The sequence below is a fragment of the Tetrao urogallus genome (assembly GCF_951394365.1).
Source record: "Tetrao urogallus genome assembly, chromosome: 1".
Lineage (NCBI taxonomy): Eukaryota > Metazoa > Chordata > Aves > Galliformes > Phasianidae > Tetrao > Tetrao urogallus.
The window spans coordinates 173,612,611-173,684,699 of record NC_136813.1 but is presented as its reverse complement, the minus strand read 5'-3'; positions in this window follow the sequence as shown (position 1 = coordinate 173,684,699).

Here is a 72,089-nt window from a genome sequence, read left to right as displayed (position 1 = left end):
TCCTTGTGCTTTCTGTTACTTTTGTGGCTGAATTTGGACTTCGATGCTTTCAAAATGTGAGGACACAGAATTGCTCTGACAGCCCTCAGGGCAGGCTGCCAGCTCAGGGCCCGTGTGTGCAGCCTTCCCTCTCGCACTGAGGCTCTCCCATCAACAGGTTATTAACACCACCCAGAGCAGACAGCCACTACCTCCCAGCAGAGCAAAGTTTACTGTCAGGTTTACAGGAATTCAACACAATGCCGGCTTGGCTACACACTGAAAATTTCCCAAAGCTTACAAGTTGAGTTTTCCCTACACTTTTCTATTCCTTCAAAGACCTAAAATGACACTGCTGTTCTCTTCTGTTCTCAATTCTCTGATAATCCTATTTTTTTTCTTCTTTGGATAGGGAAAAGAGGAAGCAGAGGGAGGCGTAATGAAAAATGAAGCAGATTGCCATCTATTTTTGAGCTGATTGTAAAGAACATTAAAAAAGCAGCGCAGTTAATGGACTAGCTCTCATTCACCTAAGTTGCTGAAGTACTGAAATAGCTCGATCATTTCAAAATACCAGTATTTCACTGACAAGAACTCTGTGGTATTCAAACTGTGTGCAGACTTACAGGTAGCGCTGCTCTTGCCATAAAGTATTCTGCAGCTGCTGCTCTGTCTTAGCACAACCCCAGCAACAATCTTCCCCCAGCCTCCCCTTCACAAAACACAGCTGTTAACTGCAAACTGCACAACACAAAAAAATCACCCAAATTGCCCAATGATCAATCAAGGTAAAATGTGAGACATTCACGGACACTGCATCAGAGCCTCCCACCTCAGAAAAGAAAATCAGTGTCTGTGGTGTTACACCCACCCTTCATCTTCACGGAGCAGAAGGCATTGCACAGGCAGTTTTAGTTCTCAGAGCACTGATTTTCTATCGATCTGCTCTGGCCTGGATTTGAAATAGGAGACCACATGAAACTGGATCCTGGGAGCCTCAAACAAGCCCAGACTTGCAGGGAAGGTTAAACAAAAGGAAAAAGAAGATTTTTTTAAACACACGGTGGGAGTAAAACTAATTTTGAAATGCCCTCCATTTCTTTCGAATGGAAGTAATATATTACCTCTATAAAGACTTTTATGTAAAGCTCTTGAAATTCTTTATTACTTATACAACGCCATTGGTGCACACCTCGCTTTAGAAATACGCATTTTAATAGTCAACCAAAGGGATCCAAACCACTAAGGTAATTAAGACTGTTTTTAAATTGGCTTCACTAGCAGACTTCTACCTTTCTCTGTGCAACTGACACGTTCGGCCCCAGTCCCGTAGTCCCTTAATCACATAGTCAGTGGAAGGGCTTGCACAAGAATTTGACTATTTACTCCCTAAATTATGAAACACGGCCTGCCTTATTGGAAAATAAACAGGCACGACACTGGGAGCGCAAAGAGGGAGAAGAAAAAATGTGAAGTGAAAAAGGTAGGTAAAAAGAAGAAAAAAATGTTACTGCAGGGCTTTGGCTGGCGTGGTGAGCCAGGCAGGCCTTTGCCAGAGCCCCAGCAAAAGGTCTGATTGAATTTTTAGGTGTCTTCTTGACTTGATTTCTCCTGGGACAGCATGCCGCGTTGCACATTTTATATCTTTTGTTTGCTTTCAAAAGCACAAAAAAAAAGAAATTGTCACAAAACCTGCTTTGAAACTTAATGAAAATCTCACCTTTCCCATTAAGAAAGAAGAGAGAAATGTGAGGAATGTGTAAAACACAGAACCTTCTCATTAATACAACACTAGCCTCTTGCCAGCCAGATCAGCAAGCATGAGAGCAATCCAGGTTTAAATACCAGGGATGTCTCATTTGTCCATCAAAATGAAGGAACAAAGCAACACTGCCTAATTATCAGCATTACAAGAACACTGCCCTCCTTCAAATCAAGCACAAGGGCTCTTCTCCGTCTTCAGAGCTTCTCAGGGAATCAGCCAGCTACTTCTGAGCCCCCCTGCTTCCTCTGTGAGCTCTCTTCCTGATCCGGCGGCTGTCAGAGCTGGGAACCAGACCCCCTGCCTTGATTCCCATCATATGCACCTATTTAAGTCAGCAAGCCAGGCCAGCTGTCCTCCTGCATCCGCAAGAAGCGCATGTACTCTGTTACTGTTCTGATCGTAAAGAAAATAAACATGAAAATAAGGAGTTCATTAGAGTTTTGCCTGCCTGGCTACAACTTGCTACCTACTCTGCAAGCTTAACCTACCTGGCTTTGAGGAAGCCTTCCCAGCTCCTGTCCCCAAGGTGCTGTGCCAGGGCAGATCCAAGGCCCCCCTGGGACATCCAGCCTGCAGAGCTGCAGCTTGCTCCTCTGCAAATAGCTAAAAGGGATTTCTGGATTGCAGGAAGAGGGTAAGCTTGTTATTTCGACTTCACTATGAAAGATACATTCTTATTTTTTTTTTTCTAAAGGGAACCATTCCAAACTGAGATATGAGCTGAGCTCAGATTGATACTGCCATATCTCATGGAGCAAGTCACAGCGGGCTCCGTAAGCATAGACTGCAAACCCTGATTTCATCCCCCCCTGCCACCCCCCCTTTCCACCCCCCCACAGGATCTTAACTTTCCCAACGCTCCTGTGCACAACCAATGACTCCGAAGAACAGAGTGCCAGTGCAGGTCAGCTGCCAGCACACAGGGAATGCAAGCAGCAAGCAGCCAGCTGATGTGAAGGCTTACCAATTGCAGTCATTTCCAGGCTAATAATCTGCTCCTTTTCTACAGAACTTTTTTCTTCCAGGCTTAGAAGAAAGAGCACAAATTACAGGAAGAAGTGTTGCTTGTTGAGTCCAGGCACTTTTTTTGACAAACTGAGGAAAACACGTTTGGTTCCACATGAAGGGAAAGACAGTATTTATAAAGGAAGTTCCCACACTTCCTGTTCAAACAAATAATTCCTTGCTGTTTTTGCAATTACAGCCCTACCGTAAAGAGAAGGGGAAAAAGAAGAGTCAGACATGTTATATTGTTTCCTTTTAAAGTCACTTATCTATGAAAAAGCAGCTTCCAGATTGGAAAGAGTTAAGCACGTGGGATAAAAACTGTCAAATTTTCAGTAACTAATTTACTCTTCCTGTAGGCCTGGAGGAAATCCACAGTGGCCACAAATATTCCTCACTCCTTTCAATACAACTCTTTGTGAAATGAATTTTAATGGCCAACCAAAGGGATCCAAACCACAGATGTAATTAAAGCTGTTGAAACTGGCTCCACAAAGTGCTGAGAACTTCCCTGAAACCCCTTGTGGGGCCTTCTGGAAGCTCTCACCAGGCAGCTCCCTCCTTGCCATGGCCACCGTTGTCACTACAACATAGCAGGAGCTCCCTTCCTTTTTGCTGTGCACTTGTGTAGACACACTTAGGGAGGAACATGAGCCAGCCGTGTGCCCTAGCAACCCAAAGAGCCAGCTGTATGTGACGGGAGTGGAGGGGCAGCACCGATCTCTGCTCTGTAGAGGCTTGGGTAGAGCCAGGAGTTGGGCTCCTTGAGCTGATCCTTGGGCCAGCAGGAAGAGGCTGAATGTTGGCTCCAGCTTTGCTACCAGTGACATGTCCATGCCAGTGCTTGGATGTCTTTGGAGGTCAACATTGCTCCGGTGTTTAGAAGTACTTGCTCTCACACCGTGTCCATCTCAGGTACCACTCCCTGGCTTACAGAGAAAGTCTTGGCATCACCTCTCAGCCACCATAAGCCTGACAGCCCCACTGTGCTTGTTCATAATGGTGATGTTAAAAACTTTCCCATCCACTGTAAAACTATTTGACAACCACACACAGTGATTAAAGTTTTCAACACTAGTTGAAGCATAGGAAGTAGAGAGATTTCTGACAATCCATGGTAAATCAGCTTCTTATTTGAACTGACTAACCTTAATTTCTTCTGCTGTGATTCAAAGCAATAGTCTGCTTGAAAGGTCATTAGCCACCTGGCACTGAAGTTTTTATTACATTCATATCCAACATCTTCTCCCAATTCCTATCCAAAGGGGGAAGGACGGAAAACCAGCCCAGTATGCCCCGCTGAAAATAACTCTTGAGATAAAAGATGTGATTGCTTTGGCACTGGCATCTCTCTGCTTCTTCCTGCATCAGAGTGAGGAGTGAAAGGCTTGGGGAACTCCCCGCCTCTACTTCATATTTTCTGTTCATGTTTAATTTTAGATTAGAGCACAATTGAATTTGGACTTCATTAACCTTTCATCCGAAGAAAATCCCTCACCTTTCATTTATTAATTTCACTTGATACCAGCTACGAAAAAATAACTCCCTGCTTTTGAAGTTAAATAATTCCCAGACTTTGTTTTCAAGAACCAGCTGCCCAGAACAAGGGTAAAGAACTTCCCAAAACAACTACATTTAATTTATGAACTAAAACCACTTTGAATGTTAAGATTAAAATCAATTAGCAAACTGTAAACTGTACTACAGTGAAAGAAATTCATTGGCTAGTGAATAATTAATAGAGCTCATTTGTTCACCTCATGTGCCAAGTAACACAAAAGAAAAGTCATTAATACAAGTGGATCGTAGAGAACAAGTAGATCCTTATAGATTTATAATCACTAAGTGGAAAGTAGTTTACAAGGGGAAAAAATCTGACAAAATTAGGTTTGGAATAAATTTAAATCCAGACTTTTGTCAATTTGGATGAAACCGCAACAGAGGGAGGGAGGAAAGAAGAATAAAGAAATAAATAAATAAATAAAGCAGAGCTGCATTTTATACTTGATAGCCAGAGGTAAGGGGCAAGACGTGCCGTCAGAAACAAGAAGTCAGGTCCTTCTCAGAAACCACTGTCTTTGGACCCATGAGTAACATGCAGAAAAGCAGCTGGCCCTACCAGCCTCCCATTCCTGGAAGCAAAACATCACTGGTTGGCCAAGTGCCTCTATGTGCTTACTATGGAGGCGTGCATTTTTCCAAACACACACATGCTTCTTCCTCTCTGACATTAAGAGCATTTTTCAAGTCTGACATTCCACAGGTCCCTTGGCAAAGTATGCTTATTCTGTAAAACAGTGGGCTTTGATAAACAACACACAGATTTCCTGGGGATTACCAGGAATACTCACCTCTTGTTAAATGGCAATGTAGTGAAATAAGATGATGTCAACATCATCTTAAGAACAGTGTAAATCATTAACTGCTGTATAATTAAAAACTGATCTAATTTACTGTATTTCTTAACTCAGATACTTGGGTTGGAATGAGTGAGAATCACTTGGGTAAAACACAAGCAAGACATGTCATGTCACCAGTCTGATACTGCCCTGCTTTCATTCTACTTAACCATTTCTCTCCGGCCAAACCTTTGCATCATTTCAAAGGAAAAGTGGGATTTGTATTTCTTTTTCATTTTCAATAGGGCTCAGAGATTTAAAAAGTAGCAGTATCAGGAGAATATTCATCACCTTTTAACCTTGAATTACAGTACAAAAGTTAGGAAATGAGGTAGGTGTTTTATCAAAGAGTTTCTCGCATGCTTTTACCAACTCCTTTGCTTGAGGCAACAGGGTAGCTATTTTTACACTGTGAAAATGCTGACTTTGCATCAGATTTCCGTTCCAAATGGGAGGCTGACCTGCTTCCCCTCAACACACAAGACACCTTCTCCTTTCTTTTTCTCTTTCCCTGCCCTGTCCCTCCGTGCTTTTCCCCACAGCCTTCTCTATGTCCTAGCTGGCTAAAGCAGGATGTGCAGCCAGTAATGTTAGACTTGAACTTTCTACTTCCCAACACCAGCAGACTCAGAAAGCTAGACAAAACAAGCTGTCCCATTTCTAGACATGGTCTGTGCACCGGCTGTAGGGCTGAAACCTTTTCCAGTCAGAGATGATAAATGATGTGACTTCATCAAAAATGATGCAAGCAAGGCTCAGCCAACTGTGCTGCACAGAGCCTTTCTTTCCTGGGTCTGCCTTGTACACACGTAACATGTAGCCATGAAACTCATCTTTCCTTCTGAGGGCTACTGTGGGTCTGTATATCACAGTGATAAGTCCAGCAACCCATTCCAGAGTGATACAAATTCGGACATCTCCTCACTCCTGTCTCACTTGTAACTTGACTTTAAAATACTTATTACCTTGAAAACGTAAATATCCTACCTAGGGTTCCCAGAAGACTACCAGTCGCCTTGTTTTGTTTCATGGCAAACAGCCCTGCCTCTCAGCTAATACCAAAATAGTTATGGGCTTTACAGAAGCAGTTTGTTTGCTGCTGCCTACCTGGGCTATCTGCTCCACACCACAGTGCACAAACTGGACACTCCTGGAGAATCAGAGCTCCAGCCCACAGTGTGAGCTAAAGCCATCCAGAGTTGCACTCAGTGGCTGTGCTTGAGCAGGGGTGTCCTGCAGAATCAGAGGACCTCCAGAGGTTCTTTCCAACCTCAACTGTTTTGTGATTCTTAAAAAAGAGGTAAATCCTGAGAGGCAGATGGCTTTACTCCCTGCTTCTTCACAATCATATCACACCTTAAAGGGTGGGAGTAATGTCATTTCACAGGAATTCTCTTCACTCAATACTTTCAATAGTGTGCTGTAAGTTTAGGATTTTCCTTGCTGGAAATAACCTGCCTTCTATATCGCATCCTTGCTTGCTGGGTGTAAACAGTCTTTTTCACTTTTCAATTCTTTGTCTCCCACCAGCATACACTGCCACCAGCCTATTAGCACACATTTTAAATGTCTCTTATACAGAATATCAAATTGACTTTTGGACAAAAATTATACTTGGTTTCATGGTGTCCAATCCTGGGCATAGTGTTATTATTACTGTAGACAGAGTGAGCATGCAGATACGCTTCACGTACTTGTAATGATTTTCTCTGCTTTTACATGTCAACATGGTGACATAAATATTCACAAAACAAGGCAGACTGTTAAAAAGCAGCAATAGCCTTGACTTAAATGGAAAAAAAAAGTTTTTTTGGACTGAAAGATGCACTTTGCTCCACTGCATTCAGGCAGTGGTAGCTGCACAGCTTCCTGTAGGAAGTGTGAACTGGAAGTGATGCCAGGAAGGCAATGCAATGCTCCTCTTGACATGAAACCTATTTATTTTGTAGCTTATGCTGAAAAAGCACTGTGTGTATTATGTTTTGGAACATGTCTATATAGCCTTAGATCATGTCCTGGCCAATTTTGATTGCTGGGTGTGGGCAGAAACCAAAGTAACTAGAAACAAGTATTTTTGCCTCTAATTATGGAGCATTATAGCACAGTGAGGTCTTTGGTGAATCTGGCTTATTATCCCTCTCTCTAAAGGAGCTGCAGCTTTGCTCAGTAGTTCCTTTCTGCAGAAATACCAAATTTTGAATCTGCTCATAACCCACCCTTACTTTGCATCCCACTGCAAAGCTAACTGGCCACATATCTGCTCCTTTCACCTTTGAACTGTGGGAACAATTGGAAGCGTTAATCCCCATTTTACAGGAGGCAGTAGCCATTTAAGCAGGTCGGGTACCTAATGGGCTGTCAGGCTCAGGCAGTCTATCCACTCACCTTCCCAGCTCCAAAAGTGCCTAGGACATGACTGACAGCCTCGGCAGCTGTGTACTTTCTTTCACTGCCAAAGCACTATGAAAGTCTGCGTTCTTGGCGACTGAGCTGCAAATGTAAGTTGGGATGGCATATTCTGATTTCAGTGAAGGAGAGAATAAGAAAAAAAGCAGCTGTGAAAAAGTGCCAGAGAAATACAGTTCAGGTGTTATTTGTTCCTGTATCACTGACACAGTTGGATCTAATAGAATATGCCAGATGTCTGCATCATATCTCTTGATATGATCCCCACCATGACTACATTAGCTTTAGGGTACCTTATAGCAAGAATAACTGTACTTACCATGGCACCAATAGAGACTAGAGAATAGAGAATAGAGCAAGGCATGGGACCATGCACGTTTTCCAGCTCTTTTTCTGTGCCAAACGGCTAGGGTTTCAAATAGTCCAGCCTGGAAAGCAGACACATTCCTGAAGCTCCCAGAAATTTCTGAGAGGTATGAGATGGGAGAGAGGCCTTTCCCTGCTCATTTAGCCATGACCTGCTGTGCAGAGTTTCTTTTGAACAGTCTCGTAAAACTGAAACATTTTTTTCCAAACAGATCACAGGTCACGTAGGCTTCCCAAGGGATATATTGGTTACAGATGTTTTCATGTAATAAAATATTCCACTCAAATGCAGTATTTCTAACTGATAATGCTAAAGCTAAACCGCCCTTGTCTAATGACTATGTCCCCATGCTCCTTACCGTGGTCAACACCAGCTCATTTCTTACCATTTAGCCAACGTAATGTTTAATTTTTTTAAAAACATCGTGTCACAAAGACAGGTTTGCAACCGCAACATGACTTCTGAACTCTTCAAATACATATGAGAAGTTCCTTTTTTGCTTATCTGCAGAGTAACTTATGCCTTAGTCTCAAAATTATCATATTGATTTGCATTTTCAAGTTGTTTAATTTTTAAACATGAGCAATTTTAATAACTTTCCAAGATTCATTTTTTAACTTGGAGTTACTAAGAAACAATGTTTACTTGATTATCTGAATGACCCAGAGCTAACAACAAAACATTCTGTATGATTTCTTCCTCGCAGAGCTGCTATGAAAGGTTGTTGTGAGGATGTTTCTCAAATAATCATGCAGCTCACAATAAAAGTGGAATTAAAAGAAAAAAAAGAGGATGAGAAGGAGATGAACATTTGTATTCAACATACGCCTAAAAAATCAGGTATGGACTTCCTCAAAAATGAAGTCTTTTCCATGAAAGTAAAAAAATCTCCCTCAAACCACAGCACCTTTTGCACTGTACTATGTCTCTGTGAAAATTCATAGAATCATAGAATGGCCTGGGTTGAAAAGGACCACAGTGATCATCTACCTTCAACCCTCCTGCTATGCACAGGGTCACCAACCAGCGGACCAGGCTGTCCAGAGCCACATCCAGCCTGGCCTTGAATGCCTGCAGGGATGGGGCATCTACAACCTCCTTGGGCAACCTGTTCCAGTGTGTCACCACCCTCTGTGTGAAAAACTTCCTCCTAATATCTGACCTAAACCTTCCCGTCTCAGCTTTAAACCATTCCCCCTTGTCCTATCACTGTTCACCCTCGTAAACAGCTGTTCCCCCTCCCGTTTATAAGCTCCCTTCAAGCACAGGAAAGCCACAATGAAGTTTCCCTGGAGCCTTCTGTTCTCCAAGCTGAACAAGCCCAGCTCCCTCAGCCTTTCTTCATAGGAGAGGTGCTCCAGCCCTCTGATCATCTTAGTGTCCTAGAGCAGTATACTCAAAACATCCATTCCTCTTTGCTCTCCACACTGCACAACCTGGATCTCACTGCTCAGACTGTAATTACAACCACTAAGAACAATGGAACAAAGTGACTCCTGATACGACATTACCTCTTCTGTGTTGATGCTTCACAGATAAATTGAACCCATTTTAATTAAGTTATAGAAAGACTGGAAATGTAATAGAAACTGAGCACTCTCTGAGGAGAGAGACGTAAGCTTCTGGAGCACAAGTAGCCTTGCATCAAAAGTAGAATCTGTCAATTTTTTAGAAAATGCAGAAGTTAGAAAACCCTGAAAGTTGGATGTTTCAGCAAGATCAAACAGTCATTCTTCTCAAAACTATGCAGTGTCACAATCCAGATATTTACTACTTTAATGCTAATTTCCAATGTTTAACATCAGTAGAACAATTTATTTCTCCCAGAGCTAACTACAATCACCAACCTCCATATGTAAGTTTTTCAGCTATCAAATTTAAACGTATGCTTGTGCCTGGTAAAGAGATGTCACTTTGCATTCCTGCACCACTCAGAAGCATGCTTTAAAGACTCAGTAGAGAAAAAAATGGGAGATTACCCACAAAACCCCACATCCCAATTGAAAGGACAATTCAGTCTGCAGTCAGTGAAACTAGTAAAACGTTATTCAGATCAACGGAGATACCTCCTGAACACAACAAGGGTGAACGTGGCTTCACTGGCTGGACAGCACTTGGAAGAGCTTGACTTTGTATGGCTCCGAGCTTGCAACAGGAAAGCTTACATAGGAGACATTCTTTCCATATTCCTGCTATCCTGCATATCACTGTACTTCTCATAGTCATATTGGATTAGCTGTATGGTTAACCTGGAGCTAATGCAGCGGTTAAAACTGTCAGTGTGTGTGGGAGGCAATGCTGCCTCTCTGATGGCCATGCTGTAACAGAGCAATTTTTGTGGCTGAGAATGATGACATCCAGGACAGGAATGGAGCACTGCATTGTGACTCGTCACTCTCTGAAAAAAATTGCAGTCCAGTTCTCAAAGCATACAGTCATACACAAAAAATAGATATAAAAATAGATATAAAAATATCATCTGCTGATATTTCTTTTTTTTTTTTTTTTTTACTGTTTTAGCATTTTCAGGGCAATATGACTAAGCAAGAGAAGTGGTTGCTGAACACCAGTGACTTGAAAACAACACAACTACTCTTTCAAACTCAAATACTCCTTTCCTCTTCTTTTAAATGGCCTCTAGCTTGGTAAACACCAGTAACATGCAGATATAGCTCCTTTAAGACCCACCTCCCTGCAGTTAGATCACCCAGGCCTACCAGCAGACCTGAACTTCCAGCACTGCCTCAGAAGCTGTCTTCCTGCAGGACATGGCCATCCACCCTCGGCTGCCACAGAACCTGAGGCTGTCTTCCCTTTCTGCATTAGGCCTCGCTATTTTTGCTGTCTGACATGACTCCCTGGGCAGCAAATCTGTTTTTATTTTAGCGTGTGCATCACGTGAGTAGCAGCAAAAAGCACAAAGGCAACAATCTTGAAGACCATCTGCAGGTGGGGACGAAAGCAAAGCAAAACTTTTGAGATATTCTGCAACTCCTGACACAGACACAAACTTACAGTTCTGCAGGGTGGAAAAATATTATCCTGAATCCACTTAGGGTGTGTTTTGTGATATATCTTTGTCTTGCTCCGGTTGCTTAAGGACATCACCCAGAAAGCACAGCTAAGGAAGATTTGTAAGTGTGCCTGTTGCTCATCTGTCTCCCTTCCCCAGTGCCTTTATCTGCACAGTCAGTACCATATCCAGAGCTGCACACTGGCTTCCCTCAATGTTTTATTTTTTAAATAAATGTCTAATTATCTCATTCTTTATTTTAAACAATCTTATGCAGCAAAATGCTCCAATTAAAGACGGAATGTCTACTAATTTGAGCCCAAAGGTTCTGCTAAGGCAATTTTTGTGAATTCTAAAAATAGAAATGCATTCATAATTTTTTCCTCTCTTTAATTAGGCTTTTTTTTGCCTTGAATTTAAATATCCCTCTGCAGCATCTTCAACTGCATTGCAGTAGCAGGAACAAAATGCAAAGCATAAGAAACATAAGGTGGAAGATGACTTGTCTTCTTACTTCGTCACCTCAAAGATGAGTGTAAAAGTGGAGGCTTGTGTCCCCCAAAACAGAAGTGCTGCAATTAAATAGGAAAGATTTCAGAAAGATGCAGCTCCTAGGACCAGAAGAAACGTCTGGTTGATTTGTGTATAGAGAGATCTTGGTCCTCATCTAATCCATAGCCTTAAGTGACAGGGAAGAAAATAGCATGCTGGCAGTCAAGGTGAGGGTGATGTAACTAATGGTACAGTAGGCAGACTGAGGGCAAATCAGTTCTGAATGAAGTGAAAAATACGCTAGATAGGGCTCTTCGAACAACATTACTTATAAGAGTTACAGAATACAAGGTCATGATTCTTCACATACAGGTTAAACTTGTAAGATGGTGAACTAATCTGGAAAGCAGCAACTTGAAGAATGACTTCAGGGCCATGGGGAGCTGCAACTGAAACTCCAGCAGTGATGCAGTGCCTGAGACAATTAATGAGATCTTTCAATGCATGAGCTATAGAAGACACAAAGTGAAAAACGTAGTACTTTAGAGGAACATTACCAAGAACAGGGGAAGTCAAGGTTAACCAGGGCAACAGAGTAGCAAGAAAAACATCTTTAAGTGGAGTCACTAAGCTGCTGCCTGCTTTGCCTATGCCCAAGCTGAGCTTCCTCCTCTGGCTTCTGGCAGAGGCAGCAATGGGAGGGGACGCAGGAACCAGCTCCTCCCAGCCCTCGCCACACTCACTTTTCCTTCCCTCTTCATCTGCTGGGGCAGCAAGCCCAGATCCTGTGTGTGAATTTATCTTACCCTCACCCCTGCAGAGGCAAAAACTCAGCTTCTCTTGTATGACTGAGAAGCCTGGGGCTGCTATTGTCACTTCATTCAGCAATATTGAAATGATTACAAGCACCCACACCCACATCTGGCATCCATACTTCACAAAAGATATCGAGAGATTGGAAAGGGTTTAGGAAAGAGCTGCAAGGATTCAGTCAGGAAAATATGCTCTAAAGCAATAGTCAGAAGTAATTCAGCCTATTTAGTTTTACAAAGAGAAAGTTCAGCATGCCTTGATAAATACTTAGTTAACAAGAGACATTTAATAAAAGACACAACAAAATACAAAGATGAAATTGGAACTTTGAGACCAAATTCAGGCCAAAAATGAGGCGGAACTGTTAAAAGTGAATGCAATTAAGCCACTAGGACCTTTTATATTTGCATGCAGTAAATCTGCCACCACCTAAAGTATTTAAAAAGTGAGATTGGATGGCTTTTTAAAATGATACTATTTAGTTCAAGCAGAACATACAGGCTGAGTGAAGTAGTGAATTTGTATAAGTGTATAATGTTATAGCTGTACTACCTAGATGATAGGAACCTTATACAACCTGTAAGCATATATTTATTTCTTGAGTGGGCTTCCACAAACCAACTTTTCCTGTATCTCCTTTAAATGAATACAGCAGCTTTGCTGAATCCAACCTGAACTTCTAACTTGAGCCTCATGCTGTAAATGCAAGACGTAGCCAGTTTCTCTCTCTTCAGATACCATGAAGAAGAAATCCAACTCATAAAGATGTGTGAACACAGAAAATTTTAAGAGCAGGATAGTATGGGAGGTACCTTGGTATTTAAATAGTTGTTGGCCACTGAACAGGCAAGTCATTTCATTGGGAGTGCAATACAGAAGAACAAAACAGAGCAGAACAGCCTGGATGTAACCATGTTTACACTAGCTAAATCCTGTACCTTTGTAAAAATCCCACATGCTTTAGCTTAATTAAGGTATTAACACCTCAGACATGTTGTTATGAGATAGCAGCATTTCTGAGCAGTCTGTGAACTTAAGAAATCATGTCTTCATGTGGACAGGAGACAAACATGAAAAAAAATAAGGCATTATCTCACAGAAGAGCAGCACTAAGGGGGAAATTGTTTGCAAATCCGTAGTCCTTTCTTCTCTCTATCATGAGAGGCATTTACTATTTTTATGATCCCAGGAAGGAAAAATATTAATCAGAAACAGCAGCAACAATTTCTTTTTATTCTCAAATCTGTGTGGCATTAAGCATAATTATATAAATAACTGGAATGGCAGAAACAGATGATTGCTGGCTTTGTATGGGTATTGGAAAAGATTATACTGTTTTTATCATGTCTCTCAAATAATGGGTGTCTTCCAAGACTACTGTCAAGGAGGCTGCTTGCTGCTTTAATGCTGATATGAATATAATCTTGAAAAATACCGAGAAAGGGTCTTTCCACATACTTTCCATCAGGAAAGATTACTTAAATAAACCATTTAACCTGCTGTTGACCTAAAACCTAGTTACATAAATGTTTTAAAAATTACTTATCCACCTCCAGTAGATAAAAGTAATCCAGCGAAGACAAGGATAACACAGGAAGTCCCTTAATGATTCCTGTATTCTCTACAGCATTGAGATGCCTTTCTCAGCATATGATTTTTCTGCTGGCAAAGCAGATAAATGGACTGCAAAAAATACAGGAGTGTGATAGCTCTTCCTCTTTGTAAAAAGCTGGAAGGAGACAGATGCATGCAAAAAACCTGAAAATTTGCAAGATGCGTTTATTGGGGAACCTCAGCTATTTTTCCCCCAGTTTTTCTATTACTTGTAATAAGTGATGCTCCACCTTCTCTTTGAAACCAATAGTAGAAATGACAGAGGCCATATAAAACACATATATTGAATATTGAGAACATGCTCACCAACACCTGAGCTAATGTCATCTCAAAATTAAAAACTAATAATTAAAAAAGACTGTCTGAAAGACCACATTTCCAGATTGCTGAACAAATGCTCAAAACCTACCGAGACAAATTAAAGCCAATTCAGCGTGGGCACGCCAGAGATACAGGCATCACTGCAGAGCAGGCAGAAGTCAGTGGGTTTATCAAGCCTAACAAAGGCTGTCTCAGAAAGACAGACAGCAGCTTCATCTACCAAAAGTAGATGCTTGGCTTTGCTGCTGTTGAAGGTAACCACTCCACTCGGTGGTGTGGAACGAGCAGAGCCTCTCGGGTGCCTCTCCTTCTCCCGTCACTCCTCCCCTGCAATCAGATGCCAGATGTAAATTTGGAAGTCTTCAGCATTTCGTCTGACAGAATAAATGTTATGTTTTCTCATGAACTGAGCTAGTCATCTGGTTCTCTGCACGTCCTCACCACCTGCCTCCACCGAGCACATGGGCCAGGACGGCTGCCAGTGCTTCAGCGACCAGAGTTATCACTGACACCAGCAGCTATGTCAGACCTTCACTGCAATAGTACCATCCTAACCTGTGTTTTTTCTGCTATACAGCTTACACCCTCAGCAAGCCTCTTCCACGCCTTAAGGAAGCCACTGACAGCAATGTGGTGTGGGGCAGTGTGCTGAAAAGGGTTGGGATGCTGCTGCTCAAACTGCTCGTGCAGCTGCAAAGGGCTGTGGCTGTACCAGGGGTGTTTTCTGGCTGTAAACGTGCCTATTCACTGCAATGCCCAAAACCATTTTTTCCACATGTGCACATCACTTTCCCTTCTACTTCCTCGGGGAGCATGGCATTTAAATAAATAAAAAAGCCCTCATTAATAAATTTATAATCTCACCAGCCACCTATATTTCCACCTCCTGAAGTGTTAAAAGAAAAAACAAACCTGCTCTTGATACTTCTGTCAATAAAGAGCATGCTTGGGATCAAAGGAATAAAAATGCTAATTATGGTGCACTCTGTAACACCTCTCTCCTGAGCCAAGTGCTCTGATTAAGTTAACCGTCGTGCTAATTATAACAGCGTTTAGCACAGCTGGGGCCAAAGAAAAGCCACCTTATACCAAAGCATGATGACTAGCCTCAAATGAGATGAAGAGCATTTATACCCTAAAGGAAACTTACCTCCAGTCCGCAGAAATGGCCACTGCTCATTTTAATTACTCAAAAAATACCAAACTTCCCATAGTTGTTTGTTTTTTGTTTTTTTTTTTCTATTATTTTCATTTTAAAAATTGTGGACACTTACATTTTTTTTAATTTATTTTTCGTCATGCTGGAGTCAGAAGCTTATTGCCTAGAAATTAAGTTACCAGCTCCTAAGGGAAGGCATAGCGGGATAACATATCTTTCCAATTTAAAGGAGAGCCTGTTCTTCTGCCTTTTCTTGGTCGATATTGCTGGGAAGCACTCCAGCAAAGAGAGAGGAAGACCACTCTATGTTTTCATTTAAAATGGAATAAAGTACCATGCAATTACTAGCAAAACCACCTGTCACATTTCAGCAGTACGTTTGGATAGAGAATGGGGGTGATAAACGATGGCTAAGTCTAAGTGAAAGTTAATCCCTCCCACCAGTTCCATGAAGGAGGGGGAAAAAATATAATAAAATCAATACATTTCTGCAGCTCTGAAAATTGCATCTTCAGTGGATGCTGCAAACCTCGTTGCACGTAGCATAATTGGAAGAAAGATTTTTAAATGGTTATGCAGTTATAACTATATCTTCCATTCGCCAATTCCCCCCTTGAAGAACTCATCAGCCTTATTGGCTGCATCTTCCAATGCACCTTATTGAAGTATAAGATCTGCTTGCCATGAAGGTGCTAACCAAATTACCTGCACTTCAGTATTACTCCTCAAACCATTCAGCCTCCTGGAGCTTTTGAGTAGCAGCAGATGAACAGACTGTTTTCAGCACTAATTCAATAATTAACTCTGAATTAAACAAGTCATCTAAACACAATGGTGCAACTAATGCTTCTGAGTGCATATGTGCTTTCTGAATTCCAGGAGTGCTCAATGCGCTCCTATTTTGCTCCACAGATTTGGCAATCACCAAACACCTTGTGTGGCACCTTCCCGCTCACTTCTAATGGACTGCATTTTGCTCAAATACACACCTATATGTATAAATACAGCACTGTTTTATGTAAATTGATAATCTTTATCTAAATTCCTTACTGCTTTGATAAGCTGGTAAGGGTTTAAATGTCTTTAATCCAATGTCTCACCAGAGGTTTACTACTGCGCATTTGGAAGGGAGAGAACAGAGGATCTTCAGAGGCAAGGCCCAATATATTGGCTGAGCTGTTTGAGAAAGCAGAAGCCTGGGAAGAACACCTATTGAAAGGGTGGAGGCTGCTGATATCCCTCTGCCAATATCATTACCAAGAACACAATTATCAGGACACGATGCAGCATTAAAACCTTTGGACAGGAGTCAGCATGTGGGGCATAGAGCTGTTCATGAGGGATGTCAGTCTGTCACACGTAATAGAAAGTATAGCAATAAAGTTAAAATTAGGGCACTTGAATTCTCTGCTTTTTCAGTGACATTTATCTGCCTCTGCCTTCCTGCCTTTCACAGATTCTTCTATATGTGGCTGCTCTGATTCAGCAATTTGCTCTACAAATTCATGGGTGGAAAGGACAGGCATGGGAGGGAAAGTGATATCAACACCTTCTAATCCCTTTGTCTTGCAGCTGCCAAATGGCAATGGCTAGGCCCTGTGCAAGGATCACGGCATTATGGGGAGTCAGCAGAGACTATGGCTGGCTGGTGAAGAGTAACACACAAGGCTGGTTACTTGGCTAACAGTTAGGGTGTCAGACACTGTTGTGTATGCTTACAGCATCAATGCTACTTTACATTGTGGGTATCTTCCACTGCTGAGGTAAGTTTAAACATCAATTCTTATGTACTGCTTGCATTTCATGCCAAATTAATTTCCACTCTGCATGCACACCTCCAGGACAAGTGGAGAAAAGATTATGCAGTAGATACTCATGTACCAAGATGATAAGTATAATAGGAAAAGAAGAAATAGTGGAATAATTGAGGAAGCAGAAGGGTAAATTGCATACTATAATGTTAAGACAGATCATTTCCTGGGATGACTTTATATGGGTGCTTGTATCTCCTGCACCTAAAGTGTTCAGGAATTAAAGGTCACATCCTGCTGTCAGTTGAAGCTCTCAGTTGGAAATGCAAAGGAAAGTAAACAGATCTGCCTAGTTTCTTTTTCTGGAGTTTTATTACAACAGTGTATTTTGACTGAGACAGAATTGTTGCTGTAAAAGTGAACACATATGCTATCTAATTATCTCTATCATAAAGGAACCAGAGGCACTATTAAAGCAAGGTCACCAAAATATTTAGATTTGGCTAAGTTTTAGAATATTAGTTACATGAACTTTAACTCTTGAAATAACACCAGTTAATGACATGTGCTTTGCTTGGTAGTTAAACACTTAAAGTAAAAAGCTCGTCTCTGACAAATTGAAAGTAATTTCACACTGAAATAAATTAAACAGATTTCCCAGATGTTGCTATAAGAAGAGACGGAGGAGGTGAAATGAAAGTCGCTGCTGATGCATTCAGACACTTGCCATAAAGTTTCCAAGAAGGAAACACTTTAAAAGGTAACTGCAGAAAAGGACGCATCTGAGGTAGGAGGCTTGTTTTCCCACTGACAGTCTTCATCTGAGCCTCCTGTGGCTCTGTGTCATTTCAGAGGGAGCGGCCTACATTTGTGCATGAAACATGCTATGTAAACACTAGAGTGGAATGGCAAGTGAATGGTGATGTCCACAGACCAGCCAAAGGTGTCCTTCCTTTGGGGGTCATCATATATTTTACAGATTGTCTGTACTTTTCTCTTTCAACTGTTTTCTCATCCACCTGTTCCTGGAGGAATTTGGTTCCTTCAGAATGCCGGAGATGTGGAACAAAGAAAACTTTTTCCATTTTTGATTCCAATCTTCAGCTTCACTCGCAGATCAGGATTTTTCACTACAAATATGCATGAGCTATTTATGTTGAAGTCGTGAAGCTGTTCACACATTTCATTCATTTTTTGTCTCTTTTTTTTTTTTTTGACAAGTTCTACTAAATTATCTTCCAATAAAGTGGAAAAATAATTTTATTAAAAGTAGTGATTATGTCAAGTTCATCCTCTTATTAGGATTACAGATTTTCTACAGTTTACTTGGCAATCTGCTTTAAAGTGCAACAGATGTCAGCTTTTCATGCTAGACTAATAAAAGCATCTATACCATTCTCATCTGGTGACTGAAGCAATGTACTAAGGGAAAAGAAAATACCTGAAGAGTAAAAGGGTGTCTAATTTCCAGATTGAAAACACCCCAAAGTCTATCGTGTAATACCATGGAAGAAAGAATATGGGGTTATAAAATCCCAAACCAACAAACATCTTAGATGATCACATAAAAAAGTTTTGGCTAGACAGTTTCTGTTGCAACATTGATTTCTGCTTCCTGGGACATACCAATGTTACTCTCTTAACATATGAAAAATTGATAACCTTTAGATTTGGTATCCATAAACACAACATAATAAAATAGATTCTAAACTCCAGATGTATATTTCTAACCATTCTGGCAGACAGGTTGACAAACTGCTTCATAAATATTATTCCCATGTTTCACACTGACTGTCTTCGGATATACTCAATGGTGTAACACTATTGCTAAACCACAATGGTGGAATGCTAGTAGATCCTTTCACTGCAAGGAAAATCAATTCTAATTAACAAAAACACCCTACTTTTTAAAAATATTATATAAGGCAGCAGGAAAAAAAACGACTCCAAATGAAGCTTTCCCCAACACCTCAAACTCCAAAGTATCAGCAGTTCTTCTGAGAGACTCAGCTACAGGCCAATGCCCATTTATTTCACACTGCTCAAGCATAAGCACAAATTAGTGGGGTTTGCAAGGAAACGTATCCACAGAAGCAGGTAACTTTAGCATTCCACAGAGAGATAAAGAGAAGCAGCTAAAAACCTTAATTTTACCCCACCCTCTGTTTTTTTAATATTTTGGGAACATACTTCATATAGAAGTGGATCTAAAATTGATCTACTTTGAAAATAACTGCTTTGGTTCACTTGGTAAGGAGCAAAAGGTAACTGAAGAGCAGTGGGTACAGCAGCTCTTTCTCTGGGATTCTCTCAACATATTTTGGCAATGAGATAAACTAAGTTGCTCACAGTATTTCATCACTGTAAGGCAGTTCAACACAACACGCACAAGCCATTTTTTTCAATACAAAGCTAATCTGAAAAGTAAGCATTTCTAAACAGGAGGAAAACATGCAAATAGGAAGAAAACAAAAAAGAAGACAACTCAGTGTTTCAGAACACTACAAATCCCCAAACTTACCCCCAAAGTATCCATAGGCTGGTTATGAAGATGAATATATCTTGGTGATAGCTTCAGGTGCCACTACTCAACAGATTTAAGCCATGTAGTTGGACTTCCTAATCCTTGAGACGCTTTCAACCTGAGATATTCTATGATTCTACATATCAAAATATTAATTTCAGGCCATTTAAAATTCTTAAAAAGAGAAGAAAATCCCACACTTACCCATTTAGGGTGAGAATGCTATTACACAGTCTCTTCTTCACTGTCATAACTTAAGAATGAGAAAAGAAGTCCTGAAGGAAGATAGGGCTAAGCAAATGCTGCAAGGAAGCAAAACCACCATGGATGATTTCATTTAATAGTGATTTTTATATTTTTTTTCCTTCAGGTATGGATGCAATTCCTTTCACACTCCTCTCCCAAAGCTGCTCTGAGCCCATCACTGCACTGCATGTCAAGGTGATCTCTTCTAGGTGAAAGAAACCAGGACAATTTCGGTCTCTGCTACCAAGCCCTATGAGTGTGTTTCCTTACTTTTCCTTGGCTGCGCAAAGTTCATAGACACAAAGGATGGGCGTTAGATAGCAGAAAAAAGAAGAAAAGCAAGAAAAAATTGAAAACTTCAGTGAAGACTTCAGTCTGGACAAACAAGGGACTCATTTTTACCACCAAAAAGGTTAAGATCACCAGACTAACGTTCACGCTTTCTTACTGCGGGGACAAAAGAATACACCACAAAGCAAGTAGCACACGTAGCACAATTGGCAGCTGGCTTGAAAATGCTCGTGTTCAGTTGACTATGAAGAATGAATTACCCTTATGTTTGAACAAAAAAACCCCAACCTGATCTCACCAGGCCAGAAGTACAGCCACATTCCAGGCGCGATGTGTGACAGCACACAGAATGTGAGTTTCAATTTATTCTGCGCATTTGAGCACACACAAAAGCCTATATGGTTCTCATTAAAATAAAAGATATCTCCAAACTTATAAAAGAGCATGGAATAATTTAGATTCTTGCTCTCATGTGGAAGAAATAACTTTTCTTACTATTTTCTGTGTTTTCTCTTGGTTCTGTGATCAAAGTCACCTATATTATTTTCATATCTATAAACAACCACCAATGGATTAAAGATCTTCCTTGTTCCTTCTTTTTTTCTTTTCTTCTTTTTTTTTTTTTTAATGGAAATTTCCTTGACAAAGGGCAACAAAGCATTCTCTCTCAAAGAAAGAGTGCTGTAGATACTCACCACTTTTCAGCAAGGACATTTAGATGCAACTCCGCAGAGTCTTACTTAGATTAGCCTTACAATGTTCTTAGAAAGGAGTTCTAAACCTTTCATGAAGATTATGTGTTAGCAGTGGAGCAGCTTTAACAAGCTCATTCATTAGTGACGGGTGTCTTTGGGTGCCAGTCCAGCCTTCCCGCAGCAGGTGCTTGTGCTGCAGCCCTGCCTTACGCACTGTCTGGCACCTCCAGGCCAGCAGCCCTGCCATGCAGCAGGGCCTGTCCTGCAGCCTACACTCCTCACAGGCTACTGCATGCTGGAAGGACCATCCCATGCCCATCGTGGAGACGTCAGGAGCAAAATATCTGACAGAGAACATGCGGGTTAGCTTTCTCCACGTTCATAAACTTACAGTGTGAAACAGTGGTCGCAAATGTAAGGCAAATGCTGCATGAGATGTTTACTGTGGACCTGATACAGAAGGAACTCGGGTTAACTGTGAAGAACAGAGCTCAACGGACCAGTGAGAGAAGCATAATGTAAGACTGATTAAGAAAAGACACTGAGGAATTAGAAGAAGGCTACAGTTAAGGAGATCCAACACGGCCATTTTATTTTGGTGCTCAGATCCCAAACTGTGAAAGCCTTCTCCTGCTGGAACACCATCCCACCTCCCAGGGGCTGCCAACTGTGTGCAAAAGCGACTATCGAGAGCATTTTGCCAAATTGTGCAAATGAGCCAGAGGGGGCCTGAGAGACAGTGGGAATCTCAGAACACAGTGAATTAAACAAAACTGATGTGCACACATCAGAAATCAAGAATCAGGCATTTGCATCGACTGTAGGTGTTTATGAAAGACAACAATATCAGTGATCTTCATTTTATAAGGAAGCATTCTGGGTTGATTCATAATTAAAAAGGAATCTTAATGCATATAGCTACTTAAAAATTATGTAGTTACAATTTAGGCAAGCTATTGTTTTAATTTAATTAAAAGCTAGTTATTTTATTAGCTTAGCACACAACAATATGAATCTCTATAAGGAAGAAAACGCCATGAAATTAAATGAAAATTTTGCTTTCTCATCCTACTCCCCTCCAGCAAGCTTAATTCAAATGCTATTACTAAGTTTTTGCTGACGTATCATCTACAGACAAGACAGAAAGGATTGAAAAAAATGCTTGGCAAGAAGGATAATTAGCTCTAGTTAAGTAAAAACGCTACCAAGAATTGCACTCCTAAATATTAAAGAGAACGTTAACTTAGTAACCAATTTAACAGGAAGTATTTTAGTGATTGCAGCCAGGAACTGAATAACTAAGAACAAAACATACTGTAACAATATCAGTTCTCACTGGAACTGCTTTAATGGGTACTTTCTGTTTGTTTGTTTCTCCAGTGGAGAAATAAATATATTAAATCTTATATAGCATTTATGTGATATGCAAGTTTCTGGAGGGAAAAAAAAAAGTAAATGAAAGCAAAAAAAAAAATCCAAAACCAAACCAAACCAAAACCTAAAAACCTAACTGGAACTTGTCTCTCCATATAAAACATCAATTTTTCATCACAAGAGCCAACAGCAGTGCCTATGGCCATATCACCTACCATGAACTTCAGAAAATTGTTTTGCAAAATAAGACTGACCTTGCAAGTGACAAAGATGCATTAGGTCCCTCTTCAGTTATTACACATGAACTGTACACTGCAGTGGTACTATAGGAAATCTATCAGTCTGCCAGTCTTGCAGTAAGACAAACCAACTAAACGACCACAACAAAAACCCAAATAAACAAAAAGGAAGTTGAGAAGCAAGTATGAGTTAGAAGATAAGCTACCTTGGAAGATGGAGGAGAAATATTAAGATATCATGCTGACCAAAGCAGTACAGTTATTCCATCTGGGAAGTCAAGCATTGGCTCCATCTTCTTGCCAGCCTTCCCCTCCACGTGGCTTACTACAAAAGGCACGTTGCATTCCAAAAGGTAGTCATGTTATCTTTTTTTTTCTTCTTCTTTTTAAATGAAAGACACAGCATTGCTTTCTCTTCCCCTTGCAAATAGCTCTGAGCTGGAATGCAGAATAAATGCCTGACAGACTACTCTGTGCTGGAGGGTTTAGCAGCAAAGCAGCAGTCTCAATATGAAACAGATGTGTCACAACAAGTTTTGGGTGGAGAAATGTGTTCGCTCATGGTATGAGAATGCTCAGGAGGGACTGCCTCTCACCATGCAGACACTGAAAGAATTAAGAAAGGCAGGAACAGGCTCAGCAAAAGTCACCAACAGAAGGATTGATGCTGACTTTAAAGCATCACGACCACTCATTCCTCAGTACTCTAACAAGGCCCCAGTGATGTATGCACAGAATTAGTTTGCATTAAATACATATTTTTGCAGTACCAAGAGCCAGAGAAATCTCAAAGCTTTTCTGTGAGGGTAAGTGGGATAAGGTAAATGAATGATTTTGTCAGGAAAATCTGAAGTATCCTAAAGTTTATTATGATCTTAAAGCTGTAGTGCTCTCCCCAAAATCAGAACACGGAAGTATAATTTAATCCTGGCAGATGCATATCACTGGCTACACATAATTCAGAATTATTCTCTTATGACACAGAAATGTACTTAAAGGCACTTAAAGAATATATGTCTGCCCCAAGCAATCCAAGAATCTAATCTAGACCTAATTAGGAGTAGGCAAGTACTTAGGGAAATTAGTCATTAGTTTGCAAATTCAGACTTCTGTCTCTCAGCTACCAGCTTCCCTTTTATTTAGTACTCTCTCCCCATCTTTTGTGGTGAAAGAGCACGGGAATAAAGCAGTAGAAATCTGGGAGGTCTGCATAGCTCATCTCACAATTAGTTTCATTAGGTGGCATAGAAAGAAGAAAGTGTTCAGGAATAACTATTTCTGAAGTGAAAGAGAAGCAAACTAAAAACTCAAGGAAAGCAGAATAGTAGGAAGTCACTCAAAACCAAAAAAGCTGGAAATCCAGGCTGTAGAAAGATGTTAGAAAAGAGAGAGAAGGGAGAAAGAAAACTTTTCTCCTCCCTCCACTCAGCTGTTTTGAATTTCAAAATAATATCCAAATGCACTCCCCTCCAGACTGTGTAATAATCTTACCAAGCCACCTGTAACAGGCAATCTGTCCTTCCAAAACCTCTTTGCACATATTTCAGGCCCAAAACACAGAGAACAGACAATTAGCAATTGAGAACCCCAATCTGAAGGCAAACATTTTTAAAAAATCCAGTTGTCATATGATGTAAATACACAACCACAATAACACAAATAAAGATGCTAAGTACAAACCACTGCTCTGTAGCGTTGCAGGCTAAACTTGACTTGCTAGTCTCTGATGTGCCTATCGACTCAGCATCACCATATCAGCTGACTTTTTTTTTTTTTTTTTTTAGCAGAAGGCAAAAGCTCTGAAATGCTCGAGGATGCTGGAAATGTTTGTGGAGAGACTTCTGTTTTCCCATGATGAGGTCCTGAGCCCGTTCACAGGGCCTCCACGTGCCGTGGCAGTGAAGGCTGCAGCAAACACTTGAGCAATGCTTTGCTGCTGGCTGGGATCCCTCTGACTTAGTGTGCAGCGGGTCTATAAGAGTAGGACAGCCCATGTGATGACAGTCACAGCTTAAGAAAAGCCAGGTGCAGTTGTGCAGGGTAATTGGTAGGCAAGAGCTAAGTAAACAGAGCTTGCCAGGAGGAGAAACTCAAGCATCTGTGACATTCCTTACCCATTACTTCAACAAGAAGCTGAGAGCAGCCTGGCATGATCAGAGCTGGGTGTGGGCCATGACAGCAGCTCTGTGGGCACAGTGGACAGAGGAAACGTTACAGGTCTTGCAAGAGCAGTGCCAAGCTCTGTTCCAGGCGCTCACGGCACAGCCATTGCTCTCCTTGCGGGGAGTTCAGGGAGCCAGACAAGGAGCAACTGGCATACCCAGCTGGTACCCGACATGGAAGGATACATACGCTTTGAATTTAAGCCTGTCTTCAAGCTCACTTTGTCCCTTTTTCTGTCAAGCAAAAATTTATTTGGAAGGATGATCTGGATGGAAAACTGAGACAGACAGGGAAGTGTTTGGCACTGTCATGCACAGGGACATTTGATGCATTTGTTACAGGGTGAGCTGGCTCCCTGGCATGTGTACAGGGCAGCCCACTGCTCTCACTCAGCAAAGATTCATCTGTATGATGTTTTAATACATTAAAATCTGTGGTTAAAGCTCTGCTCTTTGGACATCCGCTCTCCTTCCCCATGCAGGGTGCACAAGGGGAGCACAGCACAAATACTGCCAAATTCCTCACAAGAATCAAGTGGAGAAAAGACTGTTCTGATTCACCATTGTGCTGCAAAAAGCAGGGAGCGAGGGTGCAGGAAAGCACCAGGAAATTCAACTCTCTGCCCAGCATCCTTCACAAATTTACCCAGATTTTGAATAGCTCAGAAGATGCTTATGGATGACTTGCTGTTCAGATAGATGTATGGCAGGTGCCTCTTATGCAGCCAAAGAAGACTGCCTGTTATTATTCCTGTCCGCAGGCAGATGACGATGAAATCATTAGGGAGACCTACTTCTGAGGTCAGTGCTAGGAAATTTATTCATCAAGGATCAATTCAGCTAGGCTTCTTCAGCTCTTAGCTACTGGCTATTTGGGAGGATAACAAACCTGCTAACTAACTTACAAGTGCACGTTGTCAAAATTTCTTATCAACAAGGCTTGAAGTAAAACTAAAGGCTCAAACAACATGAATAATAAATGAAAATGACTTGTACTGGTACACTCAGCAAAACCCAGGGGTGGGAGGAAGTGGAGCTCTGCTTTGATTCAATCTCCCTTTCTTTCCATACTGCATTTCTCTTTCTCCTGCTCTGTATTCCAAAACAGGTTACAGTTTTGCTATGCCAGAGTATAAAACCTCCCTCGATGGCTTTTGCTTCTGCACAAAAGAGGATGTGTGCAAATAAAGGGTAGCACTAAAGAAATAATGCAACAAACCTAGAGAAATACATTCAGGTATAGCACACAGACACACAGACGTGGACACGGACACACATGCACATACATTCCAAAAAATTCATTCCAAGATATGCATCTTTGTGAGTTGAACTACTCCAGCTGTTCAGAAGACCAACAGAAAGAAGAAAAGTTAAGAAAACAAATGAAATGACATGTTGGGGTGCTCATCTGGCTGTCCTGGAAATCACTGTATTCCAGCTGATTTTAGCTGCTGTGGTAAACTATAGTGACAATATTTTGTATACAGCTGTAACTCTGAATAGAGAGACTGCTAGAGCAGATGTAATCACCACCAGAAGTTTGGGACAGTAACCTTGTGCTTAAAACAACTGCAAATTATGTGCAAGAGGGTTTTGCTAGGGGGACTTGTCTGACTGTATGACTATCATGTTCTGAACAAGGGTAAAACATGCAGGGGAAAAAAAAACTGAGCAAAAGAAAAGCAAAATAGAAAGCTGAAGGACAGGTAGAACAGGATCTGAACAGTTTCACTTCATTATAAAAGAATTCAGCAAATAGCTGGAGGATAAATGCAGGCAGCACTGGTCTTGTAAAATGAAAAAGAAAAAAAAAAAAACAACAAAAAACCCAAACAACAAAACCTGTCTAACTTAAGGAATTAACATGTTGACTTTTCACTTTGCCATATGGTACTCAACAATTTCTCAATCTGACAAATGAGTTTGTGCGGGGTGTTTAGAAAACTGTCAGACTTGCATCTTTCCCTCTTTGGGCAGATAAAATCATTACTGCAATGTCAGAGATATTCTGTCAAACTCTAAAATTCCTATATTCTTTCAAAATTTTGCTAATATAATCTGAGGTAAAGAGGGAAGGAGACAAGTAAAGGGTTTGCTCTGTAATACTACATAAGACCACACAGAACTATTAAATAAATTAAACTATCACAACAGAAGGCCCACTTCCTTCTGCTATCAACATGGATCAAAGAGTTCCCTTCAAAATACTTTTCCTCAAAGAGACTTGTAATTTTCCCTGCTATATGTTCAACTGAATTGGCAGAAAATCTCAAAGAGGAGGCTGTGAAGAAATACTCCTGACAGTAAGCTAGCCAATACCCTGAGCCATATTTACCTGTAAACAGCTTAAGTTCCAGAAGCTTCAGTGGGGCAAGTGAAAGCTCCTCAGCTTTAGCAACAGAGACTCCTTTGCTGCTCCATAATCTTAATGAACATCCTATGAAAGCTATGGTGGCTTCAACAAAGCTCTGAAATTCTGTGCTGAATCATAAAGTGAATGAAATACAGTGATGGCACTGGTCTGCCATTTGGGCATCCTATGCCCAACATATGTGAAGATTCCCAGCCTACCTAAAGGCACTCCAGTGCCATACAAGGTGGCTATTTCAGAGCCTGAAAAGCAACAGCAGCAGAAAAAGCTGCATGAAGTAGGTTTTCTGTAGCCTCGGGTTTCCTGCAGTTCTGCTGCCCCTTGCTATGCTGGAGTGTTTGTAGCTCTCCTACCTCAGGGTGAGCCTGCTCATACAATGTGAACGCTCACTGGCATGGAAAATGCCTGCATGGCCTTGCTCTCTGTCTGCTGCAGAGGCTCCAGCCCAACAGCCTGAGATGCTTTTTCCAAGACAACTCAGTGGTTATGATCCCCACGACGATGCCAGAGCAATATCATGGAGCTGCTTTAAGCCAGTTATCCTGCTCCACCCCACTCAGAACCGCACCGCAACATTTCTAAGCTCCGTCTGGAAGACCTTTTGCTAACCCAAGCCTTTTTTTAAACAGGAAACGATGAGCTTTCCCTGTGCAAGTGCTCATCTGTGGAATTAATCAAAACAACCCAATCTCCAGTCAAGTAAAACTTGGGGTTTCGTTGCCTGAGATGGAAAGGCTGGGAGATTGCGTTTTCACATCGATAGTGACCACAACAAGCTGTTTAGCAACAAAGCCCTGCAACAACCGCCATCTAAAAATGACATTTCCATCTTTCGTTCCACGGAAGCGATAAACAAGACTACTCAAGCTCTTAACTGCTCAAGTGGGAGGGCATTCAGAAAAGCTTTTTGTGGTTATTACTTCCCACAGTATTTTCAGGGGTGAAAAAGAGCCCAGAATGAAAACAAGGAACTTCCAAGGGAAGCAGCATCAAAAATGAGAAATCAGGAAGCTGTCAGAAAAGAACCATCAAATACAAATATCTTCCAAAATAGAAGCATCTACAAAACCACTGCAGTCGAATTATTCAAGTCGAAATTATGCACCTCTATTCAAACACTGGTGCCAGCCATTATTAGGTAAGAAATCTGAAAACTGCATTTTAAAGCACCTTCTGTTTTTCTCATCCTCCTCTCTCCTACTCTCTAACCAAGTGAACAAACCATGAAATTATCTAGCTCCAAATGAACCCATCCATGCAATTGCCTCACATTCCCCTGTTAAGTTTTATTGCCTGGTAAGAGTAAAAATTAAAAGCTTTCCTTAGAAAGTGAGAAAGTTACCGAAAACATATTTTACAATTTCAGACAAAACAGTATTGTTCAAATGTACTTGAGAGAGGTTCTACCATCGATAAAGGCTCACAATGGTGGAAAGAGAATAAATCAGATCTGCAGAGCTACTCTGTGAGCACAAGTGTTCCAAATTGAATTGAAAAGAAAACCACGAGGACCTGCTTCTCCTGAAATAAGGCTCCTTATTCCTCTTTCTACCTGTCGTACACAACACAAACCAAACACCTGCAGATTACATGAGACCATAAGTTTACAAATGAATAACATAAAAACAACGCAAATAGAAACTTGCCAGGTTGAAAAAGAGACCTACAGAGCACAGAACTGTGTGGCATACAATATTTTTCAGCCCTTTGTTCTTCCAGATAAAAAATACAGCGCTAAATAAGGCACAACCAGATAATTAAATGGGAAGACAGAGCGTTACCAATGCCATGATAAAGAACAACTACCCTCAGCAGTTTGGCACCCACCACCAAGGAGGACACGAACAGTCTGTGCCACAGAGCAGGTAGGGCTGCAGAGGGAAAGCCACAGACTGACTCAAGAGAGGGGATGAGGAAATGTGGGGTGATCAGCCAGAGGTGATCTTATGGGGTGCTTGGATTTCCCACTGGACTGCAGCCTTTCCCTGCACTGCACAGGAGATATGGCTATCCCACATATTGCACAGCCTCTCTGATCAGAGGGTAGCTCCTTACTCCATAATCTTTCCTCTCCATAGTACTCTGTACAAACTCTGTTCAACTGTGGCTTTATAGAAACAGGATGCGTTGCTCCACCAGAAAAAAAAAAAGAAAAAAGAAAAAAAGAAGAAAAAAAAAGTCCAAAAAAGCCACAGAGTAAGAATATGTCTAATGTCATTTTATTGTAATATAGGAGAAGCCTTTATCAGGAGACATATTTGCTTCACTCGCCCCTTTTTTAAATAAAATCTGGTTTGCCCCCAAGCAAAATTAGCCCTCTGAGAGATGCTGGCACTGTGCTACAGCCTTTTCTACTTAACCAGTGTCTGGGAAACAAGTTTTCAGTATCTACACAAGCCCTCAACAAAAATACAGATCAGCTTGCATTCTAGAGCCAGTGAATGATTAATGTCATTTGAAATCTAATCATAAAACCATTGACTATTTAAACACTATAATGGAACTGACAAGTAGAACATACACATTCAGCTAGAGAACTCGGGTGCATCACCTTTCTGCTGAGAAAGCCTTAGTTTTCACACAGACAAGCTAATACCTACAAAGAAGGGGAAAAAAGGAAGGAAAGCAAAACCATTTAAGATGAGTGACTGCAAGCTTTTACGCACATAAAGTCATGAAGACTTAATGCTTATTTTTAAAAATGCTGTTCAATTGACTGAAAGAGGATGTGTTCATTTATGACATATTTTGCTTCTCTATATGTAGGCAAACTTGCAGCATAATATGTGCAATTATACTGATAAGGTCAGTGTGGTTTGGTGTGCCAGAAGCTGCCATCCACACCTCCTGGGAAACTCTTGTGCCGGAACTGTTTACGGGAGGGCAAGGAGCTGCGATCTTGCTGCTAAAGGACAGAAAGCTATTGATAAGGATTTACATCTGCCTGCAGGCTTTAAGCTAGAGAGATGACCAAACTGCACTCTGGGCTGCAGTTCTTGCACATTCACACACCCCAGGGTGAATGTGGCTGCAGTACGCAGCGAGAGCACTTCAAGCAGGAAGAATGTGGCTGGTTGTGCACTCATTCTTCCAAAACCAGATGTGAAATCTGGGAGGAATTCTTGACAACTACAAAATTTGGAGAACAGACATTCGTGTTGAAGGCCACTGTTCTCAAACTGACACAGAAGTTTCTATGCCACGCAACAAGTGAAAGCAGCAGCTAAAATTCCAAAGTCACAATACAGTATGATATCTGGCTTCCATATATCTGGGTATTATTATTGCTGTGGAGATGCCTAGCAGTTGGCCTTAAAGCAGGTGAGCAGTGTGCTTCATGCTACTACGGGGAGCTTCCCTGCCCCTAGGGGTTTTCCACCCCAAAAACTAGAGAAAGCTAAAATCAACCCAAAGCTGCCCAGGCTCCCATGCAGCCTCCCACATCTTACATCTCTTAGTCACTTATTTTATCATTTAAGTGATAGCATGTTCAGCACAATTCAGGAGAGCTGTGTTGCTTTTTAATGACAAAAATAAGTTCATCCCATTTTTTGCTGGTAAGGCATTTTACAGTGCTCAGTATTAAGCATTACAGGTACTTAACATGACTTGAAGTGTACTTGTTTTAACATTAATGATTAATAATGCTATGTATTAAGCACTTATTAAGTACTAAGCCCACTGCCAAAAAAAGCTGGGGATTGATAAGTCTTGTCCCAGAGCACTCAGTACTAGTGCAGACTCTTTGCCTCCCTCTGGGCCATTAAGCCTCTAGGGCTCCCTGTAGGGCCTCTAGAACTCCAGGCCTCCCTGCAGGCTTCTTACAACTCTCACACGTAGCCCTGGCACTGCCGCTGTGAGCTGTTACCTCTACAGTCTCACTGAGGCAACCTGTATATACGTAGGAGATGTGTTTGTCCTGCTAAAGACAATAAATGAGTGTCCTTGTCTGGAACACTGCAACATTGCTTCTCTGAAAGGAACGAGGAGCACGTGGCTGGTTCCTAACGTGTTATCCAGCAGGATGTGTGGTTGGAAAGAAAAGCGTATAAAGATAGAAAAGAGACAGAAGGGGGAGAACGCAGATCGAGAACAAGAGACACTTCAACAGTGCAATGACAAGGAGCATATGAGCATCAACTGAAAAAAAAATAACAAAAATGATGTACATATGGGAATGAAAAGAAAGATACTTTATATCAGAAAGGGCAAATTTAACTTGCTTAATTAAAGTAGTCTCCAGGCGTTCCCCTCTTCTCCTCCCAGTCAATCCTGCTATGCTGTATCTGCATTAGATGCAACAAAAAAAATCTACTTAAGAGTATTGTTTGCTTACTTGCATATTCCCAGCTTCTATGAAAACAGAAGGGATCTAGCTAAGAAATTCAAGGGAAGGGAACAGGATGGCAGACATGTGGCTTGGCACTCTCCAAAATTTGCTCAAGCTTTCTGGCAGCTCCCCAGTATGTTTTATAGGAACGGTCCTTCTGAAGAGCTAGCTGGCACCTACAAATCTTGTAGACATCACTGCAACTAAACGAGGCTCGTTTCTCATGCAGGGGATGGATTTCCCCTTCATCCACTGCACACCACACACTCACAGAAGGGCAGCAGACTTTTTGCTTGTTTTCCACCCCTAAGCTTCTATAGAGCGACTGCTCCATAGATTAGATACCTTAGCAAACAATCTTCTGGTTGCACTGTACATTGGCAAGGATAGCTCTAATCTGGATAAAGTAATGTGTACCTCTCCAGCATAGCTTAATTTCTAATTTAATACCCTGACATGATATAGTGTGGATTGCAGGCATTCATTTTTTTAAAGTGAAACATTTACTCTTGAGTAACTTGGATCTCTGGATAGCTACATTTTTTTCATCATCTTCCATAAAATCAGATTCTGATGGAAAAAGCATGCTTTGAAAAAACATTGTTTATCTGTTTATACTGTAACATACAATGTTACAATGTTTTGGTATTATATTCTCATAAAAGACATCTTTCTGAACTTTCACTTAGGACAATGGACTCTAATTCCACAGAGGTGAATCTGGAAGATCAATAGGGTTTTTGCTGCTTACTTTAATGAATGCCCATAAATAATGAAGGCAGCTTATCTGTATATACTCCAGAGGGACTGTCATCCATCAAGCCAATAATATCTGGTCAAGCAACTTCCAAACATTAAATTAGATTCTCTTCACAGAGGATTCATCAGCTTTTGTATCTTCTCCCCTGCAAGAAACACAGTCTCTCCCCTACTGATCAGCAAGGGAGTGACAGGAAAATATTCTCCCAACTGTTCCGTATTCTTGTTAGGAGAACAGCAGAGAGGGAAAAAATGCTTTTGCATAGGCGAAAACCACCTGGAAATCCCCTGGTAGCACTAAGATGCGAGGCAGCTATGAAAAATAGACAAGATTGATACCAAGAGTGTACAGTTAGCAACTTCTAGAGAAAAAGCCCCTCATTCCCCAAAGGCACTAATAAGAGACTGAAATGGAATAAGAAATGCATCGAGATGCTACATAAAATCATAATATTTTTGATAAGCAAAAAGGTGCCTGCCCTCAAGGGGTGCCCGAATATTGATGCTGTACATTTCATTGAATAAGTGTGCTAAATGCAGATACTGCTTAAATACATATTTTGCTACGACAAAAACTGCTTACTAACATTAGACAAAATGTTGTGAGTTTTGTTTTGGTTTGTTTTTTAACATTTTCACTTCCCCACATCTTCACTATTCAAAATGCCCTATTAATAAAAACAAAAACAAAACCCAGCCTCCTTCTGCTACAACTGATTTCTCAATCTTGCAAGTTGTCTGGTGAAGAAACAATTTATGGCTTCCTTTCCCAATTACCCACTTAAGAGTTCCAAGCTTAATTTCAGAGCAATCTTCTTTTCAATCACAAGGCAGCTGCGCAGAGGGCTGCGGATACTACAGGAGACTGGCAAGTATTATGGCATGTTTCTTTAAAAACAAAAAAGAATTTAAAATATTGATTTTTTTTTTATTGGTGTTTATAAAGTCAAATGGCAGCACTTACGCTGTAACAACACAGAATAGATAGAACATTGTTTTCCAATGATGAGTCTAAATCAGAAATGGTGGTGAACACTAAATGCATAAATATTTTATTTAAAAACACTTCCACAGGCTGTGGTTTACAGCTCATTCGAAGGAAGAAAGTTGCACATTGATAGCTGACCCATGATGATTGAACCATAATATGCTAATTCTTATATATATTTAATCATAATCCAGCATGCAGAAAACATTTCATAACCACAAAGAAATGTACTCTTCCACCTTAATTGTACATCTACGATCACAAGGCTGACTTGCAGTTTGCCATTACGCATTTCTTTTTCAAGAATGGTGAGATAATCTGCTCTTATTTTTCACATCAGGCACTGCAGTAGGTTGCTATCAGCCCCTGGAAGACAAACCGTGATGCAAAATTGGGATATCTGAGAGTAAGTTTAGGCCACTGAATCACAGTATGCTATTTTACAGTTTTTTCTGTTTTCCAGCAAGACAGTAATAATTATAAAAAGTGTTAACTTTCACTGTATGCATTCAGTTTGATCTGCACACTTATTTGGATTACTGTTTCAAATACAAAGCCATCTTGAAAAAGAGAATAAGAATTGTACATCCTTCCTCACACTAGGAGTATTTGTGCCTTCCCTTCCCCTCCTACAAAATTAGGGTGGTACTGCAGATTTTGAAACCATGCAGTGACCTACTGGATGCACATAGCAGCACACCTACACAGCTGCCATACTGCCCAGGCTGCTTGCCTGCCTGCTCCAATGGTTGCAAATTCCCATCTTTAGGAGCAAATGGTGGGGTTGAAGTGCTTCTCCTAATTTTGGAAACTCTCCTCCTCTCTACTTGAGGAGCTGTAGTTTTAAGAAGTGGTAAATCATCCCCAAGATTCACAAAACAGGAACAAATCAAAATAATGCTAAGTCAGGGTGGTTTCTCTCCAGCAAGGTGGCTCTATTATTACCCAGTGCTCAGTCTTATAAACATTTACTCAAGTCCTACCTCTCCTCCCTCTCACATGTTGCAACAGTTTCGTTACCAAAATGTGAAATAGATGCCCACCCTTCTGCACAGGAGGATATGTTCAAAGGTGCCCTTCCCATTTTGAACATTTTTGAGTGCTCCTTTTCGTGATGAACCTTTGACGGTGACTTTTACTGAATAAATGCTAGCAATTTTGTGGAATTTATGAAACTATACATATACTTGCACAAATGTAAGCATTGTTCATAATGTTTTACTCATGAGGTTTTTTCCTATCCAAAAAAATTTTATGCATGCTGTTCAGTACCCAGTGCGGAGGGGGCAGGGAGGAAGAAAGAACCTCATTTCTTGGAGTAAGATTTAACCCCAGAATGCAATTACAATACATAGGAAAGCTGCTAATTTATCCAAACACTTGTCCTTCTTCTGAGGCTGCTTTCCAAAGAATAACTTCATAATAGGTTAGTCTGGAAAAAATTGCTAAGTTTCAAAAGCTGGCTGCAGGTTTCTGATGCTAGCCTGCTCAGCTAACAAGGCAGCATTCCCTTTCAATTAGTTCTTCCCAAGCAGTTAGCAGACATATACATCTTCATATTACCTGGGACGCCTTTCAAATTATTCCTGGGTATTTATGCTATTGAACTTCCCGTGAGCCAACCATCTGACATTGTTTTAACCACTTTTTACCCTTTCATCTGGTTTAACAATCACCAGACTAAAAAAAAAAAAAAGACGTGCCCAACCTACCGCTTTAATCCACACAGTTCCGAAGCATTCGAGGGCTGTGATGGATTATCACAACACTAGGCTGGTATCTTTATATCAAAAATAATGTGAGGCCATATTAATATCCATTGCAGAGCCGACTGTTGAGCAGGAGGGCACGGTGAGCTGGCTGGCAGGCAATGACTGCTCCAGCAGCCCCTAACAGATGCGGCAAAGGAAAAGGGATGGAGGCACAAGGAAAGCAAATACAGCAAACTCAACGATTCTGAATTCCAGGGAAAGGGAGGGTTGGGCCAACTAAGGAGGAAAAGGAAAACAAGGAGTTGTTTTCCCTTCCAAGGGAGGAGTGGAGGTGGTGAGATGCTAGGAAGGGCCGAGCAGCCTGGGGATGCCCAGTGTGCCTGGTGCTGGCTGTGTTGTTCCTCCACCTACAGCTGGCCCCAACAACATTAATTTAGTGCTGTAGTAGGGTTGCATCTGCTTTGTAAAGGCTGTTCTGCTGCAGTCTTGAGATTCCTTTCGGCTTTCTTGCAGTGGACAGACTGTTTACTCTACTCCAACACTGTACCATACCTAGCAAGTTTAAAACAAACCCAGCTGTCCCTGAAGGGCTAGGTGATTTATGTGGATTAGCAACTTTGGAAACATATTTTAGAAGCAGGCAGGATCCCACAGATGCCTCCTGCCTCTCAACTGTGCTCCAATTTTAGCTATGAAGCAAGCGCTCAGAATCGCAGTCACCCATAGGAAGCTTAACCCACATACTGCCTGCTGAGACACAAAAGATGGGAGAAAAAAAATCAGCATCCCAAGAGCAAAACCAGCAGGCTATGCCAGTTGGATTTATCATCATTGAAGAAAGCACTTTAATCATCACTTCCTCTCTGCATCCTGAATGCAGTGTACTACCAACATTACACTTAGCCAAGATCCCTTAGTAAAGTCCCTGGTTTGTGCCTCCACTTTTCAGGCTTGTGCTGCTCCAAGGGAAGCTGCAGGTTGGAAGAGGTATGAAACCAGAGTGCAGCACTCGGAGCAGGAACTTATTACACAATTTCATCAACTCTCATCTTCTAGGAATGGCTGCATAATATATTGCAATTTAGGTTTTACTACTGGCAAACTAATGTGCCTCGACCTGAAAACAGTTTCCCTCTTGTTTGTACAGCATGTTGACTTCATTATATCAATTAAAATGATCCAGTTCTGTCAAGAACCTCAAAGTGCTCCTAAGCACACTAAACCTGTGGTTTTGGTACAATTTCTAGAACGCCATGGGCTAAGGTATTGATTGCTAACAGATGCAACATAGAAAATACATCTCCTGCTAGTCATAAACGAGCAATAGAAACACATCATCCTAAAAGAAAGCTTATGATGTTTAATACACTGGGACTATCTGTTAGGATCCCAAGACTCAGTGGGGTTTTAAGGTTCTCCTTGAGTAACCACCTTCTCAGTGGGAATAGAGACCTCTCAAAATGAAGATAACCTCTCACTCGGCTGTAACAAAAGACACATGATGTGAAATTCTGAGCACCCCCAGAAACAAAACCAAAGCCTAGAACAAAGGGTAGACACTTATCTTCAGAGGCTGAGAGATTTTCTTGGGCTTCACATTATTTCAAGGAGATTTTTATCCTTCTTCCCTTTGTTTGCTTCTCTGACTTTCATTTTCCCTTTTCTCCTCCTGCACCATAATTCACCATTTTATATCAGCGCACAGGGTTGGCATCTTCTCTGCTCCAGCCTGCTCTTCTCACTAAAGGAAGCCACCAAACAGCTGCCTCTGGGTAAAGACGAAAAGTAGCCCCAGCTTATTCTCCAACTGTACCCATTATCTCTTTCTGGGCATGGAAATCCATCAATCATCTCATGAAAATGTGATTTTACTTTCATAGTGTACAATTGCTTCAGGGTTTGGAGCATCATCCCTGATAGGAGTTTCTGCAGCAGTGTTTTCAACAAGGCTTGTTGCCACTTTTAAAAAAATGTTTTCCTGACCACAAGCTTTCCCACCTTTTTCTGAACAAGGTGATCTGCAGCTTCACAAGTCATTACTTTTCTGTAATTTCATATAGTTTCCTTTCTTTTACTTTCCCAAATCAAGCAAACAAAACAACAAGCACAGCTGAATTGAATTAGCAAGCATCCAAAAATATCCAGTCCATGTTTCTTATACACACACAAGAACGTTGCTGGTTTGCCAAAAAAGAAGCAATATTTTTAATTCTGCTATCCTCAAAGAAGCTGTCTCTTGGCGGTCTGAATTACAAACTACTGTCTTTGGCAGATAAAGCAGAGGATACGTGACTGTATAAAACTAGCTAAACAGGAAGCAGTCAGCAGCCATCTCTATGCCGCCCCACATCATGAAGTCCTAAAGTTTTCTCTTATTTTTACTTAAGCACATAGCCTGTAAAGTCCACAGGATTTTGCCAGAGTAAAATCTCAGCACTTAGCCTAGTGGGTTTTTTTTGTTTGTTTTATTTAAAACTTCACCTCTTATTAGCCAGCTGGGAGTCCCTGCAAGATATTTTTACTTTCCAAATGACTGAGCTGAATTTTTTCCATGTTATTAGCAGTAGAGAAAACAGCAAGGAAAAAAAAAATGTTATTAATAGCAAAAGGGTGGAGGGAGCAATCCTATTTAGCTAGAAACTTGGAAGTGATATACAGTTTACATACTTTTCTCAGCATCCATTATAGGTTTAACTGGAACATAGACTTTCTCCATTGACCCATTTTCAAGCTGAGAAATGCAAAGGAAACAAAAAATTTGGATGCACTAGAGTTGTGTTAGAATCCAGATGTCAACATCAGAAGAAACATTTTTGTATGGTGCTGGCATCCAGTGCAGACATATTTGAAGTGCTGGTCCTAGCCACAGACATGTAGCTGAGTTTCAGAAACCTTAGCCATTGTGAACTACTATTCTGTGAGATGGAGCAGCATATGTTTAGGCCATATACAGAGCAAAAAAACCAAACCAAAACAAAACATAAAAAGATTTCAGAGGGCATCAGACATCACTAGGAGGTGGTTTGAACTGAAGGAAGTCCATGCATGAAGAAGTGAGAACTCTGACCATGATTACAGGACATCCTCCTCCCAGGAGGAGACTAAAATAGAACCACCTCAACAGGTAACTGCAATGTGACACATCTGCAGATACCTCCTTGCAGATAAAACATACAGTAGACACAAACAAAAATGAATTAAGCAATTGTTGTTTCTCTGCTATTATCATTTCTGTTTTTAAATGTCTGGGCAGTGTTTGGAAACTATGGGTGAAAGGTAACTTGGTAGAGTGGCAAACAGATTTGGTCTCTGAGGTCGGCAGGGCAGGGCATTAAATTAAAGTCAAGTACTATCTTCCTACCATATAAATTTAGTTAGGTTTTGTGAGGGAAGAAAACAACTACATTAGCCTAGACTGAACTAAACAAGCTTTTACTACCTCTCTAATGACCAACCATTGCATCTTTCTTCTTCATAGAATCACAGAATGGTTTGGATTGGAAAGGATGTTGAAGACCATCTAGTTACAACCCCCTGCCATGGGCAGGCTGCCACCCACCAGCTCAGGCTGCCCAGGATCCCATCCAACCTGGCCTCGAATGCCTACAAAGATGCAGCACCCACAGCTTCCCTGGGCAGCTGTGCCAGGGCCTGACCACCCCTCTGAGTGAAAAATTTCCTCAAACATTTAACCTAATTCTCCTCTCTTTTCATTTAAAACTATTCTCCCTTGTGCTATCACTATCGGACTATGTAAAAAGTCAGTCTCCCTTCCATTTATAAGCTCCCTGGAAGGCTACAATGAGGTCTCCCTTGGAGCCTTCACTTCCCCGGACTGAACAAGCCCAGCTCCCTCAGCTCTTCTTCATGTCCTGTTTTGTTTCATTGCCTGCCCAAACACACAGTTAAAAGCCAGACGGAAGCCATAAAAAGTGAGTGAGGTACCTCAGCAGGAAAGGTAAAACAATAGCCAGTGCTTCCCCTCTTACAAATTAGCCAGGCTTGTAGTTTTGAAAGATTCCTCAAGCCAATCCTGCTGGCAGGGCTGTTTGCCAAACCTGGGGAAAGCAGATCAAAGGAGACAGTGCTTCAGGACAGGGGAGCTGCCCTGGGCCTGGAGAGACCTGCTGTGTGCTGGGAGCAGAAGGACAGGAAAAGAACACCAACTGTTGTCTGATAAAAAGGCCACAAACAAACCAGAACTGTCAGAAATATGGGGAGAGGTTCACAAGTACAGATGTGTGTCCAAATCTCCTTCTGCCCTATTTAAGTCTAAAAAATAACTGCGCGCTTACGCCGGTGAATTAGGGGCAAGATTTGGGAGAACCCCCATCAGCCAGCTCAAATGAGACTCACAGGGAAATTGCAGAGGTGCTGACCTCATCAGACCTGCTGGGCAACCCAGCTGGCTGACACCACACCAAGTCCTTTTTTCAGAGATCTTGACTTGGGCCATTTTACCCTTGGAGACAGAGGAACTGAAACTTCACATCTTAACCAAGGAGAGCCTGAGAGAAAGATGGGATGCAATTGATTCAGATTCACATTCCTTTCAAAAGGGAAAAGCAACACATCTAAGCTTTGTTCTGCTACTGTGTCTGCTGTATCAAATCAAGTGGCAAGCAGGTTGAGGGAGAGAGTGCCAATGGCTTTACACCAGAAGAGGGGAGATTTAGGTTAGATGTTTGGAGGAAATTCTTTACTCAGAGCATGGTGAGGCCACAGCTGTCCACAGAAGCTGTGAGTGCTCCATCCCTAGAGGTGTTCCAGGCAGGGCTGGATGGGGCGCTGGGCAGCCCAAGCTGGTGGGTGGCAGCCTGCCCACGGCAGCGGTTGGAACTGGGTGGGCTTTCAGGATCCTTTCAACCTCAGCCATTCTATGATTCTGTGAAATAAATCTGCCTGCAATCATGAGTCACAGCCCTTAAATAAAATATTATAGACCTATAGCTTTGGAAAGGTGCATTTCAGTGCTAAATGAATAAAAGATATTAGCTTCATATACATATATCACTAGTTGATGTGCAATTAATTATAATCAAACACATGCAATGTAGCTCTGGAAAGCTTCCATAATGAAATGAAATTGAAAAGGCAACGATTATTTAGTTAAGAAAGAAAATGAATAAAATTAATTCACAAATAACACAGACCAAGCAAATCAACTTGTCTTGTAAAAATATGCAAGCTAATTAAAAAAAAAAGAAAAAAAGAAAAGAAAACACAGTGCTAAATAGACTCTCTGTCATCAAGGCCAGCAAAGCAGCACAACAGAGACAGAGACAGGACATTTAGTGACCAGAAGAAAATCCTATACTGTAATAGAAGGAATTAAAGCAAAAGTAGCAGCCTTTAAGGACTGAAACTCACACATCACTGTCACTTTGGACACGCTCTTCCTTCAAACCATAGCTGGAGCTGTGCCATATCGCCACTTCCCACGATGTCTGGTGCCCCCAGCCAATGCAGCCAGAGGTGAGGAGCACTCAAAAGCCCCCCGGCCATTTTTTCCACAAGGTTACTTCTTTGTCTGTGAAATAAATGATCTCCTACTGCAATTCTCCTTACGCACTGTGGCTGATCAGAGGTCAGCTCAAATAACTCCAGGTGGCAGCAGGGCTGGCACTGAAGGGATGAGGAGGGCTCAGACACCCTGCTCTGCCAGCTCTGCCTCACAACGCTGATGGCCTCCAGCACCAAAGCTGTTTATAACTTTAGCCTCAGGAGCACAACATTACTTACTGCATAATACAGAATACCATGTTCCCTCATGTAAGAGAAATACAGTGCTCCTTGAGACTAAACATAGGCAGACAACTGCACCAATATGGAGGAAAACTCCTTTGTTTGCATTACAAATATATAAATTGCTGCTGTTGTATATATTCACCAGTCTTGCTTTCTGTGCAAAACTTGGAAGCATCTTTTGGACCATCTTCATTATGTGTCAGACAACTTTGTTGTTGATAACCCTCAGCCTTCAATGCAAATTCACAGAAGGTAGAAGCTATGATCATTTTCACCTTAAACAGAACATTCCATTCTCTGCTTTATTCTGAGTCAATTTGTACGGAGTTCTCCAAACACAGCTGGGAAAATGCTAATGTTAGAGAAAAAATAATTCGTTTACTATATATATTTGGTAAAGCTTTCTCAGCACTTGCATGCAGTATTTCTAGGGAAAAGAATATAGACAGCCTATTTGGTTTTGCAGTACTTCACCAAATCCAACTTCGGTCTGAACAGTCAAACTTTAAGGCAGTCTTTCTGTAGCCAAGTTTTCATTCAAGTGAAAAAAAAATAAAAAAATAGTAAGGGGAAAGAGAAGACCTCACAGATCAACTTTGCAATGTGAACTGGAATGTGCAAAATCGCTTTTGGTCTCCTTCTGTTTGTTTTTAAACAGAAACACAGTGGAGGGGATGTGGGTCCTTGCTATTCATTGCTGAAACTGAAAATGCTGAAGAGCATCTTTCCTAAAATTACATAGCAACAATGTGGAAATAGCTATCTCAGTGAGCCATCTAACCTCTGTTCATCAGCTGAGAAAAACAGGCACTTGTAGAAGGCAATTAATCTTCTCCTAGGTGGAGAGCTAAAACTGTGTGCTAAGAAACAGTCCAGAAGTGCCTATTTTTTTCCAATGACTGTGAAGAAAATCTGAATTTTTCAGTTTCCTCTGCATTTATATTTTCCACCAAGAAGCATTTCATTCACGAAGAGGAAGAAAAAAAAAGAAAAAAAAAGATAAGTAAATTTGTCTGTGATCAAGAAACTGGAAAATTCTTGTAAAAGAATCTAACCCATTAGGCTAGCAAGATCGAGGAGACTCAATGTGAAAGAATATAAATAGGTAGCAATGATGACAAAAGAGTAGCTTGACAGTTTATTGACTGTGAATGGTTTTCCCATCAGGAAAAAAAGAATAAACATCATTTCTGAGTGCCAGATATGAAGCACAGTAATATAAGTAAGTATACAGCTGGCTGACTCCAGAGTAGACCTTGCAGATAACTGTAGGGTAGCATAGTAGTTTTAAACCATACAGTGCCTTTTAAGTAATTTACAGGCTTCTATCTCTGCAATTTATATTCTGCATAGAGAAAATTGAACAAATTTTATCCCGGCCAGTGAATGTTGGCATATCCTAATGTCAAATTTCAGCACGCATGCCTGTCACCTGAAGGAACTAAGCTCACAGAGAACAGAACAGGGAACAGACACATCTGGTAGGATAGGCTCTTTAAACACACACAATATTAATGCCCATCTCCAAGCTGTCCAAGTTCAGTTGAATATGGACAAGTGGGAACTTAGAGTAGAGCAGCAGCAAAGTCTCCCAGGCACGTACTAATGTGAGAATTTACTCTAACTGTCCGTTAAAGCTCATCTGATCTCCTCTAGTATTAGTGGGATTTGAACAGGGTCCCTCCATTTTTCAAGGCATCACCCAACTCCTCAGACTGATGTGATCACCCCTTGTAAATGCTGGCATGGAACTTCTTTATGGACTACAAGAGGGTGGAGGTGCTGTTCTCAGATTCTCTTCTGCTCTAATTCTCTGCCCTGTACCTTACAGCAACGTTTCTACTTCATATAACTGCATGTAAGGCGATGCTGGTGAGATAGAGGGAGCAAAAGCATCTCACACACCACTAAGAATAACACGAATGCTGTCTTTCACGGGGAATGTGACTTTGGTGGATCCTGAACTAGAGACTTTATCCATAGTTGCCCAGATATTCCATCTACATGAAGATCTTTAGATGATGGTCACTGCCATCACTACGTCACTGCCAATTCCAGAGACACTGCTCTCTCTTCAGGGCACTCAGGTATTCACTGACAGTGATTGCATCCTGGAAAGTCAATAATTCCCTTCCCAGAGGCCATCACAGGTTAGCATATAAGTAAAATTTCCACTGAATTTCCATGAGGTCCCACCTTTCTTTGCATTACTCAAAGATTTACCACCCTTCTGAAGTGCTACCAAGTGACACAGAGTCCATTTAAGGAAGAGCAAAACACACTGAAGGTCCATGCCGGAGACTAGTTCACTTCCACAGTTAGTGTAGTCTAATTTTAACACAGACCATTTTGCAGCAGTTCTCAAGAGACTGAAATCGCATAGAAGAAAAGTTCTCCTTTTACAGCTTGCAGGTACTTTTTGGCAGTTCTAAACAAAGCCATCTTTAACTGGAGCTCGGAGAGCATCCTTAAGTAGGCTCTTTCATTCCTGTTCTGGAACCTGAACAATAGAAACCGAGATAAAAGCAACTTTCAGTCACAATAAATACATTGTTCCAGTTTAATTAGTGTTTTGCCAATACAATTGGTGTGTAAGAGGTCAGAGGAACAGAAAATTGTATACTGTAGAGATCATGCTGTCAGGTAGCACATTAGAAATATTAAAAATGTTTTCCATGACTGTTCTGCAACATACCCACATTGGACCAGCAGAATAGCACGTGCACCAACTAATTCTTTGTGAGTGGGAAGCTGAACCCTGTAATCTCTTTATCATCCTGTCAGTGAGTTAATGGTCATTACCGTGAACAGATTCTTATTTTATCACGCAAGTCAAGGCATCACGGTGCTTTTCATATGATAATAACAACGTTTTACACCACAATTAAACAAGTACAGATTTTTGAGCTTTAGCACAGGCTTAGTCCATGCAACTTATAAACACCACCTTAAAATCTTATCAGACACTTCTGGAATATACTGTTCTCTTTATGACCAAATCTCTCTCATTCCCTCTCCTCCAAATACAATACAAAAAGATTAGAGATGTAAACAACAGGGAAAACTCTCAGCTGAGAAAAAACCCTTCCTACATATTGTAACATTACCATCCAGTGCACAGACATGGAGCTTAACAAAGAGCTTAACATGTGTTTCCATTCAAGATTACCAAAATTCCAATGAGTGCTGATTTTTGTTATCAGCACTAAAAATATTCTAACAAACATCCTATGTCAACAGTTACATATTTTGAAAGCAAAAATCTCCCATTGGGCTTTATTTGCTATCAGCAAGAAGTAGTTTTGCAAGATTTTGTTTCCAACTCCCCTTCCACAAACAACAATCACCACCACTGCTAATTTCTAAGATTTTTCAAAATGTTTTACGGTTCTAAAAAAGCACGTAAATCAATTTTCATTCAAGTATGAAGACCTCCAGAGTTAGATTCAATTTTTTTTGGTATTATTTTTGTATGTTTTGTTGTGTTTTTTTTTAAGATATCCATGTTTTTGAGTGGTAATGGTGGTTTGGATTGGTTCTCCAAAGGATGATTCTAATCTTATCACTGCATAAAAAACATAAATCAAGAACTGGACTGCAGCTAAGCGTGAGCACACAAACAACAGGAGAGAGACTGCGCATGCGGTGTTGATCTTGGACCCTAGAAGGAATTTTATTAAGAGTTCAATGATCTTCAAAGATGAATCCCGCAGACTCCTGATTTTCTGTGTTATCTCAGGACACGTCGCGTACAGCAAAATAATAATAAAAAAAGAAATAGCTGAGTCCCAAGTCCACTTCTGCAATACCTCCCAGATAAGAACTGCTGCTTCTTTTTTTAAATTGGGAAAGTCGGGAGAACTGGAGGAAGAGAGAGAAAGCACAGGGAAGAAACAGATTCCCTCAGAGAAGCACTCCAAGCTCATGCTTACTGTACCATAGTGCTCTCCCAGGACAGAAAACTCATTCACCTCATAAATCTATTACATATAGGAGCTGATGAAAGATGTAAGAGCACGGGAGAAAAATAGGCTGTGACTGCTGCCAATAGTCCCTGTTTGCAATGGTTTCTCCTCCCAGGGTGGGCACATCAAAGAGACTGTGAGCTACCCATGATCAATATACACCAACATTAGTGCCATGTCCGCTCTGGGCCAAAACCAAACCTATGATCAATGGGGAAAGGCTCCTTTGGTTGAGTGCTGTCCTCCAGAACCATTCCTCTTTACAAAACCACATTTAATTGGTATGAAATAAGGCACTGCCAGATGGTAAGACACATTAACATGCTAGATGGTAATCTATGTATAAAAAAAGTTGAAGTCCAGATTTTAAAGTATAATTAATGATTTCTGGGTGCTCAGTTCAGCTTCCTTTGAAGAAATGCTGAGTTTAGCTTCTGGAGGAAATTAAAAAACAAAAGCTGCCTCCTTTAACAATTCTTAAGCTCAACCAGCTTTGGTTTGAGGTACCCAAATACCTTGTTGTTTTGGGATGGTTGCCACGAGCCCTCTTCAGAACAACCTTGGAAAATGAATTAAGCCACAATACATGATGTATTAAAAAGCAAAACTTGTAGTCCTCGCAGCAGATTCTTCCATAGTCCCTGCTCAGCCAAGGCTCTGTGGGGGGGGGGTGGGTAAGCACACATTTATAAAAGTGGAGGAAAAAAAAAGAGAAGAAAAAAAAAAAGGCCTTTCCTGGGGGCACAGGATGGGCCAATGAGGTAAGCAGGGTATGAACTTGCTCTGGAGCTAGGGTGTTCTGCAACTACCATGTGTGTGCTCTTCCCTGAAGTAAGCATGAGGTATCGGCCTGGACAGCAGGTACCTCGGCTTTGGCCATCTCCCATCCCAGCAGCGTGGGGCCTGTGCTTACACCCAAAACATAAACACAGCCTCACAAGCTAACCAGCATGCTGTGGCATCATGCCTTGTCCCAGTAGGCCCTTCTGCAGAACAAATGACTGGCTACCCAGATGTGGATGGCTTGTAGCTGATTTGCCATCAAAGACTGTCAGGAACAGAGTTCATTGCTTAAATAACAGTAATCATAGCAGCTGCAGCTTGGTCTGAACAGAGGCCCACACCTCTCCGTGTGCCTCCCAAATCCAAGACCGTCAGCCACTCATCTGTGAGGCATCAATCAGCCTTGAAGGCCACCAGCTGGATGACCCAAGCTAGCAATCACTACAGTTGGACACATCCAACCAGGCAGCGACCCTCCAGGAGCTGTTCAGCTGTGCCCAAGTGTCCATTTGGGCATGGGGCTGACCTCCACTGAGGGAATGTGAGACCCTAGAAAGGTGATAAGTCCTACATAGAAGGGACAGAGACCCAGATCAAGTCCTTTTTCATAAAAAGATTGGTTGAAAAGACCATCTAAGATGTCTTTATGAGTCCTTATTCGAAGTCTAGTCTACTGAATGGGGATTTATGGGAGCATATGACAGCCGAGCATAGTTGTTTGAGCTCACTGTGGTTCAAGTTTCCCCATTCCTGACATCTAATACAAACTGAACTCTGCATGTAGAGGATCTGATGGGATAGCTACACTGGTTCTGCTGCTCATGAAGATACTCATACATCAAAGATACCAACAGCAAGAAGCCTGTAGGTCACCTCCTCTGTCCTGGCATTGCCTAACCGTCAGGCGAAGCAGAAAAAAGATGCTTCTTCTGTCTTAATGTTTATCTGCTTTTAGATGTGATTATGGCTTGGCCTAAAATACCTGAAAGGAATTTGACTGTGCATTATGCACCCTTGTCCTACTGAGCAGAACCTAATTTTACAAGTGACACAAAAAGCAGTTTCCTTTCCATGCTCGCACAAGATGCACACTCTGAATTTAAAAACAAAGCAAAACAAACAAACAAAACAACAAAAACCCACAACAATAGTTCATGTGTTTTCTGCTAACCAAAGAATGCAAATCAATTGGTGCTGGCAGACTATATTCTAGAAAGATCTTCCATGCAGAAGATGCTGTATGTGCCCAAAGAATTCTGTCTGCCACAGCGTTCTATTAAATTCTCAATTAAAAGATAAAATAAATAGCAATATTACACTAGCCACAATACTTACAGTGCAACTATCCACCAAAAAGAAACCTGAATTGTCTCAAATTACTGCTGCAGCGTTAAAGTGCGTGAACTGCCAAAGTAGTCAGTAAGTTAATAGATTTGTTTATGGACTAGACAAAGCTTAATTAAATGAGGCAGCTCTGAAGAACAGTAAATCCTCTCTTCTCCTATCTTTCCCTCCCCCCTCCCCCCTTTTTTCTTCCCAGAGTATCTTTCTCCTAGTGGCATTCCTCTTCCTAATAATCCCATCACAAATGACAGATATGTTATCAGTCATCACTGGGATTTGACACATTCTTAATACCTGTCACGACAGCTCTGAAGTCTGCATGCTACCCCATTGTATTCCACAGCAATTGCAGGAGGTAATGGACACATCAAATCGCAGTCAACGGCTCTGCTTCATTGGACTGCTGAAGGTTTGCTGTATAGAAGCAAATACTTAAAGAAAGCTAATCTATGATTATTCAAAATTACACACTGAATAAGTAAATATAAAACATTAACCAGAACAAATAGCTTTTGCACTTTCTATGCCTATATTCATCCCAAGATAGATTGGCCATATTGTCAAATGCGTTATCATATTTATTGATAAGAATGGTTCTTTTTTTTTTTTTTTTTTTTTTTAATCTGTAATAGTAACAGTAAAAATAGATCAATGAATGAAAGTCTTTATTGAAAGGATTGAAGTGTTACGCTGGTAACATGGGAGTGTACTGCTGCATCATCTGCTTTTCCTTATTTTAGTAGAGAATCTGATGCAAAGGTAAGGTGCAAGTGAAGGCTAGAACCAGAGTTAATGTCAGATAAAAACACCTGAACTTACACAGAAAGTGAGACTATGAAGTGTCGTTCAAAGCAGTGTCAACGCTATAAAGGTGAGATGTGAGCACTGAGGAATACAAGTTTCAAAACTGAGCAGAGCCAGGGAGAGTGAGGAAGGGGACTCAGCATGGGAGAGCTCCATGACTGGGACAAAAAACAGAGACAGAATCTTACCACTGAGCAATAAGGACAAGAACCACCAACAGGTAGGTGTATGAGGCTATTTCTAATGTCAGCTGATTTCTATGGACTTCTAGTTTGTTCAAGCCTCCAAAAGAATTGTGATAAATATGGAACTCCACAGAACCAGTTCAATACCAAAATCTCTAAACAGATATATTTTCTTTAAAACAAACTCAAAATTTTGCTTCAGATGACCCTGCTCATCTGTGTACAATACCTTTCAGGCACAAAAGTGAAATAACTTCTTACTGTAACATCTCTTCAAAGATGAACTTAAAGACTTTCTCATTTTAGCTGAGCTGCTGTGAAGCACCATGCAGCCAGTCCCTGCCAACAGCATATAAACTGCAAGGCAGCAATGGGCCTTGCCATTAGCAAATGCAATCACTTCTTGTTCTCAATGCATTTACAGTTTTGCACAAAATTAAAAAACAAAACAAAACAAAACACCAACAAACCACAACAAAAACAAAAACCCCACACAGATTAAAGACAATGCAGCCCTGTGCACACAAGTAACTTAAGGCCCTTTCAGCAAGGTAATAAAGCAAGGGCAGGACAGTGAGTAGCATGCTGGAGTCAAAAGGAAATGTCTTAGTGACATCGGTGAGCTTTGGAGAAGGTCTGGAGGCAGGAAGACAGGCAGCACACACTCAGCAGCTTAAAGAACTGCACATCCTTTGGTCAAAATTACCAAGCAATATTAAGGGGTCTCAAAAGGTTGTTTGCATTTAGAAGAAATTTATGAGCAGTCTGTTGTTTGTTGGTGACAGTGGTTGATTTTTTGTTTGTTTGTTTAAAACCAGTGGAATTACCCAAGAGCAGATCTTGCACCTGTAAGCACTCAGGTGCAAAGCAACGGCATCTGGAGCAGCAGGGCCTCCAACCCACGATGCGTCTTGACGCTATGCTAAATCCTATCCTGAAGTAACAGCATTTGCTGTCTCAACAGCGATTGAGTATCATCTCACCCAGGCAGTACGAAGTGCTCTCAGAGAAGGCAAAGTTTGTAGCAGTGGGCTTCATACCATATCAGATATTGCCAGTTCTTCAGTAACCAACGTAAAAACACACCATGAGCACACTTGGCATCCCATCTTCTGATGTCAACCTTGTGCCAGAGTCTGCTCCGGGTCCCATGTATGCTGTTGGTCTGCACACAGCCGAGGCAGCCCCACCGCGAGGCCTTCCCAACAAGTGCTGCAATCTGGCCGCACTCCAAGGAGCATTACAGCTTCCCCTGCTGCCTGCGCTCCCGGTTATTCCTTTCATATACACCCTCAGCTGTAAGCAAATCAACATGCCAATCGCTTGGGACACATGGCTTAGCTTATACTTAAGACTTGCCATTCGGGTTTGTGCTTTGGACATTGATTTCTATTGTCTCAGCTATCACTCAACAAAAGGGCATTTAATTGCAGTCTCATTTAGTCTGGGGGGAGGAGGGGAACAACTTTTACCAGCCCTCTGATTGATGGCAGTCATTAGCACCTTCCAGCACAATGCCACTTATTAGAAGCCCCATTTCTATGGGAAGTTCATTGCCACACAAGTGAACTGGGGCTGCGGCTGCACTCTTTAACAACTCCAGAGACGTGAAATGAGTCTGCAAAAATGCATATGCCAGCCACCCATTTAAAAGGGGAAACTTTGAAGATTAATGAAGTTTGAAGAAAGCTTCTTGAAAGGAAAAAAAAAAAAAACAAGAAAAGAAAAAAGAGAAAAATTAGGAGAAAACTCACTGTTTCTGTTTCCTTTCTCGAGCACCGTTATGTAGTTACTTAAATGGTTGTAAGACAGCACCCGACCCGATCGACACTTAGGTACGCACAGCTAATGCCAGGAAGCACTCAATCCCCACACATCAAAGTTTATAATTGCATACCATGAAAGGCAGTGCTGAAGAATTCCATAAACTATTTTGCCTCTTATATGAGCATTTTCTATTTCCTTTGTGATGGAGGAATGAAGGAATTTAATATCCACATTCAATATCCTACATGTTCTGTAGAGCAATGAGCCACACACGCAGTGTTCTAACCAAACTGCTGACCGTGGACTTTTAGTACTCAGTTCATTTTATTAAAAAGCACAGGGATGCTAATCTTCCTTTCAAAGGAACAGACCTCAAGAAACAACCAGATCAGTGAAGGCTTCTTGAAAAGGAAATACCATCTTTTATCATCAGTCCAGTCATGAGGAACTTGCAGTAATTTCAGTAAAAGTCTAATATCTGCTTTGAAAATTATAATGATGCGAGCTATCAAAACGTTTAATCATCGCAGAATCTAAGACCAAGCCCATTTTGAACATCAAACCTCCCAGCCAGGCGTACAAACACGCCATGTATTATCAGACAAGCCTTTGTGCAGTTTTGGAAGCCTTTTCCACTGGGGAGGCAGCTCGCTAAGGCTGACTGCAGGGAGCTGACGTGTGGCCAAACACACGGCTCACTTGTGGGAGCGCTCACCCCATCCTGGCACAGAGGCCTTTGCATCCACAGAAAAGTGCTCCTGGCTATTCTCAGAGCACACCCTGTGTTATCCACATAATTGATTTAAAATTTCATTGCAAAATTACAGAAACTGCTCTGCTATTATTCCTTTTTAGCGGATCCACCCGTCCTCCGCAGGACGTTCCTCAGTGATACTCGTCTTCCCTCATGCATATTTCTAAGTGAGCTTAAATAGCTATTTTCATGCTTTCCCCTACATTTTGAGAAATCACGGTTTTAGGTAGATAAATGAATGTGCGTAGGAGGGAATATTTTTTTTGTTTTAAAACAGCTGTCTTCATTGTTATTCATTTTGCAGCTCACATGCATGTAAAGCTGTATTTTGATCCCTCCCTTTCCCAATAGTTTCCAAGCAAAAGTAAAAACTTTGTACAAAGAAGCAGCATGTAAAAAACAAAAACCAAAGAACAAAAACTACTCCCAAGCTGGCATGCAGCCAGTTGCCAGCTAAATGATATTATACACTCGGTTTTCTTAACAAGGCTCTTTGCAAATTTTATTTTCCTCTCCCATTGTTTTGTTTCGCTTCAGTGTCAGACAGGAGACACGTGTTTCTCTTTCTGTAAAGGCTAAGTGCTACCTTCCCAAAAGTATAGTCCGTGGATAATTATTACCAGTAGTGGAAGGCTGACGTTTCAGCTGCAGAGACAATTCCAGAGAAATGCTTCACGTTTCCCTCCAACCTCGTTCCAGACTGGAAGGAGCACTCCAGCAGCACTTCTAGGAATGTCACCAGTACCCAACAAGCAGTCTGAATGGTTTTAAACTGATTAGCAGCTAAAGAACAGACCAAGGACCATGTTTGAGTAAGCCCTCTGTCATTCTTCACTTCAGGTCTCTTTGGATGCTTAAGTTTAAAGAAAACTCTTAGCTGGACAAAGGGGTTTTACAAGCCAGTTTCTGAGAATCCTGTCAGGCCAATGTAGGCTAATCGATGTGAACAGGTCCTGGAAAAGAACTGGATCGAATCTCTCTGATTGTCCACAGAGATGCAGTCAAATCTGAACACCTTCGAGATTCAGTTTAATCACACATCTGCTCAGTGTCCCAGTAGGAGACTCAGAACCTAAGTGCAAAATTAGGGCAAGCGCTAGCACAGCAGTCAGCCAGAGCATCTTGCTGGCAGCAGCACAAACCTGCTCTCCTAGCAAACATACCAGCTATAAATAGGTTTATGAATACAGAACCTGTGCCAAGCTGCTCCTTCTTTCTTTTCATTTCTTTTTTTTTTTTGCTAATCTTTAATGCCTCTTGCAAAATTGCCTCCTAAAAGTTTTATCTCCATTAATAGTAATAAACACTTATTATATGCTTCAGCAACATTTGAAAGTTTTGAAGAATAACAACAAATTTGCCGATGAAAATAGAACAATAATGTCTCATTAAAAAAAGCCAAGTGTATTAAAAGAAAAAGCAAGCTTACCTGAAAAAATTCACATTAGAATTGCATGTGTACCCCCTGCTTGGGAGAGACGAGCTGACTTCTGCCGGGTCTTCAAGAGGGACACAGTGGTGTCTGGGTTTAATCGTGTCCAGCTGTGCTCTGAAGGTACCAGGCCAGCCCCAGACCTGAGCCCTGTGCTGTCACCGTCAGTCTTCTCAACTGGAACAACAGAAAATGATCTTAGCATGCAATGCTTTGGCTTCAAGACCCAATGATGGACATTTGCACTTACTGCTAGAGATTCAGTATAGCCTTATACAAAGGGAAAGCTATTAACACTGCTGCTGTCAATAAGCATGGTTCTCACTTGGCCTTTCCCAAGCAGAGGTGCCCTCTCAACACATCTTGGGAAAATGCAAAGCCCTGGAAAGCTATTTACAAAGCATTCTAGCTCTCCCTTGGAAGGGTCATGTTTCTTGAAGATAATGATAAGTCCACAATAAACTTACTTAGACATCATCTGTGGCAAGAACACTTTATGATAAGAATTTGACTTTGAGCTGTCAATGCTTGGCCGACCAAATAAACCAGTGCTAATTTCAAACAGAGGCATTAAACAAAGACTTAAATTACCTTGTACTTTCATCTACTCTCATTCTCGTGTTCCTTTTTTCCCCCTTTTCCCTCCCAAGCCCTACGTAGTTCACCATCCATTTTCAAGGATGGATGCCTAAATGAAGCCCTTTATTAAGTCTCGATTTTTAAAAGCAATGTCACCTTGCAGTTTCCTTTCACTTCAGAAATTAAATTCCAGGAGCATATTCTTGAAAAGCCTACATCTATACTTATTTCAACTTTCTGGGGAATAATTGAGTATGGAAAGTAAGACTTAGCCTGATGAAAATTTTATTTCCATTTAAAAATAAAGGGGAATGCATAGAAAAGAATTTTTTCCCCTGTCTCCCTCCTTTTTTCTCTTCTGAAAGGTGAAGACAAAGGAGACGCATTACAGTTCCATATTTTCTCTATCAAAAATCTCACTCACCACCATGTACTTAAGTTTTCAGGCCGCCAAATACTATGCTGTGTTCTTAGCAACTTGGCCTTGTGGGACTGTATGTCCTCCAGTAGACCTTTCCCAATCTAAGTTATCCTGTGATTTTTTTCTGAACTCCTTGTTCCAGCAGTCCAATTCCATCAAAATTTTACATATGAAATCTCTTAAGGAGGTATATTTAATCTTAAATTAGCAGAAGTATCTTCTCAGGTGTCATAAACTCAAAGGCCTTTAACACGTTTAGAGAAAACTAGCACTGTAAGAAAACTAAGAGAACAGATCGTAGGCCCTCACTTGGGCAGTGCTGAGAAAGAGCTTGGGGGAAAAATGGGCCAGTATTTACTGCAGAACTGCCACATTCACAGAAATACATTTTCTATCTGTGATTCTGAAGTCAGGACAGTTTTTAAAGTCATCTTGAGCTCCAGTGTCACCTGGGTTATGACAACTGTCACAACCATTTACAGCAGAAGGAGTGGGATTGCACACCTCACACCCCTCCCTGCCTACGGTTCCCCAGGAACTGGGGTCGCACAGTCCTGCACCTCTGCCCGACTCATGGTGACCTTCACAGGCTGAACCACAGAACTGGTTGGCAGGCTTCCTGAGCAGCAAAGAGCTGACTTTTCAAAGAGACCCACAGATGACAACTTGCTCGTGACTTTTTTTCTCCCAAATCCTTAATCATATGTATGCATTTTGAATAATACTTGACCCAAGGCATGTAGTACAAAAGTTCCGTTTCTTTGTGTACCAGCTCTCATCGGAGAGGAATGAAAACATAACTTAAAAGATAGGCTATCCAGGGATTAAAATTCAGGAATTCCAGCCCTAAGACACGATAAAGACAAGACATTAGAATATAATTTTTTCTACCATTAAGATGGAAGAAGCCACAGAGGAAGTTCTCCTCAAGTTCAGCCTAATTTGTGTTGCTCTTCAAAGCTTAATACTCATCTTTTCTATCCTTCTCTTTGTTTCCGTTCAGGAATTTCAAATACTTCCCCTCCTAGTCCCAGCACCACACACACTGCCCATCCAACTCCATCACTGCTGCTGGAGCCACCAAGGCAAGAAAGGACAAACAACCGCAACACAGCACTAGGCTGGGACTAACCAGGAGGGAGATGCACATCCTTTCTTCCTTCATTTTTCAAAAATCACAGGCACAATACAGCACATTTGCAGCTTTATTGTAACAACATGATTTCAAAGAAAACACATCATCACCTCTTTTAAAGTTGAGCCTTTGCCTCAGAGTCTAAAAAGAACTGTTTGAAACAGGATTTTTTCTTCAATACCTTCCCTATCGTTTGCTTTGAAGCTCATTATATTAGTGAGAGCAGTTGAGGAGCTAAGTCAAATTTAGGAATCCTGAGGAGAGCTGTACGTGCAGCTGGCATGTACGTCTGTGGCAAGGATGCAGGTCAAATCACATCAGTAGCACTTCCAAGAACACAGAGTGCCTCAGAGCACATGGGAGAGACACCAGCTAACAGACTGGCCCACAGACAGCAGCAGGGAAGATGCTTTGTTCACTCCTCAGCAAAGGGCACAGACCAGGCTGCTCACACCTTCCAGGCTTACCCAGAAGATCACGAAGAGTACAGCATTATTATTTTTTTGTGTTCAGTGCCATTTTTCAAATAAATTTAGGGGAATAAGCACCATTACACTTATAATCCACAATCACCTGCCAGTGACTGCAGCGTGCCCTAAAGCAAGTCTCAGCTATTATTCTAGCTGGCTAGATGAAGGTCACTGACACTGCTTACTCCTCTGACATTTTATAATCAATTGCCAGCATTTACAGAGGAGAAAATATCTCTGGCATTGAGCACACTTGGAAAGAAAGAAACTCATTTCAATTAATCTTAAGCTTGCTGTCTCTGATAGCCAAAACATGAAACGACGATGCAACCTAGCCAGCCAAATATTAGTGAGATTGGTTTCTGGCATCCAATGCCATATTCTGTTTGTATATAAACAACTGCAGTTTATCTGCCTCTTTAAAATAACTGCAATATGAATCATCATAAGGATAGCAGCAAAGAAACAGTCAAATACTTGTAATTGGAGAAAATATCATTTAATTCTCAAAGCAACTGACTACAAATACCAGACAAGCTAGCACTGAACACCTACTGAAGCATTCTCATACCTTGTGTGGCCACTCTTGGAAGAAATGCTGACCTTTATGAAGCCCTCTGTTGCTAGAAAAGTCTGATATTGCATATTCATCCAGTGCCTGCTTTCATCTCGAAGACAGGAACAGAGATTCCTGCCCTTTAAACTATCCTTGATTTTTAGTCAGATGTTATATTTCCCCCCCTCAGAAGTGAGGATGGAGGACTTAGGAAGAGAGATTTCAAAACAACACTTTGTAAACAGTTCTCAAGTCCCCTTTGATTTATAAGCTGCCAAAATGTTGGATGAATTCAGCAGCTGGGAAGCCCGAGGTTTGACAGCTCTGCCCTTACTCAGTGGTTCAAAGTGGTTCAGAGGAATCACTTTAAATTAATGCAGAGCCTCAGAGAACATGGAGATCTCCAACTTAAGACCTCTTAAAGACCACTGTTTCCATTGAAATTCTTGTTTCTCCAGTGCTCCAGCTCCTAATACAAGCCATTACTCAGCTCTTGCTATTCACAGGAGTTAGTTGCCTTATGGGATAATGTTTGTGTCAAATACAATCGCTAAAGGCGCTCCAATTTACACTAATAATTGTCATTAGGAAAAGAAAAAAATGGTTGCAGTTTTTGTCAGAAAAGAACCGTTTCCCAATGTTTAGCATAAGCTGGATAATGGTCACAGGCAGCATCTTGGCTCAGTGGGAAGCACTGGTAGGTGGTAAATGAGAGTGCTGCAGAGGGGACAGATATTTTTCAAGGGGGGAGAGGGTAGAGTGTCTGCCAAAGGAGGCACCCTGACGGCATGAGATTTATGCATCCGCCCTCATGTCAGTCAGGGAGGAGGGAATCATTATGCAGGGCCAGCTGCAGGGGTGTGCGCTGCTGTCTGGAGAAATTAGAAGTCTAGCAATGAAAGATAAAGAAGGGAGAAATGACAGAGTGAATGAAAACCCCATGATAAACCCATTTAGGCTCTCTTCTCCCCAGGATGAAAGATAAAGTGTAATCTTTTTGGCATATATCTTGGCTGAGACTCAAACAAACATGCCTAAATATACACATGTGCACACCCCAGAGATGCACACTGCCACTGCCCACCAAGATGACCACTAAATTCAAAGAGTACTAAGCAGGACTTCTCCTGCATGGTGAGTTACGTTCTGGGGAAAGATCTGAGCATGTGAAAACACTTTTGATTCCAGGAAGTCTCATCTGCTGCCGAATGCCTTCTTTGTTTAAATACCTTCGAAGCAATCCTTCCATTTGAATACCTCAGGGGAGTGGCAGTGGAAGGAAAGGGAGTGGAGAGATGACAGAAACACAAGACGCTGAAAAGCAACGGAGCTCAGGCTTTGTTGTTTGGCTTAGAAGTTTCCAATTTCGTGTGGCATTCCTGTACCGAAGAGAATTTGTGTCCAAGTCAGGCAGTTCTGCATAACTTCTTGTCCTAGTTAAGACAGAGTTTCTTTTTCTCCCTCATCAGTATAGTCAAAGAAACAAAATACTCAGAATATTGTTTCATTATGTTTGTTAATAAAAACAGTGTTGAGTTAGGCTCTCGAGTCCTAATGTATTGGCTAGCGAAGGAATAGCGAAAGAGTGAACAAGAAAAACAATGGTCGTGAAAGCCCCTTGTTAAAATTCCACCCCTCAGCCTACCAGGGGATGTGTTTGGTAATTTTTCCTTCTGCCTGTCTTGATCATTACCAAAGCCTCAGGGCCTGTGAAATTCTTCCAAGAATGCTAATGCCTTGCGAGAAGCAAAACAGTATGAAAAGGAAACTGTTCAATGAACATCTTCCTGAGGCAGGAGGGAGGGAGGATGCACTCTGATATCTTATTTTCAAGGTACGTACACTGACCAATGGTGCTAGCCTGATTCTTTACCAGGAACAGGAGAAATAAATTACACCCAGCATGCCAAAACACCGTGACTTATGTCACTGTCTGTCCTTCAGTATAAGATCCATGAACAGTTTTATAAGAATGTTTTGTTCATGTACAAGCATGAGAATTAGAGAAAACCAAACAAAACAATTCTACAGTAGAAGTCTTCCTTTCCACAAAGTATATATATACATTCAGAAATGTGGGTATTTGCTTTTCTTTTAAAATACTTAGAAAAAAATCCCCTCTTGGTTTGTTTGGTTTTTTTTCCTTGTACAAGGCAGCTCTTTTGCAATATTCTTCCTGGCTGTATGATCTATCAGAAGTTAAAGAGGATTATGCTATCAGATTTCAGATTAACCACTGACCACATTTGTGACTACCTGCCATGTTACACAATCACTTACACCTGTACTCTGTGAGTCCAGCAGCTTAAAGCACCCAACCTTCAGAGAAGTAATTCCACTCCCAAATCCATAGCTGGGGGAATTGAGACATTGAGTCATGGTGCAAATGGGGTACAAAAGTGAAGAACGTGGCCCTCTGATGAATTAAAATAAATGGAAATCACACACATGCAAGCTAAGGAAACGTCACTCTGAAGGCCAGTGTTTGATCAATGTTATATGAAAAAGCAAAGGAATAAAACAGATTTTTACAGTGAACAAAACTAAAACTGCACAATTCTTAAGCCACAAACCCGTGTAATTGTCAAAGCACAAACAATACTTCTTACAGTAAGGCAGTTATGTTTCACACTTTTTCTATGGAAAATAAGGATAGGCAAAGGTGTAATATTAATATCAATTCAGGAAATACGTTTCATAGTAAGATATCAAATATATTATGAAAGGAAAGAAAAGGAACATGGTTATTTATCTGGCTTGAAAATAGCACAGTGTCAAGTTAATTTAAAATTCAATTTCAGTTTAAAGCATTACAAGGAAGAGAGAACTCTATGTATCATAGGTTGTAAATTGAAATCCTAGCCAGGCTTTTGTCTGCCAACTAGTTGTGTATCAGCTATAAAGCCAGATTGTGGGCGCTTCTTTTAGGAGATTGGGCTGCAAGGCTCTCATAAACCACATTCAGAGAACTTTGTCATTTACTGTTTCCAAAGGCATTTTATTTAAAGTTTCTCATATTCAGTTACTTAACTGAAAACTGCTTTTACAATAACCCTGAGGTAACTTGCACAACGTGAAGCGCAGCACAGAAAAGCGTGCAGGGCCCTACCCTGGAGGAACCAGGGAATCAGGAGGATCTCATAGGCATTCACACAAAACCAAATAAGCAAGAGCAATTTGTGAGCAAAAGCAGCTTTTAGCAGGACACAAAAAAAGGAGTGAGTCAAGGAGGAATTCTGTCTTCCAGCAGCCCCCGTGCAGCCCAGAGGCCTGGATGACGACAAAAATGCATGTATACCCCTGACCTCTGCTCCTCCAAAAGGAAGGCAAAGAGAAGTGGCCCTTTACAGCAGCTGTGGCTGTTTTTATTTAGTCTCATAGGCCTTCAATCTCACTGTACAAACACGTTGCGAAATTTCCAAAGCTAGCTGAGGGAACAGACAACACCTTGGAAGGGTTTGTTTTTGGTGAAGCAGAATGTAAGGTGTACACAAACCAGTACTCCAGAAAGGCACTGAAATTTATCTCCATTGACACATCCGCAGCTGGGAACAGCAGCAGCAGCTTTTTCATGCTCACCTCACTCCCTGCCATTTTGGAGATATGGGGAAAACACATTGGAGTTGATAGAAAAGTGATTTTTTGATTTCAATAATGTCTTATATTCTGCCTTTGCAAATTACATAATTTGCTCATTACATATAATTGCATTTGCATTTTTCATAAAATAATAATTTCCAACAATTGTGGAGGTTTAAAAAAGGAAAGGGGTGAGGAATTTGATGGGGCATGAGATGGAAGAGAGTTAGGTTTTCCTCTCCTTTTTAAAGAAATACATCTGGGCTTCCTCCTTCTCCCACAGCTGAGTTTGAGACCGTAGGTATGCTCCCCAGTCTGCTTCTCACTTATACCCTCACCACTGGAATGATTTATCCACGTTTTTGCCTTACTATGCATTTTTGGACCTACAGCTCCAAAGTGTTTTTTTATACACTTTTTTTTTCCACTGGCACTTACTTTGGAAACTGCCATCACTGCACCAATATTTATACATGTGGTGATACAAAAATATGCCATTTGCTTTGATGTGCAGGACATTTAGCAGTGATAAGACATCCTACTGACATTATTATTATATGGTGGTATAATCAAAAGCTTTAAGTCTGAAATACTCATTCAGTGGCCCTTGCACAATGGCCAAAACAAGCCCCAGTGTTGCTTAAATTTCTGCAGAAATTAGAAAATGTGAAAAGAAAAAAAAATCACCCAAACTACCCAAACTTAAAACTGCATCAGAGTACAGCACAAGGACATTGCACACAAGAGCATACAATGCTTGCTTTCTTTCTGTGCTAGCCATTATGCAGCATGTGACTCTCCATTCTAATGCTATTTCATTAAAACATTTTTGGTAGCCAGTTGTTGTAAACACAAATCAGGAGGAGCTGAAGCTAAAAATGCCAGCTACTACTAGATATAACCAAGGGACTAAACCAGCTCTTGTCAGGGATGCCCCTCACGTGATGGTAGGAGCTTTCCGCAGAGGAGGTTTCAGTCTCTCGAGCTTGATGGAGGTTGGGAATTAGAGCTTTACTGGGCTCTGTACAAGCTGTTTGATACCATCTGATCACAAGATGGGCCCAAACATCCCACAAAAACAAGTAGAGACGATCTGACATAGACACAAAACATTATTAAAAGGCTTGCCCTTCAAAAAAGATTGGGTAATATGATGAAATGCTGGATAAAGCACCAGCCTACAGCGTATGTTAAAGAAAGCAATAGCTCAGCAGAAGAGTGCCAGCAGACTAAGACTTTGCATTTTCAGTCCTTTCATCTTTAAAAACGAAACAGATTTTTTTTGTTTTAAAATGATTCTAAATGTTCTTTTTACTTTTGGTTTGCACACCAATAATAAAGAAACTTCATGTGTTCCAATATTGTGCTAAAAAAGTGTTTAAAGTTTTCTACAAATTGGAAGTACTTCAGAAAAAAAAAAAAAAACATATATATAAAAAACCCCAAAATATATAATCAAGTTCTTTGAAGTCACTTTCTGCTCTACTCAGACTTTCATACTAATTGGTGAGTTTCTCATTTCATCTTCTTAGGCACAGACAATTTCTAAGTGATTGAGATTTAGGATGTACTATTTTAATACTAACGGTGTACTTAAATGAGGTCAGATTTTAATAAAATTCAAGGCATTCATGATAGAGAAAGGCTTACACTTGGGAGTATATTTTTACCAAAAAAAAGAAAGGTAGGCTGCTGTATCATAAAATGAGTCAACTCAGATAATTATGTAATCACTATTCATGATAATTCACTACTAAGTGTCATGAAAAAACACCAAAAATATATAAACCCTCAATACTCACATGAAAAGCCTTGCAGTTCCATTCTTCCCTCATTCTTAGCTTACATGCAAAAACCCTCAGTAAACAGAAGCGTTAGGGAGTGTTAACACAGGTTACCTTGGGATTAACTGAATCAATTCTAATTTGGCCAGTAAAAACCTTGACCACTTCCAAACTTGTTCATTTTCCAAAATAACAGCAATTAAACCTCAATAAATTCAACAAGGAGAAGTGCAAAGTCCTGCATCTGGAGAGGAACAAGCCCAAGCATCAGGACATGCCTGGGACCACCTAGAAAGCAACTCTGCAGAAAAGAGGGGCTTGGTGGACGACTAGTTGAACATGAGCCAGCAGTGTGCCCTTGCTACAAAAAAAAAAACCAAAAAACAAGCTGATAGTATTGTGCTGTATAAAGCAAAGCACTGCCATCAGGTTGAAGAGAGACCTTTCCCCTCTATTCAGCACTCCTGGAGTACTGTGTCCAACTGTGGGCTCTCCAAGACAAAAGATACATGGACATCCTGAAAGGAGTCCAATGTAGGGCCAGAAGACGATGATGGGACTGGAGCAGCTCTCCTCTGTGGAAAGGTTGAATGAGCTGAAGACTGTTCAGCCTGGAGAAGAGGAGAATTGGGGAGAACTCATCAATGTCTATGAATACTTAAAGGGAAGGTGCAAAGAAGACAGAGCCAGCAGTGCCCAATGCCAGGACAAGAGGCAATGGGCACAAAATGGAACACAAGAAGTGTCATCTGAACATGAGAAAGCTCTTCTGTGCTGTGCAGGTGATGGGGCAGAGGTTGCCAAGAGGCTGTGGAGTCTCCTCCATGGAGGTCTTCAAATGCCTGGATGTGGGCCTGGGCACCCTGTTCTGGGTGTTCCTGCTGGAGCAGAGGCTGGAAAAACAGACCCAGAGGTCCCTGCAAACCTCAGCCATTCTGTGAATTCAGGAGCCATGTGAGGACTAACATTCTAATTTTAGGATTAGTATTTTAAAATCTGTATCTTGCCTTTGAAATACATAATTATGAAAAAATAATTTACTATTAAAAGTGCATTGGTGCTAATACCTGCACAAATGTTGCAACAGACCTTTTCCAGTAGAGAATTATTTGCGCAGCTGGTTTAAGGTTGCAAATAAGACTGTAGTATGTCCAGAGGTTAGGCTTTAAACAGCTTAGCAATGGCCTAGAGATGTGATCGTTTAGAAGTATAGTAGCTTCAACCTTGCACTGATTTTCCCATGGAAATGCAATCAATTAATATTTGAGTTTCAGTTGTATCCAAACCACTTCTTCAATAGTTTCAAGTGCCACAATCATTTCCAGCAGCTCTTTTTAAGCAGCTAACAACATGAAAAATTTAAACAGGCAAGAATGCTTTTATTCCTTTGCCATTCCTGAGTGCATTGTGACTGCTGTTGCTGGGTGCTTTCTTCCTTCACTTGGGCCCTGTCCAGGTCCCTCTCTCTGGGAGGTATACCTGACTCACATTCAAAGGAGGACTTTGTGGTGGGCTTCTGTGGTTTATGCAAAGAGCTGAGATCACCTGCAACTCTGGTCTCTCCATGTTAAGGCCAGAGCCTGTGATGATCGAGGCCTCAATGTAAAGCACTGTTTGTTCAAAACAGAAACAATGCAAAGGAAAATCCAAATGCAACAAGCAGTTAATACATCTGCATGGCTCACGAGGAGTCATATGACTTCTGCGTGAAAGTCCTGGAAGGGTTTCTCTGGTTGCTCAACTGTGAATTGGGATTGTGTCTCAGAGCTGTCATTTGCTGCTGTTTGAAGTCCTCTTTCCACATCTTAAATGAGGGCAGAATATATCCTCCTTAGGAAAAAGTGTTTTCAGAACCTGCAGAAAGTGTTTTTACCACCTCACCTATTCAGCCTGGAGCACAAAGAAAGCCTAGAGAAACAGATGCAAGTGCAACCTGCCAGCGCTACAGGCGCTGACGATGTTGTGACTCCATAGCATCTGCTACTGTCCATACTGATTGTGCCTGTTACCCTGAGTGAGGGGACCTGTATTCTACACCTCTCAGCCACCTGTTCCTGCAATACTGAAACATAAATTCGGATGGATTTTTGTATGTTCCTATCGGAACTATCGGAAATACTTCCAAGTATTTTCCATAGATTCAACTGAGAAGGTAGTTGATGCACTACTTCAACCTTAATTTTCTCATAAATATTACGCAAAGGGATCATAGAAGAAAACCTATTGAATTCTCAGAATTGCACTACAAGTCAGTCTGAAGAGGTGTCCTCCTCTTGCCAAGTATTAACCAGCTCACAAACACTGCATGTCCAGCAAAGAATCTCTTGCTTATGGCAAAGCATTACTGCCAGGGTACAAACATGTCACGACCGCACATTATTACGATCCTTCAAACATAGCCTCACCTAATCTCGTGCTGAAATCTATTAGCTTCAGTTAGAGAATAAATATTATTGTAATGAATAAATAAATATCCTCCAAATAAATAAGAAAGAGATGCTTTTGCTTTGCCAGGGAACAATTACAAGGAACTTGCGTGCAAACAGCATGGCCATTCCTTGCTGCAAACGCATCGCTGTCACAGCATATGACTCTCGTGCAATACTGCATTAGGAGACAGAAAGTCAAATAATCTCTTTTGCTTTGATGAAAGCACGAGGAAGTGGACTCAGATAAAAGCAGGGAGTAATCTGTTTAAACAGCTTGGGTCCAAAGTTGAAATTAAACAAAATCAATAACAAATACAAGCTTGCTGCTGGAGAATCTGCTTTGAGCACGATGTAAAAAAAGAGATGAAATGTGCCTACAAAGATATTTCATGCCATAATATCCTATAGGAGAAGGAGCACAGATCTTCCACTGCTTTAATTACATGTGCTTATTTATTTAGTTATGCCTCTCTACAATTTCCAGTATTTGTCAGTAATGGTGCAGTTAAAGAAGCTTTTGGGTAATCGAGAGGTAATGATATTAGAGTAAATTAAGATTTATTAAAAGAACAAAGAAAGAAAACAGATAATGAAAGCCCTCATCTGTTTCCACTATTTAGCCCCAGTCTTTGGTGGCACAGTTCTGGCACATATCTATTCAGGTCAGGTTTTTAGCTCAGCTACTGATGTGTGCAGAGGTAGCACAGAAATGCTTGCATCTACGCTGCCACAAAATGGTTTTTAAAGAACTGGCCATGCACGCTTTGGGGAAGACACGGTTCAACAAGTCTTTTGTGCTTTTTTAAGGGAAAGAAAAAATACGCAACTTCTGTTTACTTGGTAGGAGGAATAATACCTTCCCGCTCCCATGGAAGATTCGGTGTACATATCTATAAAGACGACAAAGGAAATGTTGACAGAACAAGTGAATATTGCATCTGCATTTGGATGGCTGTAACACATCCTTCCTATGCCTCAGTAGTCAAAAGGGTGAAAGTAGCTGCGAGGAGAGCAAACAATTGGTGTTTCAAGATAAATGTATTCAGGAAAGAAAGCAAAGCCTAAAACAATAATTGCAAGCTTCTGAGAAAAGACATGAGATGTTCATTGACATTTTCTACGTGGACAGCCTGTGAAAACTTCCCTGTTAGCATTCCTTTTTCTGAAGTAAAACCAAAACAACACTTTCTGAAAATATTTTTCATAGAGAAAAGACCAGCACCACTAAATACATTGTGCAGTGAGGGCAGGCAAATAGAAGCATAGCAGCGCTATTTACAGCACCTGGGAACACCGAGTTCACTATGTTCTTAAAAAATGCAAATTGATTGCAATCCTAACAACAAGAAATATATAGCACAAATTACCAACTTCATAACCTACTTCCTTCTAAAACCCAAGTGAAGATAGCTCTGCAGATTTTTACTGCTCTTCTCAGCAGTCAGCAAGGATGCTCCTCCTACAATTGAACTCTTGTACAGGCCAAAATTTTCCAGAAGGAAGCAGGACAACGACAACATGTAGGCTGGCCAAAATAAATAGTTTCTGATTCATTAAGTAGAAGACTGTTAATGGTATTTATATCCTTTGTAGCAATAAAATAAATAAGCTTCACATTCCTTGTACAGTGTTTGGTCCTCCTAAGAATTCGGAAAAGGACAGCTGAGCAGCAGCCCTGTGAGCACAGCAACTTGGGGTCTGGTGAGTCTGTTTGTCACCGAGATCCAACCACTTGGATACAACACAACAGCCCCGTGGCTGAGGGTTTAAGCAACCTTTAACAACGAGCGAGTCCTCATGGTTCTTTGGAAGGCTTCTGCTTCAACAAGAAACAATTGCATCATGCCTTCCTAATTACTTCAGTGAGAGCTGGGATCCCTCTGCAAGCATTTCAGAACATTCCGTAATTTGGAAAATTAAGGTGTTGCATGACCTTCCCCAGTCTTGACAGCAGAATCTTCTGCAGAGCTTATTTGAATTTGTTAAAGAGAGAAATAAAAGGCAAATACAAAAATTATGGATATACCAAGCATAAACTTTCAGATGCAGCACTGGTCTGCCATGTATGGCTTTCAAAAATGGTAGCAGTATATTCCTGCTGCACTATTTTCCCCTGAAAGTCCATCTAACTTTGTTTCTGTGAGAAGCAGATTTGTTATTTTCCCTCAGTAAGTAGCACCACAATTATTCTTGCCTCCTTGTAAAAATGAGCAATCTCTGCAGAGGATGATCTATAAAGTTTCTTAACTTTCCTGGGAGGAATATATATTTTATTGTTCAATTTGGTTTCTCAATAACACACATCTCTGTCTTCGGTAGACAAGTACAGGGAGCTCTGATCAACATTTTAACACGGGGAAAAGAAAACTGTGTTTTACGGGGAACACATACATATAAGGACACAGACACACTACACGATGATGAGAAAAGGCTGCAGTTTCTTGTATTTATATGTATTTCTTTATAATACACATATTTTTCCTTTGTTTATGCACAGGTGTGCTAGTATGCTAGTGCTTCCAATGGTACCTCACTGAGCTGTATCTCTTTTTCACTGTATATGCATTCCTGGAATGCAGTTAGTTACAAGGACAGGCAAACATCTAAGACACCAGCGTGCAGCTCTCATCTTTCAGGCTAGGCATACATCGCTGGGTAATTTCATACCAAAATGTAATAGTAAGCTCTGTACATTGATTCAGTATAAACTGAGGTTGGCCAGCATTTATGATAGAGCCTCGTTGTAACATAAACTGCAGTTGGTGGCTGTTTACGTCTCCCCACTGACTGGCAAAAAGCAGCAGCCCAGCAGATGTCCTCTTGACAGACCCCGCTGTGGGCTGCAGTTTCAGCACAGGGTCAAAACCTCTCCTCAAAGGGGTAAAAGCTGCAGCTTGCCCAGCTGCATCCACCTGGGCTGGGCAGTGGAAGCCTTCTGGAATTGGCTGGAGGTCTGAACGTCAGAGAAAAACAATGGCAAAAAGCACAGAAGCCTGTTTGCAACTATCTGCTGCTATCTGTGTATCTCTGCAACAATGTAATCCTGCTCCCAGGCCACTCTCTTGAGGACTTCGCTTTTCTCTGGCATTTGTGGCAAGGTTTTCATTCCACTTCTGTACACAATGCACTTTCCAGGAAGCATTTGCTTACTTAATTCCCTAAAAAGATATTGCACGTCTATTTTGCAAGTTGCAAACAACCTTCCTCTCATTTTCAGCCCAATTCCACAGCAAGCTCTGAGTGAGTGGACTGTGCATGGCCCATAGGCATGTGCCTCATAGGCAGCTGTGCTTATTTCATTATAAATTGTAATGCAATACAATCCTACAGCTCAAAGGTAAAAGCACAACCAACTCATACAGACACTTGAAGACTTAAATCCAATTCCTTGTCATGAGAGACTTTCAGCAGTTAAACTATCCATCTTCATCACTGTAATTCAACAGAAGGCTTCTCATTACGCAACAGTATGAAAACAAAGTCACAAGTAATTAACATTTAGGGGGATATGTGAATATAAGAACTGGCAGATCAAGCACAGCATTATTTGTTCAGCCGAGCCCTGAAATCAGTATTCTTGTGGTCAGAAGCAATTTGACTCATCTCAACTTCTACCTTGGTTGAATTTCTCTTTTGGTTTCTCTGTCAGGACCGTGGGGCAAGCAGCAAATTCATTTGTTCCCCCAGGGAGAGCACAGAGTGCAGCAGCTCTTTGGTGGCATACAAGAGGCAACTTAGGCCATTTTTTTTTCTTGCAGTCTCAGGTCAGACCCATGGGTCACTCTGTGTACATGGGATTTTAAGTGGAGGTCAGCAGCCTGTCTGTTGCATGTAATTAAATTTGTTTTACAAGCTTATCTAGGCAGTAAGTAATGAAATATCACTTCTCTCAGGATGAGATTTGCATTGTTCTGAGTTGCCTGACAATAGGGCTTTTCTCAGTCTTTGTTACCAAGCAAATGTGAAATTTCAGAAGAGCTAGGGCTGGTAAATCTACAAGAACTGCAAAGGACCACGCAGGGTCCAACTACCAACAGCCTTAATGATCATAATAATTAACTTAGGCATTCCTGAATGCCGCTTCCCAATCTGTACCCAGATTTTTCTCAACTTGTTAACAATAATGATGTTAAAACACAGACAGGGAACATTCTATCTTTGTTCTTATATTAGCTGAGATACATTCACAGAAAGATGTGAACATTTTTGAATTCAAATCCTTTTTTTTTCAAGTCAGAAATTCATCAAAATCACCTTAAGAATATCTGTAGATACTTTCCTAACTTAGAAAGCTCATTAATCAAATGAAAAGATTACACAACCTTAATCCAAGTATTATTTTAAATTATTTCTACTCTTTCACAACACTGAAGCATACTGAATTCACAAAAATTTAAGCACTCCCTGAATGAGCCATTATGAATCAAAATTTCCAAATGAGGGACAAACCCATTTTCAGACTCTGAATTTTTGCATACAGGCTAAAGAAATATATGCCTATTGTACACTGGTACAACTGCCCCACACTTCTTTCTAGCTTTGATTACTATTCCCGAATCCCCAGATTAATCAGATGGGAGAACAGGAAGCAAAAAATCTGCCCCTCTGTGTAGTTACAGCAGTCTAACTCCACCTCTGAGAGTTGTCCCTTTAAAGTGCCTTGGAAAGAGCATTTCTTACATCTTGGCTTAGCACTCAGTTGGAAATGGGATTAGGATAACATGAAAGGGAGTACTTCCTCACACAGATTTACACCAAAACAACTTGGCTGATGCAAATTTGCAGAAGACAAAGGCAGAGTTTGAGAGAGAGGCCTCAGGATTTACTACTGCAAACAGAAACTTACTGGAGACTAAGTAATTACCTTGCTTCTCCTTAAAATATTCAGCTAGATTTGACTACACAAAGTATGCTCCATGTCCTGAAAAAAGCCGTAGTGAAGAAAAATTTGCAACAAGTGCAGCAACATTTACATCAACGACTTTTAGATACAAGACTAAGTAGTCTAGCATGCAAGGCTGCAAAGGAGATGCAGAAGGATATGATCAAGGTCAAACAAATTGTAAGCACTCTAGAGAAAGTGAATAGAAAATGATTTTCACCACATTTCACGATATGAAACATCACAGAGCACTCAAGAGAATCATCAGAAGTCAGATTTACAGAAGGCTTGTTTCAAGACCGCAGAAGAGAAAAAAAAGTCTTAAATAATCCAGGAAAAGCCCATCACAAACTCTTCAGACAGCTTCATCAATATCTCCTAGCATCTGTCATCTGTTTAATAGAGACAGTTTACCTTACAGACTACTCAACCTATCCTTTGTTTCCACAGCAGAGCTTAGCGATTGTGATGGGTGGCAGACTGACAACCTAAAAATTAAGTTCACATAATCCCTTAGACTGAGGTGACAAATCTGCACGGACACTGCTAAGCTGCAACAAGTGATTCCAATAATGAGTATATGTTTACCGTGTAATTACTGTCTCCATAAATCCCAGGGGAGCACTGTGCGAAGAATTACATAAAGTATTAATGCAGTTTAAAAAACGATCTGAATGCATACAGAGTTATGAGGCCCTTAAAAATCCTACTTACTTTTCAGATGTGTGTGTGCCCATTTGAGGTAAATCTATAAAGCAGCACACCCAATCATCACTGCGAACTGCTGATTATAAAAAGAAACCAATCTGTTACGTAGTTTGTATTGTGACAATTATAATCACTTCTTTTAACGGGCGTACCAGTTATGCAGGCTATGATATAAATAAGAAACAGCGTCAGACGATTCACTGAAGCAGCTACATTCACCCACAATTACACACAAATGCCCATGGAAGAAGGTACAAGCTGACCATCAAGTGATTTATCAACGATTATCAATTATTCACCGTGATAAATACAAATACCATCAGCATGTTTTTCTCCTTACTAGCACCAAACCACACACGTGGCTCTAGCAGTTTTGCTGCTTACAACCCATTTTCCTCTGAAGGCTGTCTGAAATAGCCTGAATTCTCAGGTAAAACATTGGGAAATTTAAAATTACCTCAACCTTCCACCTCTTTCCTGGATTAATAATAATGTTTAAGAGATTTCTAACCACACTTGAGAGAACAGCTATGGTACTACTTCTTTCCTCCCTGCTCTCTGGAGAGAAAAATGTATGGAATGTATTTAAATAATGCAGTTGAACTTTTTACAAGAAAAAACCCCTTCTTCGTTTTGAATTACTTATTTGTAGTGAGTTACTTTTTCAACACTAGCCAAAATAAAGTTTATCCATTTAGAAAGAACTAACCGAGTCAAAACTCTTAAAATTCTGTCTTAATGCTGTTTTTCTCCTATTGTTAATTCAGCAAGTTAAGAGAAAGGAAACTGATTTTAATTCATTTAACAGAATCCCAAAGACTAGATTGTTCTGTTATGAACAGATGCTTCAAAGATTTTCTGCCAGTGCTGTTTCCTCTCCAGCTGGGAATAAAGTTTTCCCCCCATTAATACAAGTCAATCATTCTCTGCCTCTTAAATTCATCTTTGAAGTTTCCAGCGATCTCAATGTTCCTTTCATGAATGCAGATTTCTTTTTAGCATGTATGAAATTTCTTTTTATTATATTTGTGTTCGTATTTGTTGATCAAGTTTAGAAAACAATACGTTCAAGTGTATATTATATAATGTGTGGTAGAAGTACAGGCAATGATAGATGACGACTACATGCAATACGATGGTCATCTTGGTACTTTAAAGAAGATGAGCCTGTTCTATGCAACATGCATACCCCTCTGGACATTTTGGGAATGTACACAGTGACACAATTCATTTTACTTCGATCAGAGCACTGTGAAAGGTGATGGAGGCAAGGAAGGTTCTCCGACACCAGGAAAGTGGTGGAGAGCAGCACAACTACTTCACACAACAGCCAGTTCACCTCACAAATTAGAGCAGCAAAGTAATTACTTTCCATAAAACAAAACACTGCAGGCTCAACAGCGCTCTCACCTCTGGAATTTAAGTCTAATACAAGAAACTGGAAGAGTGCCAGCATTTTGGGAGGTTGCTACTAAATCAAAGGTGGTAGCAAAAATACCTTTTGATGTAAACAACCAGTTTGATTAACAATGTAATGGGGCAGAATGCTTCTCACTGTGTCTAACCTCATCACACTGAGTCTTTAGATACTCTCCCCAAATTCTCCTTTGGGAAGATCAAGTTTGCCATATTTCATTCTGATATTAGTCTTCGAGCATAAATAATATATGGAGATGAGCTAAAATGCCTCATTGATTAAAATTCTAGACTGTGAGCTTGTCACATTTCAATGTGCAAATTGCTTCTGTCTGGCCTGCTTTCAGAAGTCACTCATCGAAATATATAGACGCTTGATTTTAAGTTTGGTGTTACTGCTGCGATTTTTCTCTACAATGGATTTGTAAGTAATGAAGTACCTGGTCAACTGATTAACTAATGAGACGACAATATTACACAACGTGTTTGCCTTCACACTGATCTGAATAACACAGTCACATATTGGGTTAAAAGCAAGGTTTCTACCATGGCATTTTAACCGTAGCTATAGCCCTCGGCCCGAGAAATCAAGCAGAAATGGAAGATTGTGGATACCAAATCTGCAAAGTAATAACCTTTTACGTATTTACAGGCAATTCTTAAAACACCAAATCCATCTAGGTACTTGCAGGCTTTCCTTGGAAAGCAAACACAAATATAAGCTCTAATAAGAACAAAAAATAACTATCTGACCTCAGGTACTTATGGTTGGTAATGCAGAGAGACTGCACGCAAAATGAAAAGGCAGTTTGGGAGTCGTGACATACAGCACCATGTCACAGGTCTGAAACATTTGTTTATAGTCCAGTGTTCGAAGAATGAAACCTTCCTCTTGAAAACAGTGGTCAGGTTTGCATCATTCACTGTATAGAAAAGAGGTGCCAGAGAACCCATACATCTGCCCTCTCAAGGTAATCTATTTTTTATAATCACCTCGGAAGTAGAAAGAATTTCAAAGCATATAGCGCTGTTGCTCTCAAATAGAGTGCAGCTATTTGAGAGCAACATGTTCATAAAACTTTTGTTGCAGGAGTTTGCTTTCAGGCTGCAGCCCAGATAACCAGATTATTTACTAGATTCACAGGACCTCCAACAGTGTTTTGCGTAATCCGAAAGCTGTAGCCAGAAGCTGAATGGAAGAAATGCAATCCTGCCTTGAACAGAAGCATATTTAAATGTACTGCTCTGTGAAGAAGAAGCCTATTAGTACTTCTCTTAGGAAGACGTGCAAATTCAAACATGGCATAGGCAGTAGAAGTGTTAATAACTGTAGGCAACAGAAATGGAGGGGAAAAAGCATGTAAGCCACCATCATGCTTCAGGAGAACTGAAGATTGTAGAAACATTCATCTGACTGCAGAGAGATTTTTTATGTTTTTATTTTGCTTTTGTTGTTGTTGTTGCTGTTTAATAGTTCTAGGACCAAGTCTTCCATACCCTATTATAAGTTCGGATCAATTCTTGGGATTTTTAACTGGTGAATGTAAGGCAAGGTAAGGTCTCCATATCTGTCTCCTTAAAAAAACAACAAAAAGCCAACAATGATATGGCAATGATAAAGAAGCATTGGAGGCAATTCTACACAGCAAGGTTATTAGAACAAATTTTCTCTTGAACTATTATTTTCTGTACCTCATTCTCTTTCAAAATAATGCATGTTTTGGATCTTTCATTGTTACTTCATGCTGGCAACCTATGGATTTAAAGAAAAATAGAGCACCTGCAGAGCCTGCTTTCTTCAATGAGAATTTTAAACAACACACTTATTAGACATTATAAAATCTGTGATTTAGTTATTATTGCATACCTATATAACAAAAGGGGAAGAAGCCACTCAAAACAGAAGGAATCTGTTGTATTAGATTTGAATAGAGAAAAATTCAGCGTGCGTAATATTCATAGCCCAAATACACAGACAGAGAAAACTCGTCAACAAACAAACAGAAAAAGGGCAGATAATTTCAGATTATGCATGACACACTCTGGCATGTGCATCATACTGATACGCACAACAGTTTCATGTTTGTCCATTTAGCTGTGTGTGATGGGCAATGGTGCAGAAAGCAAGAGACATTTCAGGGAGGGAAATTGCATGGAAAGAAAGTCATTTCGATTGCCCGGCATTTTCTCGGGCTGAAGGCCATGCACTCTGACAGGATCTGAAGAAGACAGGACTGCTCCGTAGCAGACCACAAGTACTGCATTTGACCCAGGTTATTAAGATAATGATATAGTAGCTATATTGACATTTTCAATGAATGCGTAACCTAGATTTTCCACATTAGTATAACATACTAAAAAGCTACCAGACAAACGAAACAATACAGTGGAAATGCCACAGTCAATTGACAAATTATAAAGCTATAAGAGAGTTTTGGCAGGCATTTGTCATCTCTTTAAATTTGCCTGTGCCATCAGTCATCAAGACACAAAACAAGGATACCTGAAATGGGTGAATCTGTGGGATGTGAAGGCATGTGTTTGCCAGACCTCTTTACAGTGGGCAAGCTGCT